The 66,146-nt window shown below is 36.0% G+C and overlaps 1 protein-coding gene across 5 annotated transcripts; it reads left to right on the top strand.

Moving 5' to 3' along the window:
- The first annotated feature begins 11,079 nt into the window (after positions 1-11,079).
- Positions 11,080-59,193, top strand: LOC149548165 (putative nucleolar protein 5-2). Of its 5 annotated transcripts, XM_089792206.1 has the most exons (12): positions 11,922-12,056; positions 15,862-16,033; positions 52,620-52,706; positions 54,436-54,635; positions 54,914-54,955; positions 55,898-56,077; positions 56,223-56,387; positions 56,660-56,860; positions 56,966-57,262; positions 57,439-57,639; positions 57,911-58,045; positions 58,374-59,193. In XM_089792206.1, exons 4-12 carry the CDS (start codon positions 54,558-54,560, stop codon positions 58,881-58,883), a joined length of 1,809 nt encoding a protein of 602 aa, XP_089648332.1. In that variant the 5' UTR covers positions 11,922-12,056; positions 15,862-16,033; positions 52,620-52,706; positions 54,436-54,557; the 3' UTR covers positions 58,884-59,193. The 5 variants fall into 5 exon arrangements, with proteins under 5 accessions (XP_089648331.1, XP_089648335.1, XP_089648330.1 ...); XM_089792205.1 differs by lacking the exons at positions 11,922-12,056; positions 15,862-16,033 and adding an exon at positions 11,080-11,126; XM_089792209.1 differs by lacking the exons at positions 11,922-12,056; positions 15,862-16,033 and adding an exon at positions 11,080-11,126 and having other exon boundaries at positions 52,620-52,716.
- The last annotated feature ends 6,953 nt before the right edge of the window (positions 59,194-66,146 follow it).

Below are 66,146 nucleotides of genomic sequence, written 5' to 3'. Positions count from 1 at the left end.
ACTTGTTAGAAAACTTACAGCATAACAATATTCAAAATGAGGATGGATGATTTGAGGGGGAAAGCTCTCTCCCTTTTAAAGTTGTATGGACGGTAGAGATCAAGATGAAGATGGTGGATGATCAACGGTGGAATTTGAAAAGAGGAGTGATCCATGTGCACACACAAGTCAACCAATAGAATATAAGTTGACTTGTCATATAAGACAAAAGTCACAAAGCCTTTTCTTTTAATTGCAAAATAGAAAAAGGACTTTATGTGTGCACTTTAAGTGGGTTAGAAGAATGGGGTCTTTTATTTAATTAAAAGGGGACATGTTCTTTTAATCAAATAATGAACTTAGGATAGCATAGTCAAACTATAGGTTATAATCAAATAAACTGATTATTAGCAATTTGGTCTAGGTAAATGATTGAATTAATTTAGCCAAAATGTTGAAAAGGGGGCTAATAGTCTAGATGACCATTTTTAGGTGATTACAGTAAGAAGTTAGAGTTCTCTCATCTTGGATAATTTGTAAGGATTTTCACGTATTAATGTATGCTTTGTAAAATATTTTCTCTTCTTTTTATCTTCACGTTGTTATGTTTTTCGTTATGAGTTGGTAAAGGTGGTGTTACCCTTTGTCATTGCATGCAAGTGGCCAAGACAAAATATTATGTATCAAACCAAATATTATCAATGAATGAGGAGTAAGTGCAACGAAAATATTTTGAAGGAAACACCCTTTATATTTTATCTACTTAATCTATTTTGCATGCTCTACCCCCACATGATTTGATATTAGAGCCAAAGTTTCATATTGTTAGAAAAGAGGTGAAAGACATTTATTAGATGCATGAGATGAGTGGTATTGTTGTTGGTTGATGTAGAGGTGAATTTTTGAGGAAATCACCTCTGGGATCAACTTGTCTGATGTTTTTGGTTTTGAATATGTAGGAGATTACTAGTACATGATCATTTAGAATTTGATAATTTTAAATGTATATTAATGGTTTGGTGATACACCTAGATTGGGTTCATTATAACTAGTATCAATTTAAAGTGTGAGTTATAAGTATTGGTTGAGTACATTGCTACATTGGATGCATGCGTTCCAAATGTAGAACAATGCTAAACTTGAAGATCAATTGAAAGTCTAGAGTTTTTTCTTTGAAGAGATAAATTAGTATGGTAAGAGATAATGAAGCTAAATTAGCATCACCATGTGCTAAGGAAAATAGTTGAATTATAGCTAGAAATCGTATTCTATGTTTTGAGAGCTCCAAATTATTGTTATGAATATGCTTTAAGATGAATCATAGATGAAACCCTTTGAAGGAATAATATGCCAATATAAAATTAGCTATGTAACTCATAAAGTATTCAAGTGAGTTGTATGTGGAGATATATTCTTTTGGGTGTGCCAGTGTAGAAGTAGAATATTCAAACCATTGACATTTTGATGAGAATAAATCTAAGTCACTACACTATTGAAGATGAGGTATTTGGGTTTAGTTACAAGTTCTTGAATCATGTGGTTGTACCTTTATTTAAATGATATTGAGATGCTATTGGTTTTGGATTAATGAAGTTAGTACAATCCACCGTAAAATGTGTTAGTATAAGTAACAAATAGAAGTGTAACTTGTGTTTCAAATATGTAGTTAAGTGTTTTTTGTTTTTTTTTGTTTTTCTAGAGGGTTGGATCTAATTAAACAAATGACTAAATTTTTTGGAGTTTATATTTACAATAAATTTGAAATTATTTAACATGAAGTATAGATTTGGGGGAAATGACTGAATTCTAGTAACAAGAACAATCCACCTACATTTTGACTCCATCTTTTGGTATTAAAATGGGTATTCTCTTTGGATCAAAATTGTTAGTTGGGTGGTTTTTTTTTACAACTTTTAGCAATTTAGAATCTTAAATGTGGAAGGTAAAATATTATTGTTCTTGTTATGTCAAGATCTTTACAAAATCCGGATGACTGCCAATGTATTGTAAATCTGTTAAAGAGACTAACAAATTCCCTTGCCTATTATTGTAGTGATTATTTGGTTGGTAAAAATCTTTAATAGAGATTGCATCAAGCTTAGTAAAACCTTAATTTTATATGATTCAAAGAGGCAATGTTTGATGAAGCTTAGTAAATTAATATACAAGAAAATGCAGTTGGTCACACCTTTTTTTCTATTACAATTGTTAGAGATGATGTAAATACAAACACTATGTTATTGTAGATATACACTTTCTTACTTGTTCCACTGAGGTATATATAACACTTACTCCTCTTCCACTCCAAGGGAATGCAAAGCAAGGGCATGAAGATCACAGAGCATTACTTTCTTACATGTTTGGTAGTTCCTACTATGAAATATCTAGATCCTTTGATGGTAACTGAAACCCTGATCAACATAAGAACAACCAAACGATCTTGGTGACTCAAGTTTGATACTATTCGTAGAAACTATACAAATTAATCCCAAAATCCTATTGTGGACAACTTCCTCTACCTCAATTGTTATTTCAAATAGTGAACAAATTATTAATGCTTAGGGGTTTGAGTAAACATAACTGAAATCAATGGCTGAAAACTATCTCCAAATGCTAGAGTTTTACTTTAAGATAACCAAACACATGAAACCCTACTGGCACCACAAATTGACATAATTTTTGCTAGAAAACCTAAAAAAGGGCTACAACTGAGGCCTTTGGCACCGACCACATATTTACAATACACATGAAGCCTAAATGATTACATCAATTTTAGAATATAGATCCTTACATCAATAAAACTACAATTGAAAATATTTGCCAGCAATCATGAGATTTATAATGAAAAGTTCAGTTTGTTCTTTACTATTATGAATTTTGTAGCTAATTATATAAAGTCTAGACTATTGAGAAGTTGATTGAAATTTATAATTTTTCTATTTACAAAATTTTGAAACCCCATGCACACTCTTTAAAGAGTTGAGCCACTTAAATTTGTCACAAATTTGTTCAAAGTGTATATCAACAAATGGTTCTTGGATTCTTCATGGCTTTAATGTAACATACTTGTTATAAATGTTTGATTTGGAGGATAAAATGATATTTATGATATAGCTATTGATGTGGATCTGGTTTATTTTGCTACATTTTTTGTGCCATATTTAATTTATGAATATTCCTAAGTGATCTTTGTCAAGATGGTCCCAATGCCCTCCATCTTGAACAATATCATTGATCTTGAAGTCTTTGAAGATGATTAGCACATCCTTGTTTTTCTAGCTAACATAGGATGTTTGAATATTATATTAAGATTAGGATGACACCAAGAAGAATGATGCTGAGGATGGAATCCTCAATCTCCCTACCAATAGCATCCCCAAGGGAATGGTGGCTCTAGGACAAATCTTTGACTTAGGACCGCAAGTGAAAGAAAAGCTTCTCTAATCACCTATTGGGGGAATATAAAGAGATACGTGTTTAGAAGGAAAATAAAAGAACATTTACATAGGTGCATCTCTCCTTGAAGAAAATCATGGAGCAAGGGCATGGAGATCACAAGGGCATGACACAACAACAAAATCATAGAGCAAGGGCACAAAGATCACAAGGGCATGCCAACAAAATGTAGAGATCACAAGGGCATGACAATGAAATGACAATGAAATCCTAGATCCACACTCTTTCACAATGGATCTCCACCAATGTTCAGAGCTCTCCACCCTCATTTGGAGCTGTCCACACTCTTTCACATGCATCTCTCCACAATTGATCAAATGGGGAATGATTAATGTCATTTTAAAAACAAAAAAAATCACGTAGATGTCACAATTATGATGCCAATGTTGGTATAACAATGGTGTCGGGGACACTTGCAAAAAAAACATAAAAATCACAAATAAATCACATTGTCGTTGCAAATTGATGTTGCAATTTGACCCCAAATGTTGTAGTGGTACAAAAATGACCATTCTTCAAATAATAGATAGGAATAATGAAATGGAATCTTTCTAGTTGATGCAACATTATCAAAGTACCCAATATGCTCTTGCATCAAAAAGCCTTCAAGGGCATCTTGAATCAATTAGGAGGTTCATATCTCAACTTGCTGACATAGTGCAACCTTTCAACAAGAATTTGCACAAAGGAGCTACCTATGTTTGAAATGAATAATGTGAAAAGAGATTAAACAAGATAAAGCCATACTTGGCTAAACCTCCTATTCTAATGACTAATATTCCAGAGAAACCCTTCATTCTATATATCTCAGTCATGACTACATCCCTAGGGGCATTACTAGCACAAATAGATGAGATGTGAAAAGAACAATCCATATACTCCATCAACAAAACTTTTATGGATTATGAGATCAATTATAAAAATGTTAAAAAGGTTTGTCTTTCTATCGTGTTCAAACACTATATGCTACCTCACACTATTCAACTCATTGCCAAAATTGATCCATTGAAATACTTTTTAAGCAAATCTACCCTTACTAGTCGACTAGAAAAATGGATGACGATTCTCTCTGAATTTTACATTGAGCATGTCGAATGTAAGGCCATCAAATGACAAGCTATTACCGACTAGCTAGTTGACCTTTCTCTTTAAGACAATGCTCCAATCACAAATAATTTTCTTGAATCCTCTATTATGTACATGATTGAATGCACCTAAAAAAAATATTTTTTGATGGTTCCCACACATAGAATGGTGCTAGAATTGGAGTTCTTTTCATTACTCCCCAAGGATATACTATATCGAAGCCTTACAAACTACCATTTCCTTGCATCAATAATATAGCTAAGTATGAGGCTCTTATTAATGTAATCAAGCTAGAAATAGAATGGAGAACACTAAGTTACATGTCTATGGAGATTCTTAGTTGTTTATCAATCAAATAAATTATGACTATAAAAAAAAGATGGCAAATTAGTACCACATAAGAAAATGATTGATTATCAAACAAAAGATAACAATTTGGTACCATCCAAGAAAATGATTCACGATCTCAAGAAATATTTCAACTTTATCACATTCCAACAAATTTGTAGAGTTGAGAACAAAGTGGTTGATGCTATCACTACCTTGCCTTCCATTTTGAAGCTAGAGGAACATGAATCAAGATATGAATTCCTAGTGGAAGAACTATGTTACCCTACGTTTGACTATTTTGATCACTGCATTATTTGCACCATCATTGGTCTTGATTCCTCCTGCTACACCAACATCTACTCTTACCTCTATGACCAAATCATTCCAGATGACCTCACTCATAATGAGAAGTGTCAACTTATCCACAATGCCTCTCATTATACCCTTATCTCTAGTGACCTATATAGGAGGGGTATATAAGGAACACTTCTTAGGTGCTTAGAAAGAGAGAAATCTAAATATGTGTTGGCCAAAGTCCATGAGGGCATGTGTAAGTCTCACTCTAACGGTCCTGTGCTAGCTCAAAAATTTCTTAGGGCTGGTTACTATCGACCTATCATGTAGAAAGATTTTGTTCTCTTTCCTAAATCTTACAATAAATGTCATATACATGAGAACTTGATTCACACTCTAGGAAGAGATTTCCCTCGATCTTGAATTTCCTCTTCAACAATGAGCTTTTGACTTGGTAGGCCGGATACATCACAACTCGTCTCAAGGTCATAAGTTTATCATCACTTCTATAGAGTACTTCACTAAGTGGGTTGAGATTTTACCTCTTTTAGCTGCTACAGAGAAACGATTCTTGTTGTTCATCCTAAATCATATCATCTGTAGATACGATGTGCCATCCTCAATAGTTAATTATAATGGAGGAAAATTCAAAAATAAAGATCTCAAACAATTGTGCAAGAAATTCAAGATTAAGCAATAATGGTCTTCTATTTAATACCCCCAAGGAAATGGTCAAGTAAAAGCCTCTAATGAGACCCTTCTTAAGATCTTGCACAAAATTGTTAACAAATCAAGTAGGGGTTGGCACCTCCAAATCAATCCCGCTTTATGGGCTTACATAATAAGCATTCACACACCTATGTGAGCCACTCCTTTCACCCTTGTCTATAGGGTTGATATTTTCTTACCTATTGAGGTTGAGATACCTATACTTTGAGTCTCCCTTAGAGGCCTGATTACAAATGAGGATTATCAAATTTCACACTTGCCAGAACTAGAACTATTGAATGAATGAAGAAAAATAACTTTTGATCACATGAGAGTCTACTAGAAGAGGATGTTTAAGAGTACAATAAGAAAGTCCACCGTAGAGCTTTTGAAGTTAATGACTTAGTCTTTAGAGAGAATCCCAAAAAATTGCAAAATAGGCAACATAAGGGAAATTTTGAACCTAATTGGTTGAGTCCTTTTATTATTACTGTTGCTTTTGGATATGGTGCTTATCAACAATCAACACTAGAGGGAGACCAACTCTGGAGCCTATCAACATTCTCCATTTGAAGAAGTTTTATGCTCGATGCTCTTAGCAGCTATAGCTTTGTACATATCTTATGATCCTAAAAAAAATTCAAAAAAAAAAAATATATGGGCATGAAAAATCCTAAAAAGAAAAATATGTCCTTAAAAAACGATCATTTTAGTGAAAACCTAGCAATGGGTGCTTTGATGCATCACCAAAAAGATCAAAATACCAAAAAACAAAAAAATCATAAAAAGTCCTGAAACCAAATCCTTCCAAGTGGTGAAAACCTGGAAGCAAGTGCTACTTTAGACCTATGTGCTCATATTTATCACTTCATAGTCTTGACACTAAACCATTTCACTCCATCACGTACATTTGTCTCCTAGTATAGAATTGGATTTTGTCTAGGTCTAAGGGGCATGAACTGTATCATTTTTTGTCTCTAGGATGTGCTGGTGTTTAGTGGCACCACTCCAACAATGTTTCTTAACACTTATCTTGACATTGAGTGTTTCTCAACACTTATCATATAGTCTACCTAGGGCTTACACTTTGTCAATAGTCTAGTTGTGTGATATATCTCACTTGCAGGCATAAATAAGAGAGAATCAACAATTTTCTTTTTCTTTTCTTTTCCACACTGTGCTTAAAATTAAACTAGTGAGATTTGTTTGTTGATTTTCTTTATGTGTTGCTTGTTATCAATTTTCATTGATGTTCCCTCCTTAGTTACTCTAGGATGTCACTTGATTAGAGGACTGGGGACATGGGGTATATTTTCTTTGTTTTCTGTATGTGCACATAGTTTTGATGACCCTAGGTGTCTTAAGCATATATTTTGCTCTAACCCCTTGAACATTTAGGTGATTTAGAACTATGTCCTTGAACGTTTCATTGTGTTTGTCTTGCAAGATTGTGCTTATGGCCATCTCAACATTTTGTGTCTTGATGTGAGCATAATCTTGCTACATTAAATTGGAATCTAACTGCACTGCCATCTTGACGTCTATGCTTTTGATGCATAGCTTACGTTCCTAGATCCTATCCAATATTGATCATATTCATATCTTCATAGTTAATCTTACACTAGTGATGGTTGTATGATCTTACTATGTCCCTTAATAATTCTCGATGATAATAAAAAGGACCTATTTAATTGACCCTTGCAAATCACACTTTGCATTTCATGATAGTTTGCATAGTAGGATTTTATTCTAGCTTGCATCTTAGGTCTTGCATCTTGATTGAGGAGATAGTCTTTGTCAGTCAACAATGTACATCCTTGCATCTTCCCTTCTTCTCCTCTCAATCATATCTTTCTCATTTCTTGGTCCTTTTCTCATTATCACTCTTCTTCCATCCTATGACGAAAGGGGTTAATCATACTTATTCAATCTTATCCAAATGCCTAGCTTTTAAATCATTTTCAACTATGTTGGAATTCTACAAAAATTGCACGCTAACCTAATTTCAATTTCCTAGGTCTGTTTTTCACAATAAAAACAAAATATGGATTCATCTTGATTGTTAATATTGTATTTCAAAACTATTTTCTTCTTTGTGCAGTTGACTGACCCTTTCAAGGCAACACTTTCACATCTTTTGAGACAAGTATCAATTCATCATTTCTACCTCTTCATCATCTCTTATTTACCATCTCATCATTTTTATTCTTCATTTTACCTAGTCCCCATATTTCATCATTTTAGTCAAACTAGGGCATATTCTCATCGCTTGATGGTCAAACTTGGTTTTATGATCTCTGCATCACTTATCTATCATCATGGACCTTATTTTGGCTCAATTTGATCATATCTATCTCATTTATGCATCTCCTTTATATCATTTCAATTTTGATTCTAAGGGGGCATGAATAACCTATCTTTCAGTGCTACAAATTGATGTTGTTATTTATATTTGCTTCGCTTGAGGTAGATGCTTGATCTAATCTATTTGCTCTTGGACATATAAGTTCTCATCACATCATATATTGTCTTATCTATCAATCTCCATTTCAATGTTTAGTTTTTGCTTCAAACTGTGCATTAGAATTATCTTGCTAACCTTTGTTCACTGCTACTTCAAGGTTAGTTATCTTACTGCACTTTGTTCACTGATTGTTCAAAGTCAGATATTTCAACTGGCTTGACATCAACATTCTTTGATTCAATGTATTTCCATATTGTTCACACATTAGTCAAATAGGGGAAAATGTAACCACCCAAAAATGATCGAGTAAACTACAAGACTCCTTTTTAACATTTTTAATCTCTATACTAGACAACACCTTATGCACTTAATCAACTTTGCAAAAGTAAATCCTTGATCAAATCATCAATTAATCATTTATTTGATTTTATCCTATGGTTTGAGCACCTTATCCCAAGTTTTATTTAATTTAAAGAACTTGCTCCCTTTCAATTAGATAAAAACCTCCTTTATCCTGTGTGGGCATATGAAAAAAGAATTTCCTAATTTAAACAAAAAAAAAAAAAAAAAAGACTTTTTGTCTACACATTGAATGCACACTTTCCAAGTGGGTGAAATCTCTTTTGCCTCTTAATCTCCTCCACTCATTTTTTTGCCTCTTAAACATAGCCTTTGATTTTGCCTCTTAATCTCTAACCATTTAGATCACTTTAAAAGGAGGCTTTCTCCTCACTCTCATAATCGTATACTTTCATGTTATTGTTATGTTGCTACTTTGATTCGTGAATTCTCGAGCACTCACTTTGCACTTGCATTCTTGCATACCAAATTGACATTTCCTTTCATTGCATTTACTTTAAATCGTATAGCTTAATTAGGAGGATACTAATCTTGAGTTTGTTAGTTTAACTTTACTTTCTTTGTTCTTGCATCTCATCTTAGCTTAATCTTGCACTTTCATTTTAGCTTAGTTTTGCATTGCATTCTCATTTGATTCTTGGATGCTAACGCTCTCATTGCTTGTACTCTCTAAATTTTCCATTCTACGGTGCACCTTGCAAGGGTCTTCATCATTTGATTCATTTGAGAGCCACCATGGTTTTGGTTCTTGCATTTTGTGTATAAGAAGCTATAAACTATCATGCAAGACTCCATTTCCCTTGGATAGAGGGGTTTAAAGAAGTGTGCCTACTTTTTAGCATACAAAGCCCACTTGCTCCCTTTCCATTGCCAAATCTGCCCATGGTTTGCAAGATCATCTATCTTCTCTTGAGCGCTTTTGTGGAATGGTGGGGATGCAGGTCAATATCAACAAAACTAAGGTTATGATTTTCTCTAATAATAAAAAACAACACCAACATGAATTTTATTACAATGGAAGTGTTCTTGAAGAAGTTGCGGAGTATAAATACCTTGGCATCGATTTCAACAAAAAACTAAGCTGGTCTAGTTGCAGGTATAAAAGGATATTAGGTGGGTGGAAGGCTTTTTATGCTCTTCAGAATAGGTGCCGTGAAGCAGAGTTGTGGGATTGGAAAACTATTCAAACCTTGTTCGGTCTTCTTGTGCTACCAGTTGTTCTTTACGGGTGTGAATTATGGGCCAACAACACTACTATAGCACAATGGAAACAAATCGAAGGAATCCAAAAGCGCTTGATCACAAGCAAGTTTAAAATCAAAAGCACTGTTCCATATGATATCATGCTAAGTGAAATGGGGGCTACTCCTATTGAGGCACTTGCTATGGTTCGCCTTCTAAGTTATCTAAAAAGAATCGAAAAAATGGAAGAGGATAGATGGCCTAAAGTGGTCTTTAGTGACACACTATGTCAGCGAAAAAGGACATGGATGCAACAAAACATCAAATGGATGAGTAAATGGAATATTTAATTCAATATGTGCCCCACAAATAATAAAAAAATAAAGGTCTTTGTCATGGAGAAATTCTACAAGAGAAATTGGAGAAGCGAGATCGGAAGGAAGAAATTATATTATATAAATGAGTTCAACCCCGCTTGTGATCAACTCCAAAAAGCATACATAGGAGCCAACATTTCTTGGAGGGCTAAAATTCTTATTGCTCAACTGCGAACCAACTCTCACCAACTTCGTTGTGAGACCAGACGTTGGAAGAGGCCAAAGGAGGTTTGGGAAGAAAGAATTTGTAGATTCTGCAATTCTGGGAAAGTGGAAACTGAACAACACTTTATTTTAGAATGTGAAGCCTACAAGAGTAGTAGAGATAAATTTGCGGACACTATATGTGACAGTTCTTGGCATAACCTATTCAACGAAGAGTACATTGAGCAATTGGGTGGACTCATCATCATCCTACACAAGCAACGAACATTGTTACTTAAGTCTGCTTGAGTTGTTTTGCTGTCCCATAGGCTATTTTTAGCCTCGTGGACGTTAAAATTTTATCTATCTATCTTGCCTTGGTTAAACTCTTGGATTCAATTCAACGATCTCAACAAGTTTAAAGACAAGTAAAGCAGCCATTCAAGATGCCCAATTTATTATTATCAATACAAATACTAATTTAATGGTGATGCGATGATTAATTTTGAATCTACAAGTTTACAAGTCAAATTGATATTATAAAACAAACATTTGGTATGACAAAATAAAAGAAAATTGAATATAAATTTTAATTGTGTAAAATCAAAATTTTAAATAAAATAAATTTATGAACGAACTAAAATCACCTGCAACTAATTTTTTTTGATTTTAAAACTATACTAACAAAACATATTATACACAGATCCTTTCACTCGAGAGTACGATACCAATATGTGAAGTCCTAGGTATACATTTTTTAACTGTTACAAATATTTAGCACAAAAGAATTTGTTCGGGTGGCAAGAGAAGAGGGGGCTTAGGGTTTTAGAAAGACGTTTATTGTTAAAGCTGTTGTGTAATCTTTTTAATGGATTCATTTTTGTTCTTCTGCTTATCAAGTTCGGCAACGTGCACCTGGTATGTACCTTTTACTCTTTCGTCCCTAACTTCATAGTTACTTCCGCTTTCCTTCATAGAAATGTAGAGCAGAGAATGCTAAATTCCAAAACCCTTTTTCTTATGTTTCTTTCACTCAATTTTATATCTTGGCTAATGCTATTTTTGAGCTTTAGGGTCTTCAGCGATGTTTTTACCTTTTATCGTTTTCCTTTTGCTTTGTACTTGGTTCCTTTTGCCGCCGTGAGAATTTTTTCTTGGTTTGTTTTGCTCGCGTGGAAGTTAAAACTTGAGTAATGTACAACTAAACTTTTTAGATTCGTCAGCTTCTGTTCTACAAGGGAACCATCTTGCCGTAAGGGTGTTTTGAACCTGCTTATTTGAACATCCTCAGTCATCATTCCATCACAACTCTTTGGTTTTACAACCCATGCCATTTGTTTCAGTGTTTGGAGTTTAACTTTCAACTTAGTTGTGAAATGAAATGATTCTAATCTTGTCCGTGGGTCTGAGCTTAGTAAGGAGCGTAGGTTTCATTAAGCTAATGTGGAGTTGAAACTCTTTTAAATGCTTTTTCGTGGTCTTTTGAAGAGTTCTTAGTCTGCATTAAGTGTCTCCGGATGGGTGTCCCATTGTTTTGCCAGAGTTTCGATTTGGAGCCTGAATCGACTATCTAAAGGAAGGTGTTTTCCACTATAAGATCAAGATGAATTACACACAGTCGTGCAATGTTCAAATGCTGCATACTGTGGGTTTGGCTCTAATAATTAGTTTCAATGGTATGCATACATGATCTAGCCTTAAGCTCCATGATAGTTTTGTATGTCAATTGTGAGTAATATGCAAAGCTGAAAATCTTAACACCGTGAGACAAGCTTGCAGCTTTGCAATTTGCAGTGGATTATTTTAGTAAGGTGCATCATACATGCTCATCAGATGCAACTTACTTACCTTTTAATACCATTAGTTTTATACCTTTTGGCATTGATTGTCATGCAATAAACATGACACTATCATTCATATGGACGCACCACAAATCTATGAGTTTTGGCACCATCTAGTTGTACTCATCTGTGAGATTCTAGATAAGAAGATACTGAATATTTATTAGAAAACCTAGTTTGTTGTAATTAGGGGTTGAATGTGATATCCTTCAATTATAAATACATGAATTTCACCCTTGGTCACAGACTTAAATTGAAACAAAGTAGGGTTAAAGATAACATTCACTTTGATTTAGACCTTGCAAACAAGTTAGGGATCATTTATATTCATAATTCATAAAATAGATCTCTTTAATTAGAAATAAGCAAGTACTAGGAGTATTGATCTAATCACAAGATTGCTTAAGTCAGTTTAAGAGAGCTCTACCATAGGAATGGTAGGGTGTCTTGATAGGGTGCCTTAGAGATCCCTTACCCTAGGCCCAAGAGCAGGTAGTACCATTCCTCTTGGCTTTAGGTGGCCTTTGCCATCCATATGAGGTGCAACATCTAGTGAGGTGTCCTATAATTACTCCCTTCAATCTTCCCATCGCTATCTTTTTTTTAATCATTGATCATTCTTAAAGCACTCAATTACCATGATAGAGATTATGAAGAGTGTTCATAATAGGGTGCCCTAGAAGTTCACCCTTTCTAAGCCCAAAGACAACATCCTTTGTACCCCCTTGGCCCCATGGGACTTCTTGATCTTATACCATGAAGTGGTGTACCTAGAAGATGATCCCATCACCATTCCCCTACTTGTAATTCCCAGTTTCTTCACCATGGTTGATTGCAATAATTGGACATTATATGTGTCTACTATATCAAATCATTCATAGGTAGTATCACCTCCCTAGGTCAGCAATATATCTTTTATGCTATGTTAGGTAATCACAAATATCAATGCATATTGATTCAAAGGTATGCAAGTGTACTCAAAATTACTCTATTATGTAAGGAAATGAACACCACAATACATATTTTGTTCTTTTAAGTATTGTCCCTTCCCTTGTGATTTGGTGATTGATGAATGAATGCGGGTTCAACAGAGTGATGCTAAAATGATTGATATTTGAATGATGAATTTATTAATTTGCTAGAACACGCAGAAGCAAATCTACAACAAACCAAAACAAAACTGGTGATGGGAACTGCCCCTTCCTGGCAACAGGAGCTAAGTTGAAACTGTTAAAAAAAATTATTCTATGAATCTGCAAGCATTGCAAAGCATGAAAATTTATTATACAATTTAATATCTCAAGATCAAACCACACAAATCTAAATTCACAATTAAGTCTAAAGCAAACATGAATTAATTAAAATATTTAAATTAATATAATAATTCTATGTATGAAATTAAAATAACACATGAAAAATATAAACACATCTAAAACAAATCACCAATATGATTACATAAATTAAAGTACATAAGCTATACACTAATTCTATGTATAAAATCAAATGAAACTAATAACACACATAAATCTCTTTCTTACATGCCTCCTCAATAAATTTGTTTACAATATATAAGAGAGCTCCAATGCTCTATTTTTGGCCATTTCCATTTATTACACAATGTAGTTATAACAAATTCTGAAAATAATGCATGGCATAGTGGTCAAGGAGTGGAGGTTAGGAATGGAAGGTCATGGGTTCAAACCACTGACCTTCTTATTGTCTTTTTTAAGTGGCAGCTTTGTTTAAATACAAAAAGGCATGAGTTTGTTACCGCCAAACATGCATAGATGAGTGGTGAAGCTAATAAATGGGATGGGGGAGGTTGCATGTTCAAATCTTACACCATCTTATTTTCGACAAACAATATTATCCTCATATTTAGTCATAAATTAAAGATGAATTTGTTATAATAAATAATATGGAACTATGTCTTGTTTGTGATCTCTTTGATTTTCCATAATCTTCTCCTTGATTTTAGCCCACAATCTTCACTTTGAGCTTAGAAATGATAGCTTTTATAGATTGTCATATTGATTCAACAGTTATGATTAATCCAAGATGTGGAGGGTTGTTCTTTTGTTCTCAGTTGATCTATGTGATTAGCTCTAATTGGTTTATTTGAATTTAACTGTCCTTTAGTGATGACATGTAATTCAAAGCTTTTATTTAATTTGTTTTAATTAATTACTTTAGCCATGCATTTAAGTGGGATTGAGTTAATTAACTGGCTAGAGGTAATTAATAGGAGATTAATCAAATTTAATGATGTTTGATCATTGATTGGACCAATTTGATGGATTATGCTAGTAATCAGGTAATTGGACTAGCATAATTAAATAGGTTGGTTTGAATTAGGGCAAATACGACTTTTGGTTAGACTAGCCCATTTTAGGGTGATTTTATTTTCCCATTTTGAATTGATGTGCGAGCAGCGCATTGATTCAAAGAAATAGATAATTTTGACTTGGTGAATAGTTTGATATGAAGCAATTAAAGCATTTTTGATTAGTAACTGATTCTGAGCTTGATTGAGCGATGTTCGATTGAAGATGTGAAACGATCAATTTTGAGCTTGATTATACAAGAACTAACCATATCGACTTCGAGCTTAATTGAACTAGATCGATAAGAGCTAACCAAATTATTCAATTTGATGTGAAGCGATGAAATTGATCAATTTCAGATAAAAATACAAAAAGCAATGATGCCTGATATGACAATAACTAGTTTGATGTGGTGCGATGAATCTGATTAACAGCTCCAAGATGATTTGATTAGACATAGATAATCAACTTGATATGAGTCCTTATGAAGTTAATTATCAAACAATCTGTTGTGAGTTTTCACACCATCGCCCCAAAAACTTTGGGGACCCCCTTTTTTTGATCGCCTTGGCAATAATATTTTAAGTTGTCCAAAAATGTCCGGTCTTAGAAAATTTTACTTCTTGGACGCCTTCGGATCAAGAGGGAGGAGGTTAAATTTATTTTTCACCCGGTTTTAAGCTTGATTTTCCAGAACGAGTAATTTTATCCTTAGGTCGAACAAGTTTCAAAGAACAACACTTGGCAAAATAAAATTGTAAATTTTGTACTTAGACGATTTTTTTTTTGAAAATTTGGATATAATTGTATAAAATTGAGTAATTTTCAAAAAATGAAATTTTTGTTAGATTTGGGTTTTTTTGGAAAATCTTGAATTTTTTCGGTAAAAAAAAAAAATTAATTTTGTGATGGTGAAATCAAATTGCAAAATTGATTTTGGATTCTAGAGATGATTTATTTCTGTTAAAAAATTAAAATTGCATAGCAAAATTGATTTAGATTAAATTGCAAAAATTGGCATTAAATGGATTAAATCTGCTTTGAAGATTTTAAAATATTTAAAGAAATTAGTAATTTAAAATTGAAAAAATCAATTTTGGCTTGCTAAATCCGATTTTTAATGATATATTAATTACTAAATCATCATTAAATGAAAATGTTTAGCATCTCCAAGGCTTTATTAAGTTTATTTTTGCAATTTTGGTCTAACCGGCAATTTAGAAATGCAAATTTCATTGTGGCAAAATTAATTTTTAGTTTATCATTTAATTCGGGCCAGAATTGTGCATTAATTAATGTTTTTTTCCCCCCCCTAGGTGCAAGTCGGCCAGCTAGAGAAGGCAAGTGAATTGGGTATAAGGGGGATCTCCTTCCCCTTACCTCCTCATTCATTCCATCCTCCTCTTCCATGCTTGGGCGAATTTTGAGGAAGGCAACCATTTTTGTTAAGGAAGGCGATTTTTTCTAGAGTTTGGCATTCTTGCAAAGGTGAATTTTCATGGTTGGCAATCTGATTTTTTTCTATGAAGGCTGCATTTCTGCCCTAGGCAACTTCTTGTGGCAAATCATAATTTCTTGCCCTAAAGGGCAATTTTTGTGGAGTTGAAATTTGTGGAAGACAAAATTCTGATTTTCTAGAGGGGCTGCGATTTTCTCCTAGAGATTGGACGATTTTGTTGGTAAAGAAAAACAAGTAATAAAGTCTGATTTTTTTGGCACATGCATAGGCAATTTCAAGTGGACAAAATCTTGATTTCTTCAGCTAGGGCATCAATATTTGCAAGGGGCTTGAAATTCTTAGGTTTGATCCGAAATTCAAAAGAAGACTCGACCATTGATAAAGGTAAATTCAATTCATTTAGAGTTGAAAGTGGTCCTTAAGTGGATTTCGCTCTTTTGTTCTTGTCTAGTTTTGTTTCTCTTGGTTCTTCTTGCATTCATCATCCACCACTTTATCATCTCATCCTAGGTTGAAGATTGGAGATTGATAAGGGTAGAATCCATGATAGGACATTTGAAGAGGAAGAAATAAGCTAAACCACCCTAGGTTGAAGTTGGGAGATATAAGGGTAGTCCATATCACTTAGAACGAAGGGGAAAAAATAAGTGTTTAGGATGGTAGATGTTAATGCAAGCAAGAATCTTAAGGGAACAAACACTAAGAAAGACAAAGAGGATATGATGCCTAAAACAACTTTCTTCTTGAAAATGAGGTGAATAATCGATACCAATGTCGATACAGTAAACATGATACAGGTAAAGGACAGACTAAAGGAAGGACAATCCCCTATGGCAAAGAAGATATACAGGAGCGGAATTGTACACGCAACAACTTTTCCTCCTACCTTGCCTTTTCCAAAATTGGTTATGGAGTGCGCATCCAGGTTTGATCTGATTAGTAAATCCATCATTTTTGATGAAGGGAATAGGGTGTTGGCCAACATTGGCGGACATGCAATCAAAGAAGCATTTAACATTCCCTAGTACAAGAGCATGATAGTGGTGATGATGGATCAGGCAGCCAAATCATTTCAAGATAACCAAGACGCTTATTTCATGCATCTAAAACAAGATTGGCTACATGAGGGAAAGAATGGAGTAACCAGATCATCGAGGCTCACAGTGATAGATTTCAAATTAGAATATGGTGATCTCATTGTGCTCCTCAGCCGAATCACGAGCCTAGCTCAAGGTATGCAATTCGAAAACTGGATGTACTTCTTTATTGATGAAATTGAAAAAGGAAAAAGAAGATTTGACTGGGCAAGGATCATAAGCGAGAATTTAGAGTTGCAACTTAGAACCGTACAAAACCAAAAGCAATTCTATATGGGATCTTATCTATTTTATTTGATTGCTAGATTGTATAAAAATCCGAGACATAAGGCCTTAGGAGAAATTGGCAGTGGGTCAGGGCAATATTTGGTGCATGAATGCTATTTGCAGCTTCATTTGCACAACAACAAGGACTATAAAATGTTTTGTGATGCCTTTGCCATGAAGACAGTAAGGGTATTACAGGGGACACCTACTAAGAGACTTTCATCGGAAGCAAAAGCAAAGATAAAGAAATATAAGAGTTGGTTCATTCAATTTCTAAAATTCACATACATTAGAGTGGTAGGAAGCATAGTTTGTCCCAAGAGGCTTCCAAGATACCCACTCGACAAGGTAGTTTTGATGGAATTGGCTAGGCAACTTGAGCATTATGACAGAATAATGGGACTCGAAGGTAAGACAAGGATTACCTTCTCATTCAGAATTGGCAGTGACAGTGGCCTCAATCGTGTCGCCTTTGCAGCAGCAGAGAAGGAATTGGAATGGTATCATCTAGGATGGTACAGAGCAAGGCAAGGATTCGATCTTAATGGTCTTATCAAGGTATCTCACTGAAATGCATTTAAACATGTTCCCGCTATAGAAGACTTTTGGGCTAATGCCAAGGATGACTTTCATGTGAGAAAGCTAGCTTTCTCAAGGTTGTCGGTGACATGATGAGAGATATCAAATGGAGAGTCCTTGATATTCCCGATCAACTGAATGATGATGGAGATGTGCTGAGAGAAGATTATGATACATTAGAAGGAACAAAGTTGAATCCAGTAGATTGGGATGATCATCAGGATCCTTCCTTGGAGGCAGTTACAAGAGCAGTTGATTTGCATACTAAGTCATGGCACAATGAAAGATTAAGGAAGCTACAAAGTCAAAGGATTCTGCTTACTTATGAGAAGATGAATCCAAAAGAAGGTCCAATGGAATCAGTCGGACAGAAGAGTGAAAGAAGTAGCCGGCAATAAGAAACATTTAGAAGCAAGAAGAGAGCTTTGGAGGTTGAGAAAAGCAAAGAACATTTGGAACCGCCATGTAATGGACACCCTTGGATGTCCCAAAAAACTAAACCAAATTGTTGAAAGGAATTATGTCAAACAGTTTGCATTCAACTTCTTAAAACCCCTTATAACTCCGGAAATCAAACGTTTATTTGTTTGTTGTGTTTCATGCATGGAATTGGTATCATACAACATAAACAAGAAAGAAACTACAATAATATGCAAAGTGGAAATGAACTGCTGCTAATAAAATATTATTTTCAGAATTCATAAAACCAAATACATGGCAGATTTATCAACTCACTAATTACTTCAGCAATATTGTCATAATACTCCAGCCCATGCTTACGAACTTGCTGCTACAATACTTTGTCCTCCAATCAGTCCACTACCTTCATAATACCATTCCCTCCAAGCGGCATAAGCGTCGGACAAGTAGTGAAGAAGATATGAGCAAAATATCAAATCTGCCTGTAGCCGAAAATGCAACTAAACTGCCCAATAATGAAGCCAATAAGAAAGAATTCCAAAGGCCAAACCCCAAGGGAATGACGTCTAGAATGTTACAAGAGAGGATAGACGTCCTCAAATGCCAAGAACAAAGCTGCAACTCACACACCAATTTCTTCTCATATTCAACCTGTCTAATGAAGCTACAAATGCTTCCTTTTATTCTATTCCCACGGGTCCGCTCAACTCATATGGGCAATGTGGGATAAAGATGTGTAATATAAAACATATATTAAAATACCCCTTATGTCTCCCTTGGGTACACATCACCATAAAATAAATATTAAAGTAACACTTTAATATTTTACAATTAAATTAGACGTTACTTTAATAAAACTTCAGGCATTAAAATGTATTAGCAATCGGACTCTGAATAATGCGAGTGATAGCTCATCGGAAAGCTCTCACCGAGGAGTATCGAATCCAATCACCAAAATTGACCTGCACTGTGTCCTGCCGATTTACTAAAAATAGTAAGTATGCCTGAAACTGAGTAAATCAACTTCGTTTTGGCCCAAACTGGAAATGACTAGGCCAAAACACTCCAAGATCCCATTAAACCCTTCGTTAGCCCTCGGGACCATGTAGAACAAGGCTAACGCACACACACTTGGTCAACTGCTAAAATGGGGACATTACACGCCAGCCAAGAGACAACACACAATGCCGTCAAGGGAAAGTATAATTGAGGCTAGAGGCCAAGAAGATAACACTAGTGAACAAAGGACTGCGATAGAAGTGAGCTCTGATTCAGAGTCAAGTGGTTACAGTAATAGCACCGAGTACTCTCCTCTCTCAGAAAACCAACGTGGAGATGACATGGCAGTTACTAGTGAAGGAGATGGGCCAATTGATATTGAGGCAATAATTCAGGCACCCGAGGCCGTTGGTGATGCTTTGTTAGTCGAACCAAATCCGGATTTGGGGAGATGCACTGCACCACTATGGTTAAGGCAAATGCTTATGCCAAGAGGTGAGGTAGTAATTGCCCGAACAGTTGAAGACATCCAAAGACTAATAGAAAAGGGTGATAGCGAGAACCAAAAACAAATGGCAAAAACGGTGGCAAAGGTAACCAGGAGCGACAATGATGGTCACTGAAAGGTTTAGATTGCTATACCAACAATCAACAAGGCATTGAATGAGATTGCAGGCCTAGAATATGAGATAGTGGAGCATCATTTGGGAAGAAACACAGATGGCATGGAATGTGAGGAGATCCAGGAGGGTATAGCTTTAACCAGAGAAAGGACGAGGAAGGTAAATGAAAGGATCATAAAGTTGGAGGCCGAGAACAAATATTGGAGAGATTGCCAGCCTATCCAACAGTTGCACCAGGCAGCCCTTCCTCAAGACAACGGGAGCAACCTACAAGAGATATCAACTCAGCTGTATGAAGTCAGCGATTGGATCCATGATACAATCCAACACAGGCATAATTTCTTGCTTTCATCTTGACATTTTGATCATTAGTGACTGTTAGAAACAAATTCAGAATATTTGAAGAAGAGTGGAAGGATTTCCTTCCAGTCAATGATTTAGCTATTCCCAGGCTATAGGCATTTATTGGGCTACTAGAGGCATATTTGGAAAGGACCAAGTTGGTTGATGAAAGAGGATTGAGTACGGTTGAGTCTTGGTTTGTTGCCTTGACTACTAGATTGAGAACATTTGAGGAGATACAGAAGGCAGTTGCATATCACAGCCCAAGCATCGACACTTCCATTTCAACCATGATGAGCGACGTTGGGGTGGCACTTGATTTTGAAGACATCAGAGAAGAGGACATCAATCTTGGATCAAGATTGGATGATTTAGGAAAGGTTGCTATCAAGAAGAAACATTTGAATGCCCTTTCCTCCCTCAATGCCTTTATTGTATATGCAAAAGGGTATGAGAAGGAGCATGAGAAGACACTACAGGCAGCAAGCAGCATGATGAAATCGGTTGAGCTCAAGATAAAACATACACCTTGCCCTCCCATGGAGGAAGTCAACGAAAGGCTAGCTAGGTTCATTGGCTTAGCTAAAAGAACGAAAGAAAAAGGGAGATATATATTAGAAGATCATTTGATTTAAGCTCAAGTGGCAATTTCTCTTTCTTCTAGGGTAGGATAAATGTTTAATTCTGATTGGCCACCATTTTGGTTCCTTCTCATTGATTGTTACTTTTCCACTTTTTTCATTAGTCCATTGGCGAGGTGGCATCTTCTCATTGGTCGATGGGGTGGCAACCCTAATTAGGGTTTCTAGGATTCAATCTGGATCGTTGGTTTTGCCTCTTTATCTCTATCGTCGATTGTACATTTTGGCCTCTATATAAGGCCATTTGCTCTCATTTGTAATGGTCAGAGAAATTTGTTGCAAAGATAATGCCAAAAAATTGCTTTTCTTTCTCATTGTTGTGACTTGTATGGTGATTAAGAGCTTTTGGTATTGTTGCATGGTTTCTACTTCCAAATAGTTAGAGTAAAATTTCTTTTCAAGTTGTTAAAGTAGATTTCATTTCAAGTTGCTAAGTAATATTAAGAGTAGATGGATAGTTGCATGGTAGCATTAGTGGATGTTTGATAGGGACCAATAACTAGGCCACTAGCATCCTAGCGGCTTGTTGGGAAGCCTTGTGTGGTAAACTAGTTCATTTTCTTTTGAATCATTGCATCTATGGAGGTGGAGCCATCGGTTAACTTCCATTAGATTCGATCCGCGTCCATTTGCTAATCTTTCCATTCATAGGAGTAGGAGTAGAATAGCAAGTAGTTAGGAGTTGGAGTTTTAAAGAGGAAAGTTAGAAAGGCGTAAGTCGTAAGAACATTCACCCTCCATCACCATCACCTTCTCCATCAAAATCATCTGACATTCACACCGAATCACCATCACCATCATTCCACCAAAGACCAAGTTATCTTCAAATGAATAATGTAAGCTTGCCTACGTGATTACCAGCAAATCACATCGATATAATGAGTTAGTATCTACAGGTGTAAGGAACATTGGAGTTATTCTCATGTCCCATGAGTATTAACTTTTCAAGAGAGGAATTGTGTGTTTGATACTACGTATCAGATATTCAATTGCTAATATGTTATGTGGTATAAAAATTGACATCAACACAATCCCAACTAGATAGAAGAAAACAAACATGTCCTAGTTGATTTATAAGACCGAGTAATTTTATATGGATCTTGATGAAATTACTCATTCCTAGATTGATGATTTTGATTGATTACAAAGCCTCAACTCGATATGGTTCTTGATGAAGTTGATGCCCCTAGTGTTGAACTTTAGTTGGATTCACTAATTGACTCAATTTGATGAAAAATTTGAGCATTTTTGATAAGATTCTGTGATTGGATTTGATGAAAAATGACTGATTAACTTGTTAAAAATTTGCTTGATTTAGGAATGATCACGCCCTTGGGATTGAAATCGTAATGAAAATTGATGTAATCCTGATTTCAAGCATTGATATATTTGTGAAATTGATGTTCACTGAGAATGTGTTTAGACTTTAGAGTCAATCAGAATCTAATTTTGATTAATAGCGTGTTGATAAGAACAATTTGACCAAGTTTAGCCACATTGCAAGTGAGGTTTGACCAAGCTTAACTGATTTTGACCAAGATTTTGATGAGTTGACTTGAGAGATGTGATTCAAAATAGTTTTCTATAGCTTCTTATAAGCTATTGAAGCTTGTTTGACCCATTTTGATTAGCTTTGACATTTGTTTGACCATTTTTTTGCCTTGGTTGACTTTTGTTGACTTTCAAGTATCTTTCAATTATCTGGAAGCTTTTTGTATCATTTTTGCACTTGTTTTAGCTTATTTTGCCCTTGGTCAATTACACTGTGACCATAGTTGACTTCTCACATCAAGGGTTGATTTTGTTAATTGTTGAGTTGTTTGTTTGATTTAGGTTCTCTCGAGTAGCTTTTCGAACTATTTGTTTCTTTGCCATTACAATAGTCTTCTTCTGTAGGATTTTCATGGCTATCAGATAAGTGATGGTTATTGTTTCTTTGATTGCTTTGGTCATTCTAGTGGTGTCTTCCCCAATTGTAATGGTGATGTGACATGTTGATAGTATTAGGAGTTGTTTGAGTAGTACTTTGATTGGGTGTGTCTAGTCCAAATAGAGGATTTCTACTTTAAGTCTCTCCTTGTCCAAAGGTAATCAGTCTTGGAATGCCTTTTGATGTTTGAGTAAAAGGATCTTGATTAAGATTGTATGATTTGGTTTTGGTATTAACTATGAAAGCTTGTAGGATATGTGCCAAACTATCCCAATGTTCCAAGAGTTTTGATAATATCAAAGTGTGTATGTCCATAGAATGGTGTGATTGATAATTTCCAACATTAAGAAGGTTAGAATGACCTGGTGTTGAGATGGGAGCCAAAGAGGGATTGATGGCAATAAGAATAGCTGCGATAGAGATCTTTATTTTTGGAAATATGAACATTATTACCGTTATTGTTATGTTCAGCCGAAAAGGACACTAATGTTTAAATTGTAATATTAAATGTAATGACATGTGTCATTCACATGCATTGAAGCATGAATATTCGAAGAGTTATTGTTAATTATAGGAGTTATGGGAATCTCGAGATACCTTTGGTAATAATTTGAAGAGTCTCTCCTATTGTTATATATTCACATCAAGCAAAGGATATTGTACAATTGAACATTTCATTATCAATAAAGATAAATTTTCGTTGTGTGGCTGGGTTTTTCCCTTAATTCTCGAAGGGTTTTCCCAAGATATTTTTGGTGTTTATAGGTTTAGTTTTATCTCTTTCATATTGCTGTTTATCTTCTTTGATTCTTGGGTTCAAATCTTAACAGGGTACTCTTAAGAACTGTGTGATGAAAACTTCTAGGTTGATTGTCTGTGACAACAAAGACTGGTAGGACCAAAAGGGTTTCCAAAACTGCAAATATCTAGATTTTGACACGTGCTTAAATGCTCTTTGTTTCAAAAGCGACTGACCAAATGCGACTAAAAACATGAGATGCCACTGAGCAATTCTCTTGGATGCAACTGAAGACAATTTAAGGCGACAAGTGACTCAGGATTGATAGGAAGCAACTGAGGATCCCAAAAGCGACTCAAAACACAGGAAGCGACTTTCTGATGGTGTAGGTGAAGTTTGCCACTTGGTCTAAAATTTGGTCAAATTCGTGAAATGCAGGGAAGTTTCTGTCAAAATCCAATGGGTATGAATGTTTGTGATTGTCTGCAAATGTTTAAGAGGTTTTAAATTAGGTGCAATTATCTTTCATGTGAATTAAGACACTTCAAACAAGGTTTTTTTTATTTTAGACTCAAAGCACACCTATCCTTCTAATAGACCTAGGTAGAGATTGGAAAAACTTGTTCAATGACTTAGGAACACAGTGAAAGACTCCCTAGGATATGCAACTGGTCAACATAGATGCTGGATGTTGGCGACCATATGCACAACATCAATGAGGGTTTGATATGGTGAATTTCTTGGGGCAGTTAACTGTTTGCCTCACACAACTAGAACCAACCTTTCTGAGGTGATCTAGGTGGCCTCTAACATAAGGTGTCTAATTTGGGCATCTGGTCATAACTATCCCCCATAGTCTTGCGCAAGGCAAGATTGAGGCCTTAGCCCTATGAGTACTTGAATGTGTATAGTCTCACAAGCAAGATTCAAGCGGCTCCAATCTACACAACATCCAAGCATGTCCAAGGAAAGATCAAATCAACGGTCCGGGGACAAAACAATAAAGTCTTCTGAGATTTTTATCTCAAGGAAGCCTCTTGATTATAATGAGGTGGAAAGGTTGGTGTCTACTTGTCCTCACTTTGGTCGTTCCAAGAAGCTTTTTTCCTCACCTGTAGGCCCGCCTATAGGTTAAATAAATAAGAAGTGGAATGAATTCAAGGGTCTAAGTTTTTGAATCTCTCTACAAGAGAAAAACATTCTCTACTTCATCTTTCCCAAACACACCAAGCAAGTTCATTTACCATTGCCATCATGACAATGCATCATTAAAAACTCTTAGGTTTCTGATTTTCCTAAGGAGGAGAAGGGCATAATCCTCTCGTAATTAACAAAGCATCACCAATCTAATTCTTATTGCCATCAATAACACTCCCTTGACTCCGCTTAGGTTATTGATTCTCCAAGAAAGAGAAGAGCATAATCCCCTAGAATCCATTAGAATGAATTCAAAAGACAATGTTCTAGTTACTAGATGCCTAATAAAGATTAAGAAGGTACAACGTTTTAAGCATTTTCTTCATAGGCAACCTACATGACAAGCATTATTAGTTTGCATTGTTTCAATTCATAGCCTTTGACATGCAAATCTTTGTCAAACGTCTCATAGATAATGTTAGGCTGAATGAAATCAATCAGAAACATCAAAGTCACCCATTAGCCATTAGAAATCTTTCAAACTTGTAAATGTTATTACCAGAAACAACCAAAAAAATCCAGGAAGCAATTAAAGAATTTTACTAAATGCGACTCTTCTAAATTACGAAAACCTAAAGAATTTTACATATATAACTTAAAATGTTTATTTTGAAAAGTTATTTTAGTATAACACACCAAATATAATTTTTGATAAAGTGTGTACATAGCAAAATTGCAAAATAAACAAGAACCATTCAACATTCAACGTAGTAACATATTGATTCAACATAGTAACATAGTAATCAAATATGCATCAAATATAATATATCAGATGGTCTAAGGATGATCACGATCACAAAAATTGAATAACGAGAGTACCATGGCATTGTATAATGAATAATGATCAATATCAAACTCAAAGTGAGTACAAATTACAAAGTTCTACAAATGTCAAAGTGTATCAATGGGAGGCCTCTAATGACTAATTGTCCTCAATGCCAAAGTCCTCATCACTAGAACTATTGGACTCAATATCCTCCTCATTCTGAGCTGTCAAAGGAATGCCAACTAGCCCTGCATCAGTTGCAGCTTTATCCTCATCAATCTGAGTTGGATCCTCTGGCTCTACATCCCATCGTGTTGCTGAGCTCTCTTTCTACTCACCTATCTTGTGATCTATGATATGCAAGACATTATGTACAACAACTAGCTTCTCTGTTCTCTTAGAGGCAAGTCTGTTCTTCCTAAGAGAGTGGATGAAGCTATATGTAGATCAGTTCCTCTTTGCAGCCAAGTAACTAGAAATTTGAAATAACAAACAAATGGTCATTGTGAGAATCGGTAAATTAGAAAACTAAAACTCAAAAGTTTCAAATATAAAAACTTGAACAGGTTATAACTTATAAAGATGAGGAACTACAAACCTGAGAAAGGAATCGGGTGGTTAGTGTTGTAATCTTTGCCCTCTATGATCCATGACATTTCCATCACGTGTAAAGTAGAAAACTAAAACTCCTAAAGTTTAAAATTTAAAAACTTGAATAGGTTATAACTTATAAAGATGAGGAACTACAAACTTGAGAAAGGAATCGGGTGGCTAGTGTGGTAATCTTTGCCCTTTGTGATCCATGGCATTTCCACCACAATATGGGATGCTTCTTTACCATAGTTCTAAGATCCATTTTTGCCAAATTTGAGTATCCTGGAAAATAAGAAGTTGTAACATAATGTCATGTCTCATAAACATACCCAATAGTAAATTTAATAAAAAAATTGTAATATTATTAATCTTTAGATTAATGAATATTGATTTAACAATTGCCTGTTAGTGTGGTGAATTCTGCCCAATTTAAGCAATTTGGGCAGCAATTTCATCATCAAACATCTTACCGATGCATCAGAAAAACTTGGCCTTCACCTCATCATCCTGAAGTGCTGTAACTCTTCCAGGCCTAGGAATGTACCACTTAGGATTCAATAGGCAACCATGTGCAAAGGAGTTTTCAACTTCTCCCGCCTATGGTGAACGATATGCTGAATGTGCTCAGTATAGAATGTTAGAGTGGGGTCCCTCTCACGCACAACCACCCTCATTTGGCCAAGCATCAAATTGATGCACTCATAAACCTATCCAAGTGTAGGTAAATCCCCATCACCATATTGGATGACCTCAAAAACTGAAGAAATAATGGAGATTGTGTATTTTGCATCAGTCCAAAATTGATCACTTGATCACTTTCACTGTCTCGTTCACCCTCTTCCCCTGCCCTATTTTGGACTCAACCCACCGATTCCATTTGTGTCATAATCATGAGTTGCAGTGGTTCTTGCAACTCAAGCATTCTCTCCAAAGAGAATGTAATATGAAGCATATCTAGTCTCAACTAGTTTCAAGAGCTCCTTCGCAAAGTGCCTGAAGAGTGCATGTGAAGTATGGTTATTGCAAATAAACATTTGCAGCTCTCTACCATCATTACCCACTTGTCTAATCCAGTCAATTTTTCCCATGTCTTTGAGTGCATTGTTCATGGCATGCACACAACATTGAGTCCACCAAATATGTCTATAGGCTGCCTCAACAAGCCTCCCTGCAGCCTTTGTCACTACTTAGACCATATTGTGTGGTCCAACCTCCTCAATGGCCTCCCTAAGGACATGAAACTGAAAATCAACACCTTTACGATGCCCTGAACAAGCAACTGCCAAAAGAAAGTATGGATCCTCAACGCATGTAACCATGATGATGATGAGTGGACGACGTTTAATGTTCGTCCACCCATCCATAATAATGCTGCAACCTGACTCCATACAACGTGCCTTCATCGTTTCCATCAAAACCCCAACCTTCTTATACTACCTATCCAAGATTGCGGTCCTCAATTTGAGCTCACTAGGTGGCATGAATGATGGCCTTCCATCCTTTGCCACCATGGACATCATCTTCCTATGGGAGGGAGATGAGTAACATGTAATGGGATACCATTTGCAAATAAGAACTCACCAATGGCATCATCTAGCCGATCCTTTACTTGCACATGAAACAAATCAGCATTGGGGTTATTAGTGCTAGAACTTCCTGCCTTCCTTTTCCCCTTGCTGCTGTACGCTGCTGAACTATGAATGGATGAAGGAATGGAACTTGATTCTGAATTGACCCTGCTTTGTGATGCAAGATAGGTGTAGAAATATCTCGCTGCTCCTGTAACTGCCGAATAGCCTAAACCTGCTGCCTACCAGCTAAAGAATTAATCACTAGAACTATACTATTGTCAGGAGTGCCCCACAATTTGTTTATTTCAATTGTATACGTCACATTTTCAGCATTTGCAAGCACTTGTGCTATATCAAGTCTAAATGAGAAGGTGTGAAACAACTCTAATAATGCTGCCATACCATTCTGCAACACAAAAATTACATTTCCATTTCCGTGTACCACCACTTGTAGCTGTAGGAAGTGACACATTGATAGCAAATTGTTTTAGAGGGGATTTTTGATCAAAAAGATCCCTAGCAAATGATAAACTCTCAGAGGGGCAATCAATAGAAGGTGCTCCTGGTGCAACAACATATGGATGTTCGGATTGTGTATCTGGATCAGCTTCATACTCGGATAAACTGGCACTTTGACTTCCCTCATGCACACCGTGTCTTCTACACTTTGACTAGAGGCCATTTATCCATTGCATATCACAAAATCATAGATTTCAACCTAACTAGTAAATTAAAAAAAAAATAAAATTAACTGCTTTCAGTCTAGTTTATAAATTGAAATAAGTTTCACCATAAGTGAAAAACTTAAAACTTACTAATAAAAAACTTAAAACTTACTAACCAAAAACTATTTTCAGCATAATGACATAATGATAAATTGATAATGCATTCAAAATTGAAATCTCAACAACAACAAAAATACCAAGTTGTCAACACAATTTTTAAAGTTTTAGATTTTTAAGTTAAACTCAAACTATGCATTCTAATGACAAATTTGGACATGTAGGTTTTGAAAGCAATTGCAACAAAGTAGAATGAAAATCTGAAAATAAATCAAAATGCAAAACATAAGAAATAGTAAAAAAAATTTAAAGCCTACCTTTTTCTTGCTGAAATCACATGCAAGATTGAATCTTCTTGCTCCTCTTCCTCCAAGAGATCTTGCAATCACTCTCCAAGCTTTTCCAAACTCTTCTTCTCACTTTGCTCTCAGCTGTTGCAAAAATAGAAATGCCAAATGTGAATGCAAAATAAAGTATAACATGCCTTTTGAAGACTTAGAGGGACCTATATGTGACCCACATAAATTTAGGGCTCAATAGGAGATTTAAAAAAAATAAAAAATCTAATTTAATGTTGCTTTTTGCACCTCCAACGCCGACTGTATCCTGTTGTGTCCTAGGTGCGGTCAAGGGAAGCTTGGCAGTCACTAGGTATTGTCCCCTGCACCCACGTCTCAGAGTACTGGATGGGGACGACCGTGGTGTGGTAGTGCTGCAATGGTAGTAGGGGTGCTTGAGTGCGTCGCGTGCCCATCTCAGGAACGTCTCAACACACGGTTTGGGGCTAGGTGCGTGTCCTTGTGTTGTTCAACTTATATATATATATATATATATAATTTTTTATCTTATTTTGTTTAATATATAATTATTAAATAAAGTAACAAAGCTTCACTTTATCTAGAAACTATATATTGAAATAAAACATAAAACTTTGCTTAGTTCGAACAAGGCCTATTTTGTACCGACCCCCTGTCTCAGGCCTTAGCTAACAACTAGCATATCATCGAAATACAATTACTACTTCACATTTGTGAGAAGGCAGTTATAACAATTATCTTACATGTTCATGCTAAAGAGATTAACGGTTATGATTAGTTTAACTGAAATATCATAACTAACAATTGAAGGCATAACCAAATGAAACTTAATTGAGGATTTTAAGTTTGCAATACCCTAAATTCTGAAATTGGAATCTGTCTAGGGCAACATTTGCAAAACCCTAGGTTAGTCCACATATATCGCTTAGGGCACAAAAATTATACCATTATATCACAATAAGCAATACCATTTAGGGCAACAAAACCACCGTAACATTCCTTTTTTCCCATTGCTAATTATGACAGTTAAAAGTAAATAATAGATATGTCTATATTTTTATTCACATGAATGAAGGACATTTATAACAACCATTAGGTAAGCCTATCTCATGCATGTTGTTACATTTCATGTTAAATTGAAAAATCAATTGATTTAACTGATTTCCTAATACATTGAAAGGGAAAAATGATCTCTAAGCATTGAATAACTGATTAAATGATATTAAATGTAATGTCCCCATCTTTTTAGCAACTAAGTGGAGTTCTTAGCCTTCACATTCTCTAAAGGCTAAGTGGAGAAATAAGGGGAAATTGATTAAATTAATTTTTTATAAAGTCATTAAATAAATTAAAATTAAAAGGTGACTTTATATTTAATTAAGTTAATTAATTATTGTATTACAAGGGAGAAGCTTCTAGAGAGTGCATTAATTATTGAAAAGGGGGAAGCCTCTAGTAATTTAATTTTCTAGAAGCACAATTAATTATTGTATTGTAAGGGAGGAGTTTCTAGAGAGTGCATTAATTATTGGAAGAGGGAAGCTTCTAGTAAATGCAATTAATTAATATTTTATTTCCTTCTAGAAGGGTGAAGGAAAAGTATAAATAGAGGTGGGAGCTTCATTGTTTAGCATCGGATGATGGTGAATTGCATTTGATAGGAACTTGGATGTACAATTCTGTTCTTGGCATTAGAGGACGTCCATCCTCTCTTGTGACATTCTAGATGTCATTCCCTTGGGGTTTGGCCTTTGGAATTCATTGCTATCAACTCATTAATAGGCGGTTTGGACGCATTTCCAGTTACAGGCAGATTGGGTGTAATTAGTGAGTTGAACAGTTTGTTATGTATTTGCTGATGCTGGAGTAATTAGTGAGTTGCTATGTATTTAATTTTATTAGTTTGAGAACTAATATTATTTCAGCAGTAGTTCAATTTTCAGTGTGCATGAATTCCTTTTTGTTCATGTTATGTGGTTTAAATCTATGCAAAGACATTACAATCTCTTTCAGCAATTGGTTTAGTTCTTGGGCATTTTCGTGGTGCCTATTACAGTGGTATCAGAGCTATAAGTCCTGCTATCCTGTGGAGGTCTTAAGCATTTATGTTTGAGCATGTGACAAGGGCTTTATAATTTCTGCAATACTAGAGCAAGACAAAGTAGTAGTTTAGACTTGCAGAGTGAACAATCTAGTTCATTTGTGCAAGGGGACATACAATCCAGTCATACAGACATAGAAGAGATATTTTTTGAACAAGACAATAGTATGGGTGACCGAGATGACAGGAATACAAGATTAGATGGAGGCAGGAATACTGGTCTAGATCAGGAAAATGTAATGTTCAGGTTACTGGGTACATTAGAGGAGGGGCAGCATATGCAACAGGAGCAGAATAGGCGAATGGATATGATGTTGCAGCTCATGGCTAGACAGATGGGCATCCATATTAATCCAGGTGATTCCAACAATGGAAACAATAACAATGGGGGAAATGACAACAATAGGGGCAATGATAATGGAGGCCGAGGCAACAACAATGGTCTTGAGAATAACATTAATAATGGACATGGCAACAATGGAATGAGGCTGATAACTTTAGACATGTTGCACGCCCAGCTTGAACAACAAGCTTGAGACCTCTTCTACCCACCTTCCCACCTAGAGATCCAGTGCAACTAGTTAATGAACCGCAGATTACGGAGTTCCAGGATCAGTTCAGGAGGGATTGGGAGGCTAGTGGACCGGAGTTTCAGGTGGATATTTCTCTCAGAGATTATATGGACTTGAGGATGAGACACATGCCCAGATCAGGAGGAAGAAGTCAAAACCTTGAGCTGAGAAAGAAAGTTGGGAAACTTTCTTTACCTTGTTATGATGCTTCAGGGAAGATGACCACACTAGCTTGGGTGCAGAAGATAGATACATACTTACAGCTGAATCCTATGCCAAAGGAGGAGGCTATAAAGTATGTGGCTATTCACTTGGATGGACCGACGCATGAGTGGTGGCACCATGGCATGGTAACCTTGGGACATAATCAGATCACATCTTACGAGGAGTTCACTGAGAAGCTCATAGAGAGATTTGAGACTAGGGATCCTGAATTACAGTCTAAGGAGTTGGCACAACTCAAGCAGTGGGGATCAGTTGAGACGTATATTAGTGAATTTCAGAGGTTAGCTGTGTTGGTCACAAATATTTTAGAGAGGAGGTTAGTAGTGTTGTTTATGGATGGACTCTTAGATCCCTTATGAGGTTGGGTCAAGGGGCATGACCCAGCTACATTACAAGAGGCCACTAAAAAGGCTCGTGACTTAGCACCTTCTTCATTTAGGAGCAGATTTCAGCACAAAGATTCTTATATGAAAAAGGACAAGGAGAAGGACAAATTTTTTTTTGGATGCTCAGCCAAAAAAAGATAAGTTGGATAATGACACCCTGAATGATTTAAGAAAGAAGCTATGTTTTCATTGCAAAGAGCCTTGGGATTTATCTCATAAGTGTCCTCTCAAGGCTAAGGCAAATCAAATGGAGTATTTCTTAGCAGAGGAGTCACAATCAGAGAGGGAGGATCAATACTCTGATTCAGATGAGGATAGCACTACAGAGGAGAGTAGCATTCCTGAGGATGAGAAGTCATTGGCACGATTAACGGTGGCTCAGAAGGCAATCACATTTAAGGTCAGGGGTACTATCTAGGGGCAGAAAGTGATCTCACTCATTGATACTAGGGCCAAACATAATTTTATAGATGCACAATTGGTAGTCAAGAGAGGTTTACAGACTGAGGAGCATGCCAGGTTTAGAGTTATGGTAGCTAATGGAGACAAACTATTATGCACTTAGAAGATATCTAATCTTCACATCAGGTTTGGAGGTGGCTATGAGTTGGAGGATGAGTTCTATGTGGTAGACATGGGAGACTATGATGTCATCCTCGGTATGACATGGATGGCCTCGCTAGTTGAGTTCAAACAACCTAGCAAAATTGGAGATGAGGTTTCAGCACGAGGGGAGAACTGTTGTACTTAGAGGACTTTCAAATGGGAGTTGCAGAGTAGCTTCCCTGAGGAGAATGTAGAGACTTTTTCGACATAATGACATAGAGTGGGCAGCAGAATGTTTGACTATGCCAACTTCACGGGAGCCACAAGTGAAGAGTCATCCACCAGATATCTAGGAGATACTTGATAGACACTAAGGTATTTGGCGAGATTTTGCTTGGGGTTCCTCCTGACAGGGGGATAGAGCATGTTATTGAGCTCGAGGAGGGAGCCAAACCAGTTATGATTGCTCCCTATCCGTCATCCTAAGAAACATAAGGATGAGATAGAGAAGGCAATTAAGGAGTTGTTGGAAAAGGGGCATATTAGGCCTAGTTAGAGCCCCTTTGCTTCAGCAGTAGTGTTGGTAAAGAAAAAGGATGGGACGATGCGCATGTGCATCGATTACAGGGCATTAAATAAGAAGACCATTAAGAACAAATATCCCATCCCACGAATAGATGAGCTAATTAATGAGTTACATGGTGCATGTTTTTTTACAAAGATTGATCTACGGTCAAGGTATCATCAGATCAGGATAAGGGAGGAGAACATTGAGAAGACAACTCTTTGGTGTCACTATGGCCACCTAGAGTTTTTGGTTATGCCATTTGGGCTAACCAATGCCCCTGCTACGTTCCAAAGTTGCATGAATCAGGTATTCAGGGAGCAACTTAGGAGATTTGTCTTGATTTTCTTTGATGACATTTTAGTCTTCAGTAAGACTTGGGATGAGCATTTACAACATCTTGAGATGGTGTTGTCCACTTTGGAGAAAGAGTCACTGTATGCCAAGGAATTTAAGTGTGAGTTTGGGATGACTGAGCTACTATACCTTGGGCATATCATCAACGCAGATGGAGTTCGGGTAGAGCCCAAAAAGATTAGGGCTATTGTTGATTGGCCTACTTCTCCGAATCTTACACAGCTTAAAGGGTTCCTTGGTCTCTGCGGGTTTTATAGGAGATTTGTTAAGGGATTTTCACTGATCGCTGCACCCTTGATAGACTTTACCAGGAAAGGGGCCTTTTGCATGGACAGGGGATCATTTCAAGCGGGCGATGTCATCATGTCCAGTACTAGCTCTATCAGATTTCACGAAGCCATTTGAGCTTCATTGTGATGCGTTAGGAGATGGGATTGGGGCAGTCTTGATGTAGGAGAAGCATCCCATTGTTTTTGAGAGCAAGAAGCTCTGTGGAGTGTAGAGGAGCTATTCCATTTATGATCGGGAGATGTTGGTTATTATGCATGCATTGGCTAAGTTTCGCCCCTACCTAGTTCGGGGAAAATTTGTTATCAAAACTGATCACAACAGCATCAAATACTTCATGAGCCAACGTGATTTGAATGATAGAGAACAGAAGTGGATTACGAAGTTACAAGCCTATGACTTTGACATTGAGTTTGTCAAAGGTAAGAAGAATGTGGTTGCAGATGCTTTATCTAGGAGACCTCATATTTGTGCTCTAGCTGAGATTATAGGAGATTGGAGAAATAAGATTACAACAGAGTATGTGAGGGACACTTGGGCTTCTGGAGTGATTGCAGGCACCATATAGGATGATCGTTACGTGGTGATGGACGGATTGATTAAGTTCCAGGGTAGGATATATTTGATTCCTTCATCACAGTTTAGGGAGGTAATATTGAAGGCATTTCACGATGCACCTACAGCTGGACATCCAGGGGTCTTTAAGACCTACAAGCAGATCTGTGAGCAGTTCACATGGAAAGGGCTCAAAGATGATGTTCAGAAGCATGTCAGGGAGTGTGCAGTTTGTCAACAAAATAAGGGAGAACACTCATATCTTGCAGGGTGGTTACAACCTTTGCCCATTCCGAATAGGAAATGGGAAAGTATTTCTATGGACTTCATTATCGGGTTACCACGAGTACAGGGGAAGGATTGCATCTATGTGATAGTTGACCGACTGACGAAGTTTGCTCACTTCTTTGCTGTTCTATGCACTTACATAGCAACACAGGTGGCTGATCTTTTCTTCATAATTATATTTAGGTTACATGAGCTATCTAGTTTTATTGTTAGTGATCGGGATAGTAAATTTATGAGTACTTTTTGGCAGGAATTGTTTAGGTTGTGTGGTACAGATCTTACACCTAACACTAGTTATCATCCACAGACAGATGGGTAGACAGAGATTGTGAATAAATGGGTGGAAGGATATTTGAGGAATTATGTGACTGCACAATAGAGGGCTTGGGTCAAATGGCTACATATGGGAGAGTACTGTTATAATACCACTTATCATATGTCCATCAAGATGACTCCATTCATGGCATTGTATGGTTATGAAGCACCTAGTTTCATGGATCTGGTTTTGGGGGATAGTAGAGTGCCCAAAGCAAAACACTTCTTGCAGGATAGTTAGGATATTTTGAGGGTGCTCAAGGAGAATATACAGCAAACCCAAAATCAGTAGAAATTGTATGCTGATCAGCATTGGATAGAGCGCAGCGTTGAGGTTGGGGATATGGTTTACCTGAGGCTACAACCATACAGACAGTCATTACTCAAGAAGAGCGGAGCAGAGAAGGTGAAGCCTAGGTTTTATGGCCTCTACAGAGTGATTCGCAAGGTGGGCGAGGTTGCTTATGAGATTGAGCTTCTAGAGGGCAGTCGGATGCATAATGTGTTTCATGTGTCGAGGCTTAAGAAAGCCATCGGTCAGAGAGATGTGCTTTCTGCAAAATTGCCACCATTAGATGAAGAGGGAAAGCTTGTATTGATTCCTGAGGCTATTTTCGATACTAGGGAAAAGACTTCGAAACAGGTTGATTAAAGAATATTTAGTCAAATGGAGATACTTGCCAGAGGAAGATACTGCTTGGGAGAGTGAGTGGGTGCTACAGCAAAAAAGATTGAGATTGCTTGAGGACAAACAATTTGAAGGAGGGCGGACTGTAATGTCCCCATTTTTTTAGCAACTAAGTGGAGTTCTTAGCCTTCATGTTCTCCAAAGGCTAGGTGGAGAAATAAGAGGAAATTGATTAAATTAATTTTTTATAAAGTCATTAAATAAATTAAAATTAAAAGGTGACTTTATATTTAATTAATCTGATTAATTATTGTATTACAAGGGAGAAGCTTCTAGATAGTGCATTAATTATTGGAAAGGGGGAAGCCTCTAGTAATTTAATTTTCTAGAAGCACAATTAATTATTGTATTGCAAGGGAGGAGTTTTTGGAGAGTATTAATTATTGGAAGGGGGAAGCTTCTAGTAAATGCAATTAATTAATATTTTATTTCCTTCTAGAAGGGTGAAGGAAAAGTATAAATAGAGGTGGGAGCTTCATTGTTTAGCATCGGATGATGGTGAATTACATTTGATAGGAACTTAGATGTACAGTTCTATTATTGGCATTAGAGGACGTCCATCCTCTCTTGTGACATTCTAGACGTCATTCCCTTGGGGTTTGGCCTTTGGAATTCATTGCTATCAACTCATTAACAAGCGGCTTGGACGCATTTCCAGCTACAGGCAGATTGGGTGTAATTAGTGAGTTGAACAGTTTGTTATGTATTTGATGATGCTGGAGTAATTAGTGAGTTGTTATGTATTTAATTTTATTAGTTTGAGAACTAATATTATTTCAGCAGTAGTTCAATTTTCAGTTTGCATGAATTCCTTTTTGTTTATATTATGTGGTTTGGTTTAGTTCTTGGGCATTTTCGGGGTGCCCATTACATCTATCATTTCTTCCACTTGAGATTTCAAATATCATAAAAGTAAAAAACTTGTTACTAGAAGATATTGAATGTAGATCCTATCCCTGTATCTCTGTCTTGAGACGTTCTTGAGATGTATCTCTGTCTTGTGCAAGTCTTGGCATTTGACAGAGAGGAGAAGCATTGTCAGGGGCTTAACCTCTCAACCAGGGACTCTTAAGTATCCCCATACAATCTCAACTGTGAAAGGCCCTCCCTACCTGAGAACAGACAAGGGACACCTTGTCTAGCCACTGAGCATACTGGTATTAGAGTATTAACCCATCGTCGACTAGACAACAAGATCTAAATATTGGGCCACTTTGAGCTGATTTAGTTATTAGAGGATTATATGTTACTGATTTATGTTTACTTTAACTTGCAAGGATATTTCCATTCACACCTTTCATCTTGACCATGCTAGTCTTCATGGATGAATTTCTGGGTGATTCCTTAAGTGATATCTGGTTCATAGAATATAAACATAACCATCTTTCATCCCCAAACTAGCCTATGGCATTACCAATGAGATATGCTTTCATTTTGATTGTTTCCTTTTTCATATGGAGTAGCACCGCATTTCAGAGATATATTGATCATATTTTTGTATGGGATAGTACTCTTTGACATAAAACATATGTCCTTCAAAGTCAAAAGCTATGACAGGTAAAGCCTTTTGGCAATCGGATAGTTCCTTTTTTGTAATAGGTTTTTAAATAGAAGAAAATTACTCCAAATGACACATCCCGAAATTGGATTACACATCCCGAAATTGGATTTTCAAGGGAAAACAATTACAGAGGCCCGCTGTAAGAGGCAAGGCGACAAGTTCAGATTGCATGACTTAATTACAATAAACAGTATATAAATGTAATGCATGACTTGATTTTGTAGGTGTGATTTGGGAAATATGAATGGGATTGGCATTAGGTAGATGCCACCCACCTACGATATCAAAGCTTTCAATTCCGTCTAGAAAAATGAATACTGGAATATCTCATAAGCTCGGCAAAATCAGAGGCAATCGCCGATTATATTCATTCTTTCTTGAAATGAGCAGAGAAATATATATTATGAACATGAAATAATTTCTGTGGAAGCAAAATGTGTGGAAGAATTGTCCAAGAGCGTGAGAGGCAATATATTAATGTATCCTTGTTGAGGCGAGCAATGATAAGCAAGAGGCATTTGTGTGCATGTTTAGTTACACAAGAATGATTGAGGTGGTAAGGCGTTCGCACGAGTTTTCAATTCAAATTCATGATTAAATTATGATGAAAAAAATATATGGCTCAATGACATAAGAGAAATAAGAGAATGTGGCCACTCAATGCAAAAATATTAAGGCTATCGCCAAGATGAAAGAATAATAACAACTCCAATCTCTTAATGTTTTAAAACAAGGACATCTTCAAACTTAACTATACTCATAGCTGTATATACATATACCTGCATCTATGCGTAAATCCGAAGCATATGTATTTTATGTATACGTTCAAAATAGGCGTGTACATCTTAATTGACTTACACACATACATATATATGTGGGTATATGTGTGAATATATTTAGGTATTATGGTGTTGTTATACTAAGACATGCGTTGCACGATAGAAGGTTCTCAAATTATGAAGGTAACAAATTTTTTTTAATGCTAATATAATGATATAAATTAATTGGTTAGCTCATGGTCGTCCAATGTAAACTCTTGCTTGCCTAGCCGTTTACCCTTAGCCATGGTGGTTTAGGACTCGTACCTATTTGCCCAGTAATAGGGGGTGCCTGCGTGCCCAATTCCTTTTTGGCAATGCTCCCCCCTCTTCGATGTGCTTTCGCAAGGAAAGTAAATTCTCCATGATAATATCATATTCCTCAATATAATCACAATTGTTATAACAAGTTATTATTCATAAACCGTTATAACGGCTAACCACCATTTCACTTCCCATGAATTCGTAATGAATAACCAACTTTCCAAGCTTTCAAGATAACAATATAATATCATCATAATGATTAACAAACATGTCATAGTCACATCAATCGTAACTAGTTTTACCTATCGACTGACTTCACATGAAACCTCAATGGCTATATGAACGTTTTTAAATTGATCCAACAATTGGGATGTAACATATTCTCCCTTCGTGGTACTTTTGAAGTTTATAAAGTAAAAACCTAAAAACAAGAAAACTCTTTTCATTTTAAATTTTTACAGTTTGCTCTCTTTGGCTCTACCTAGGGTTTTCTGCAAGGATATTTGGAGTTTGTTTGTAGCTTTGCTGGAGTACCAAGTCAAAACCGATGATTCTTCAAGGGTTATACATGCAGACTTTTCAGATATACTGGTATGTGCTTGCTCCATGGGCAAGCCTTCTGGAAGGAAAAGAAGAAAACTTTCATCTTCTAGAGAGTGAACAAGACCTTCAATGAACCATATGTTTTTGAGGCCATTGACTAGGTTCTTTTTCTTCTGTTATCAAGTCCCTCTGTTTTGCCTCCCATGCCCATGTGGGTCTGGTACATGTCCACCATTGAATACAACCAAGGCACTGATGCAGGAGCATCTTGCATGGGAAAATTATTGAAAAAAAAAAAAAAACAAAAAAAAAAAAACTGGAGGAGAGAGAAAGTGACGAAAATTAGAGGAGAAATAATTAAAAAATAAGAAAGGGGAAAAAGGAGAAAAGAGAGAAAAAGAGGATTTCTATTTTCGAGGTGCATAGGTGGCATAATAGAAAAAAAATAAAAATAAAAATAAATGGTTGTCATTCCATTTATCGAGGTGTGTGGGTAGAATTCTAGAAAGTTATGAATATTGTAGAAGGTTGTGGAAGTTGTGGAAGGTTGTGGAGGAATTCTAGAAGCTTGTGGATAAGTCATGCATGGGGTGGTAAGTGCCTATTTAAGCAAGGCATATGAGCATTTCTAATCAAGCTCAAGGGGAAGCTTGAGGAGTAGAAGCTTGGAGAAGCGAGAGAAGTGGAAGCTCAAGGAGAAGCTTAAGAAGGAGTAGCTTGGGAAGTACAAGCTTTGGAAGGAAAGCTTGGAAAGGTGAATGTTGTGGAAGGTGACGCTTGGAAAGCTTGGAAGTGTAATCACCTAAAAATGGTCATCTAGACTATTAGCCCCCTTCTCAGCATTTTGACTAAATTAATTTAATCATTTACCTAGACCAAATTGTTAATAATCAATTTATTTGATTATAACCTATAGTTTGACTATGCTATCCTAAGTTCATTATTTGATTAAAAGAACATGTCCCCTTTTAATTAAATAAAAGACCCCATTCTTCTAACCCATTTAAAGTGCACACATAAAGTCCTTTTTCTATTTTACAATTAAAAGAAAAAGCTTGTGAGACTTTTGTCTTATATGACAAGTCAACTTATATTCTATTGGTTAACTTGTGTGTGCACATGGATCACACCTATTTTCGAATTCCACCGTTGATCATCCACCATCTTCATCTTGATCTCTACCGTCCATACATCTTTAAAAGGGAGAGAGCTTTCCCCCTCAATCAATCCATCTTTTGAATATTGTTATGCTGCAGGTTTTCTAACAGGTTTCTTTGGAGCTTTGTGGAGAACTTCTATTTCTTGTCTACATTCTCTCATCCATGGCATCCATGGCATTTTAGCTTAGCTTAGCTTCATTTTTACATTTAGCTTAAATCATATAGTCTAATAGTTGGATTGTAACACTCTCATATATGTTTTAGCATAGCTACATTTTGCATTCTCATCTTAGCTTAATCTTCATTTGCATTGCATCTTTGAGGAACTCCTTGGGACATTTGCATTCTTGCATCTTGTCTTTGGAACCTCCCATTGCATGGTTTACTAGCAAGAAGAGTATCTCTAAGGCTCATCTGAGAGCTTTCTTATTCTTGAAATATACTCTCTTGCACTCCCTGGATAGGGAGCTCCAAGCGAGCATCCAAGCATTCCAACTCATGGAATCGTTTGGATAGAAGGGTTTAGAGTGGGACACTTTTGAGTGTACATTTTTGGCGTCCACCGTGGGGCTTGAATCAAGTTTTTAGCTCCATTTTATTTTATTTTTCATCTCTAATTTTTTATAACAGCATATTGGATCTAATCAAGTGCTTTTCTAGAATTATCACTTGGGTTTTAAGGCCAACCCATATGTAGATTGGTTTGAAGGCCAAAAATCTAGTTGGTTTAAAGATTTAATCATATCTTTTAAACCGCTTAGAGTTTGGTTCTGAATTTTTTTTTGCATGTTGGGTATGTGCTCAAAATGTCTCAGTCCAATTTTCAAAGCATTTTGACGTGATTTTCGAAAGTTATGATTTTTTCTTTGTTTTTCATAAAAAGTCGTTTCTGATTGCAAATCAGCGTCTTTTTCAGAAAAAATTACATTTTCAGAAAGGGTTTTCAATTCTAATAGGGGTTCTTTCTTTGTGTTTTGAATTTTGAGGTCGTATTAAGGATCAAAAACTCAATTTGATAAATTTGGCCTGTTTTGACAAAATCGATCTCTAGAGCGCAAATGAAGAGATTTTTTTAAATTTCTTGCATTTTTGGAAAGCTCTCTGATTTTTAATAGGGGTCTCTTGTTTTAATTTTTATTTTTGGATAAGAAATCATAGTAAACAAGTCCAATCTTGTTGACTAGGTCAAAATCAAAGAGTAAAAATGAGAGCATTTGTGATTAACTTGCACTTTCTTTGCATGCACTTGGTTGGAAGATAAATTGGATTTTTGAGGCAACTCACCACTTTTTATTGCAGATTTTTATGTTATTTCATACTAACTTTTGGTGCTAACAAGTTGTGATTACAGGTTGCCATCCTTATGAAAAAAAAAATTGAAACATTGCATAAAAAGAACGCATGTCAAAGCTTCAAATGCGCAAAGGCTACTAACATTGTTTGCAGGGCTGCCCAAAGCATAAAAACCCAAAATTTCTTGCTTTTTTGTTTTCATGTGTGGCATTGACTAATTGTTCATTTTTCATAGGCACATAAAACTTGTGATTGGAGTCTTTTGATAATAGGAGAGTATGCTCTTCACCCTTGTGGTGAATCAGAAATCTTGACTTGCCATTTGGTTTCAAAAGCAAGGGGTAACTGAATCTTCTTGGTGTGTTTGGGAGAAAATAATTGGAATAGGAGAGTATGCTCTTCACCCTTGTGGTGAATCAAAAATCTTGACTTTCAAAAGTTGATCCACTCTTTGTGTAGTTTAGAATCTTTTAGAGGGCCTGCTCTCGGACAACCTGAGAGGAACGACCCAAGTGGGGACAAGCAAATTACCTGGCTCTTCCAACTCACTATAAACTCAAGGCTATCAAGGACACAAAACCTTGGTAGACGTAGTGTTTATCTTTTCCTAGTGTGATCGCTTATGGAATTTTGACCATAGGGAGATCACTAGGCAAGAATGCTTAAGGTACTCTTGTGATCGCAAGATCGGTTACTCATCGCAAGGTGAGGTGTCCCGTAATTGGGAGCAAGAGGAACACTATGAACGGAAGCCCGATCTAAAAACCCTAAGTTAGTAACTACCTTTTTTAGCCGCTCAACTTCTTGGTGCAAGGAACGATCCTAGTGGACTACCCGGATCACCCCAAGATTTTACACTCACCATATGTGTTCCCTTGGTTATGCTTATGGCATTTCCATGACAAAGCCAATATCTCTTGTGGGAAACCACTTGGTGTGAGGCAAAGGAGCATCAAGTGTGGGCCAAGTTGTTGAGTAATGAACCATGACTTCTAGGTAGATATTGCTTGATGTGTTCTCGAATGTGGTATACCTGTGAAAATCTTTTGAACATACACATGACGATAATTCTAGGAAATTCTTTTGAGATCTCAGATATGCTTGTATCATGCAAGGTTGCTTTGTCCCTTGCTTGATTATTTGAAGACTACTCCATGTGTCACTGTCTTGCTAGGAAAGAAATTGTTTTTGAACATCAAACTTGCTATGCTATCAACTATTGTCAAACTTTGTCAACCAAGTCAAAACATCAAGTGCAAACATTTTCTTGTGTTTCTTGCTAAGGGGAGTCTCATCATTTGATTTTTATTTTTTATGTCTCTCGTTCTTGAACATGCTTAAAGTGACTCTTTGGTCTTTTTGTCTTCATGGTCTATGCATGCTTGCTAGTTATCCTTTTGCTAAAATGGTTACCTTGATTTCTTGACTACACTCTTGGGTTGGGAAAGTTGTTCACTTGTCACCCCGCTTGCTCTATCTATTTGGCTATTTGGGCATCTTGCCTAGCTATTGACTTCATTCATTCATGTCATAAGTTTCTTGGACATATTGTTTGACAAGTCACTTTAATCTCTCTCTACTATCTTGGCAAGTGAACACTCTACCTCCTATAGTTTCAACATCAAGTTATCTTCTAGACTATTTTATGCTTGGCTTTGCATCTAAAACTATGGGATCTAAATCTTGTGCTACCAAACCTCAACCAAATCTAGATGATCATGATATCCTCCATATCACTAAAGAATTTCAAGATCTATATGTGCAATACAAAGAACTAGAAGAGACAAACGATCTTTCTTACCTTCATTTCTCTAAGCGCATGACAAAAATGAAGTCTAAACTTGAGAAAAGGTTAGAGGAGAAGATTGCATCATTACATGAATCTTCCTTAAGGTCTTTACATGCATGTAAGACACCTTCTTTGAGGTCATCCTCTTCTTCTAGGTCTACATGCTCTACTTCAAGACATCAAATGTCTTCATCTTCTAGATCTAAAGACCTATTTAGAGAACAAGCAAGTGATACCTCCTTTGAGCCTATGCTAAAATTTCATGATGGACCTATCTCCTTTGAGCCTATGCTAAAATTTCATGATGGACCTATCTTTGACCAAGCTAATGATGAAGACGTGGATGCATACCATTCACTTGAGAAACAACAAAAGGATCCTAGACATAGTTCTAATAGAACTTTTGCTCCCTTGGAAGATTCTTATGATGACACTTTGCAAAAACTTCTTAGTAACAAGATCATCATGTTACCAAAGTCTAGCTCATATGGAAACCCATTCTTGGATATCTATTGCGCCTATCATCAATCTAATGACCATGCTACTTCTAATTGTATAGAGCTGAAACATAAAATCCAAGATCTCATTGATGATGAGATTGTTGATCTTGGAACCTCTAGTGACTCATGTGTTGAGGATACTTCTCTTGAGCAAGATTACATTGATGAACCTATGTCTAGTAGTGGCTCCATTACATCTTCCACTTCTTCGAACACTCATGCATCTCCCAACACTTCAAAGCTTTCCAACTTGCCTCCATCAAATAAAGAACCTAATGCTTTCCACATTAACTATGTGTATCCTCAAGGGCTACCTCTAAAAGAAACTCAAGCTAACCTTCACTTGGTTGCAAACCTTTTCCATGCTACCAATCCTAAACATCTTCAACCTTCATGCACTACTATGCCTAATCCAAACACTACTCCATTCACTCTTCATTCTCCCTTGTCCTTAGAAGTGGCTCCATGTCAAGAGGACTCTCAAAAAGAAAAAGCTATAAATGTCAAGAAAGATCAAGATCAAGCACCCTTTCATCTCTTTCAAGATTTTCCCACTCCATATCCTATATCTTGTCCACCCCCCAAGTATGATGAAGATACCACTTCCATTATCTCCCTTGAGCTTACTGAAAATTATGAGAAAAGTTCTCTTCATATGCTATCCAAGGCTACTTGTCAAGATCAAAGCATCCCCTCATGTTCTACTTCTCCACATCCACTTCAAAACTGTGCTCAAGCTTCAAGTGCTTCTATTAAAATTGTTGTTCCTATCAAAGGTACTCATGAGTCTATTGACGGCTTTGACCATGTTGCTCATTCTAAAGATGTTGATATCTCTTCCCACTATCCCTTTGCATCTTCTAAATCTATCCTTGGTCCTTATCCATCTAAGCTAAAGCATTCAAACCTTCCATCCATTTTGGGGCCTTATGTTCCTCCATCTCCTACATTCACTCCTAGCTCATTCCCTAGCTCTCCCATCATACCTCAAGATCAACAAAGACACTCATCCTTGATGACTTTTCACCCATCTATACATCTAAACCAGTCATATCATCCTTATTCATCAACAAATCCCAATTCCTTTGGAAGTGAGAGTAAACATAAGAATCCATTGAAAAATGAAGATCACTATGTCCCATCTAATCGACATGTGAATGCTAAGAAGGAGAAAGCACAAAAGAGACTGCAAAGGTCCACTATTATAAAAACTAAATCAAAGAAAATATGGGTTCTTAAATCTATCATTATACAAATGCACTCTCAAGCACCCAAAGAACGAGGAAAATCTAAAGCTATGTGGATTCCCAAGTCTCTTTTAAAAGACTTGAATATTGAAAATACTTCAAAATTGACATTCAAGCGTCCAAAGGCTTCCATTCCATCTTCTTCCAAAAATCTTCCTAAAAATATTCCAAAGCCTTCCACTCCACTTTTTTCCAAATCTCTTCTACCACCTCATACATCTAAATCTCAAGCTATTTCATCCATGATTCCTCCATCATTCCAATACCCTTCAAAGTGTGTGTCAATGTTGATCTTATACAATATTTCAACTACCCTCATGAAATCCTCTAAAGCTTACACTAACTTTCTATACATGAACTCTTATGCTCCATATACTCTTCCTACTACCATTTCCCTTTCATCACCCTATCAACATCTTTGAGCATACCTTTCTATGGTCTTGGCTTATCATGGCTTATCTTTCCTATAGGAGCACTATCTACAAACAGCTTGAGCTCTTTCTAAAAATTCAAAAAAATGAAAAAAATGAAAAAAATGAAAAAATGAAATAAATTGAAAATGTGCCTTGTGAAAACCACTTCTTGTGGTACCTTGGTAGCAAAAGTAAAGAGAAATAAATGCATCCTATGGTGAAAACTACATCTTGTGGTACCTTGGATAAGTACCATGATGAAAACCTAGCAAACAGGCATCATGCGTAATTCTTCCATCATCCATCTACCCCTCTTCTCTCTTTGATCTTGACAATGTTGAGCTATCTTTGCATATTGGTTATCTTATCCACCAGATTTTCTATTGTGCTCTCCCATTCACTCATAGCCTCTATCTTGAGCTTTATTCTTATTGCTCTATCCCATTGCTATACTATCTAGTTGACCCCTTGGTCTTGATCATAATAAATGAAACATGGTTCTCATAGGTCTCTTGACATGGCTACTCTTTTGGACTATACACTTCATGCTATCTCACTTGTTGGCTTCACTGCTTATCCTACATGCTATCTTGCTCATTACTTCCATTGCTTATCCAAAACATGCTTCATATGGCTATTTCACCTCTTTCCCTAGCGTGGGTACTCTTGAGGAGTCAGTTCTTGAGGATCACTTTCACTTGCTTCACATTCCTTTTTTATGCATTATTGCTTATCCACTGGCTTGTTTCTCCATCATGTCCTATACCTTGCTAGACATTAGGAGAAAATGATGTGATCTTGCTTGAGAAGTAGTAATCTCTAAAATCTTCTAAAAAATCCAAAAAATCATATATGATGCTGAAAAAATCCTAAAAACTAAAAAAATGTCCTAAAAAAAGATCTTTTTAGTGAAAACCTAGCAATAGGCACTTTGATGTATCACCAAAAAAATCAAAAATACAAAAATACAAAAAAAAATGAAAAAAGTCCTTAAAAAATCTGTCAAGTGGTGAAAACCTGGAAACAGGCACTACTTGAAACCCTTGCACCTATGTCTATCAGTCTCAATCATCCACTTCGCTACACATTTCCTAGCTTGGAATTGTTTCTTGTCCTCATCTTGGGGGCATAGCTACTTAGCCTATTGAGGTATTCTTGTGCATTAGGGTTTCTTTGACAACTCACAAAATAGTGTTTCTCAACACTTCCCCCACTTTGACATCAAGTGTTTTTCAACACTTTACAGATAGTGTACCTACGGTCTCCGATGTCGCGATATTTCTCACTATCAGAATCAAGTCTGGAAGAAATGGCCAAGTGACTTACACATGCACTTTAACATTTAAACGACTGAGCTATGCTAATATTTATCTACTTTGTGTGCTGTCTATGATAGATTTCTTTGCCATGTGTTCCCTCCCTAATAGTCTTTCAAGGATGGCATTGACTAGAAGACTGGGGGCATGGGACATATTTTCTTGGTTTCTGCTTGTGGGTATACTTTGTTTGTCTATAGTGTTGTAAGCATTTGTGCTTGTCCTATTCAACACTTTGACTTATAAATGTATCATCCTTGATTGTTTCGCAAGATCGTACTTGGGGTTTATCCTGGCACTTATGCCTTGATATAGGTGTAGTCTTGCTAAATTAAACTTAGGGAATCTAATCACGTAGTTATCTTGACTTACATGTCTCTGATTCTTAGATTGGATTTCCACATACATATCTGATATCGATCATATTCATATCCTCATAGTTATACTAGTGATGGTTGTATGATCTCATGATGTCCTTAATAAATGCTCAATGATGAAATTAAGAGTCTAAATGTTATGCGCTTCTTGCTGGTAAACCAGTTTGCATATTAGCTTGCATTTTAGGTTCATTTTCTAGCTTAGTCTTGCATTCTTGCATATGGGGAGAGCTCTCTTTCTTCATCTTTTTGTGGACATATCAGTTAACTCCTTTCATATATTTCTTTACTTTCTTCTTGTTCATGTCTTTTCACCTTCTTAATCTTTCGCTTCATCTCTTTTCTATCTTATTATCACATTATATAAAGTTTTGACCTCTTAAATAATTTCAACATCCTCGATTCATTTTCGGGATCAAAATCCAAATTCGAGTTCATCTTGATGGTTAAAATTGTCTTTTAAAATTCTACTTTCTTCTGAGCAGTTAGCTGACCTGTTGAGGTCTAATCTCCGAATCATCATTGGGGCATATTTATTTCTTCATTTCTTCATCATTTCCATACTTCATATCTACTTCAATTCACCGTTTCATGTCTAAATCATCTTTCTACTAGATTTGATCTAATTTTTATGCTATATCCTTCAAGGTCAACTCTAGTCAAACTAAGGCATTTTATCAGTTTCTTATAGTCATTCTTGGGTTCTAATCATCTATTTGTCATCTTGGACATTGCTATATTCTAATTTTCTCATGTCTAGCCAGTTTTTGCATCCCCTTACCTCATTTAAATTTCGATCCCGAGGGGGCAGAAATACTCTATCACTGATTGCTACAACTATCTACTGCTTAGGAGCATTTGTTTGACCTTATCACTTGCTCTCAACCTATTCGCTTTGCTAGGTGTTAAAATTCTTTTTGGATCTTAACATTATCTTCCTAATGTTCAGTACTATCGCTATCAGGCTGTGCATTTAGGACTTGCTATCTATTTCTGCATTTCATTTTTTGGAATCAGATATTTATATCTATCATCGCCTACTTGGCTTCGATTTTCTTTGACATAATGTGTTCCCAGATCGATCACGCATTAGTCAAAGAGGGGCAAATGTAATCACCTAAAAATGGTCATCTAGACTATTAGCCCTCTTCTCAGCATTTTGGCTAAATTAATTTAATCATTTACCTAGACCAAATTGCTAATAATCAATTTATTTGATTATAACCTATAGTTTGACTATGCTATCCTAAGTTCATTATTTGATTAAAAGAACATGTCCCCTTTTAATTAAATAAAAGACCCCATTCTTCTAACCCACTTAAAATGCACACATAAAGTCCTTTTTCTATTTTGCAATTAAAAGAAAAGGCTTTGTGACTTTTGTCTTATATGACAAGTCAACTTCTATTCTATTGGTTGACTTGTGTGTGCACATGGATCACTCCTCTTTTTGAATTCCACCGTTGATCATCCACCATCTTCATCTTGATCTCTACCATCCATACATCTTTAAAAGGGAGAGAGCTTTCCCCCTCAATCCATCCATCTTTTGAACATTGTTATGCTGCAAGTTTTCTAACAGGTTTCTTTGGAGCTTTGTGGAGAACTTCTATTTCTTGTCTACATTCTCTCATCCATGGCATCATGGCATTCTAGCTTAGCTTAGCTTTCATTTTTACATGTAGCTTAAATCATATAGTCTAATAGTTGGATTGTAACACTCTCATATATGTTTTAGCATAGCTACATTTTGCATTCTCATCTTAGCTTAATCTTCATTTGCATTGCATCCTTGAGGAACTCCTTGGGACATTTGCATTCTTGCATCTTGTCTTTGGAACCTCCCATTGCATGGTTTACTAGCAAGAAGAGTATCTCTAAGGCTCATCTGAGAGCCTTCTTATTCTTGAAATATACTCTCTTGCACTCCGTGGATAGGGAGCTCTAAGCCGGCATCCAAGCATTCCAACTCATGGAATCGTTTGGATAGAAGGGTTTAGAGTGGGACACTTTTGAGTGTACATGAAGGCTTCAAGGTGTGAAAGGAAGGAGAAAGTGAAGAGTGAGTTTTCCTGAGTCTGTGGACAGAGCGCCGAATGTGAGGCAGTTTACAACAGGATTGTAATGGAGTTGCGAGTGTGTAGACAGAGCGCCGAATGTGAGGCAGTTTACACTTGGATCTTGGATAAGGTTGGAGAAGAGCTAGTGACTGCGGTTTAGAAACAAGGAGGTTGCTTGGTGGCTTGCGAGCACAAGTGGAGATCTCAGAGGTTTCTACCAGAGTGTGGATCTGGGCTAGTTTGGGTTTGGATTGGATCTTGAGAGATCTTGTTGCATTCTTTGTCATGAGTTGGTAAGGGTGGTGTGGCCCTTCATCAGTGGTATCAGAGCCATACCTTCATCAGGCACCTCTGAACTTGTCAATGGTTCTTATGATATTGTTACTTTTGTATCCTCATGAATGAGAGTGTATTCCAAGCCTTCATTAGCAATAGTGAAGTATCAAACCTGAAATTCCTTCATATCTAAACTATGGAGAACAATATCATATTTTAAAGCTTAACCTTGATATGAGATTATATCCTCTAGAAGGATATGATCTTTGACCATTCATAAATGTAGCTGAAGTTTATCATAATGTAGACATCGACAGTAATACACCTGTCAAAGAGGTATCCTGAAGCTTTCTCCTTTAATTTCCCTGCTGAATAATATTGACATCACTTGTACATGATGCTTTTTCTTTTGCCGTCCACAATAATGAGTCTTGTAGCTAATAATTTCTCATGAACTTCTAAGGTACCTGCATTCCTGTTTATGCTCCTACTTATCTGCTCATAAGACAATTTACTGCCATTGCATTTTATTTCAAACTCACACCTCGTAGTTCTATTCTTATGATTGATTCTCATTGACTCCATTGTAACATTCAAGCACATTATTCACTGAGTCTCATGGTCCTTTATGACTACAACTTATGCTTTTTATATGTCATGTCATTGGAATCGATGGTCTGAACATTCATTAGCACCATGTATTATTTATATGCCCTGTTCTTGATATTAGGATAACTGTGCTTGGATCTGCACTTGTTAGAAATGGGCCATCGTTCCTTGATCAAGAATTACTCTGTCTTTTCTTTCGCACAGTTCTTTAAAATATTCAAAGTCATTATCAATTGCAATGCTTTGAACTTTATCAATATTGTATGTGACTTTTAATGTTCTATTTGCTGTTCATTAACATTACCATAGTTGTTATTGTACCTTTCATGCTGATGCAATGACAAATGGAGCCCTTTATGTGTATGTGGCTGCTCTATGTCTCTGATTTCTCTGTTGTAATAATCCTCCCTCTTTTAATCTTCTGCTTACATTGCTGTTATTATGCTGCTCCAGATGACATAGCAGTGTCTCTTTAAATGTATGGTTATTGCTGCCTTTGTCTTTACATTGCTTTGCACAGTAACTCTTATTAAGTTCTGAAACTATCATTAACATTGGTGCTATTTCTTGATCTTTGCATTCAGAGTACATCATGTTGACAATGTTTCTTGTAGCAGAGTAGCATTGTAAATGATCATTTCTTACCTCTGTTCCTCCCCTCAATACTTATGGCTTCCTGCTGCAATTTGTTGTACACTCATGGATGAACTGTCATCATTATGACTGATTCTCACTGTAGCATATGGTTGATATTGCTAAGTTGCCACTTCGGATTCAGGGATGGGTTCGGGTACGAGAATCCGATTTGTAGATTCGGGATTTTTTTTCCCATTATGATTTGTATGGATTTGTGTATATATGTATATATCAAGGTTGCATGGGTACGTGGGTACGGGAACGGGAACGGGTACGGGAGAGGGTACGGGTACGCATATTTTTCAAAATAGGGGACGGGGGTACGTGTGTAAGCCTAATTTTTTCTATATAATTAATATTTTATAGAAAATATAAAAATCAAAATATCTGTCATGAGTCATGACATTGAGCATTCAAAACAAGAAATTTGAAAATATAAGCCATAAGTCAAATATATATATATATATATATATATATATATATGGTATTGTTGAATGTTTAAAGTATTTTTCATAATTGGGGACGGAGGTACTTGGGTATGTCAAACTTACTTAAAAATTGCACTTTTATATTTAAAAAAAATCTGATTTTATGAGTCATGACAATGGTTTTTCAAAACAAGAACAGTGATAAAGTTTGCAAATGTAATGTACTGTTTTCAGTTTCATATGTTTGAAATAATAATACATGATAAATGCTTAGATGCATAACAAAGAAGGCAGACTTTAAACATGAACAAGAAGATCCTAAACCATATGACAATGACGTATTGCAAATGATAAACTTTTAACTTGAACAGTGATAAAGTTTATTGTTAATGAGTATCAAAGTTTCAAACTGATTTGGTATTGAATTAAGTTTGATAAACAACAAGCTAATACAAAAACAAAAAACCAAAAAAAAAAAAATCAGAATCTTAATCAAGGTTCTTAGCTATGATGCTCTCCACCGAGTACCCGGTACGTGGGATACGTGTACCCGGTACTTGGGTACGTGGGTACGAGTACCAGGGGTGTGGGTACGAGTACCCATGCAACCTTGGTATATATGTGTGTGTGTGTGCATTATATATATGTATATATGTGTGTGTGTGCGCATTATATATATATATATATGGATTTGTGTGTACATATTCCAAGTTTGGCCTGCAAGTCCTTGGGGATCTGTGCAGTTTCGCGCCAGATTCTCCCAGATCTGTGTGGATATGCACCAGATTCTCTGGGGTCCAGGTGCATTCGTGCCGGATTCGTACAGTGTCCAGATCTTACGTGAATCTAGTACGTACCGGGTCACAAATCTGGACCCGGTCTGTGGGCCAGACTTGTGGATCCGGTAACGTAGTTGATCCCGGATCTAGACGAATCCACATGGTTAAATCTGGACTTTGTACGAATCCTGCACATACTTGTTGATGAATCCGGACCTGGTACGTAACTGGACCCTGTCTGCAGGCTGGACATGCAAATTCGGTAACGTAGTTGATATGATGTATCTCTTTTGAATACCTTGTTCAAACTGTTTTAGAATGACAATACTTCAGTATTGTTATTTATGTCCATTTGGGATCCTTATGAAATCATGACTGTTACTAAATAATGACGGCTGTTCTACTGCATTCATTGTTGATTCTTTGTTGTGTCCCTGTGTCCTCTAACTGATGTTTGTCTCTGTTTTGTGTCATTTTGAGTTCACTATCTTTATGTTAAGTTCATGCTGCTTTGTGAATGTATTGCATCATTATGTATTTGTTATTTAACAGCATGCTGGACTCAATCCTCGTGGGAGCCGAGTTCACCTCACATGCTTAAACATGATGAATGTATACCTGTTCCCGCACATGAAACAAACTAGTTAGATAAAACATGAAGTTCAGATTTTTTTTTTTTTTTTTGCCTTTCTGATTTGTTTTGATGCATTTATTGAGCTGTTATGCACACACTGATACAATGTCAGCATCGGACTGTGACCCTGAGCTCTAACCAAACTCTTAACACTCGTTGCAGGTGATATGATCGTGATAGGATAACTTGAAGATCAAGATGGAGATGATCTGATGCTGCATGAAGATGCAAGAATTCGTCATTCAACAAGTAATGACAGGTCCCTTAACCTTGTCTTCGTTCTCTGTCTTTTCATCCATAATTTCTTTGTAATGCATCTAGTTTTCAGACTTATCCCACGACTTGTGTGGGTCATATGTAATTTTGATTGATCACTAAAAGAAATTTATTTGCAAACTTTTATTTCTCTTGTGTAAATGCATTTACAAATCATGATGTAATATTTTATTTTCAGCTTAAAGCACTTATCTGAAACTTAAAGTTATAAAATGTACCTTTCACCTTAAATACTGCATTCCAAGCTTTATCTGTTTAAGCTGGAAGTGAAGATTATTCATTTCAGTTTGTTCAATTCAACTTAAACCATTCGCTATTGTTTGGCATCCCTGAATATATTGAAAATACAATTCATGATGAACTGCCGAGGTGTTAAAAGGGGCATAATCGTAGTAAGTGTCCCCAGCCTCCTCACAAGGCAATTCACATTAATTGTTATCTTTTGGAGGACATCTATGAAATATCCACTAGCTGGTTGAGGCTTGTATAATATGTGCTGCCTCATAGACCATTTAGTCCCCTGCTCTTAGTTAAAGTCAATGAAGTGTGTTAATTCCTGAAATCACTTCCAGACAATTCTTAGATCTTGATAAATTAGGAAGGTATTACATAGATGAATGTATTAAACAAGAGCCCAATGAGTCCAATGACATTTTAAAATTTTTTGTTCTGTGAATTTTCTTATTATTAAGAACTACTGCTTATATGCTACCAATAAAATCTCTTGAAAAAAGTGTATGACATATCTGTTAAATGTTTGTGTGAACCAATAATTTAATTCTTCTGTTCTTGGGTAAAAATGCAACTACCCAATTTACTCCATGTTGTCCTTGGGAAAATGGAGTGGAGTATGTCATTATTATGATGCTCGGGAGCTTTTTGGTTTTTTTCTCACAAGCTATTGACACATATCCTCTTTAAGATTCCTTCTCCTTCGAATCATCCAACCACTGATCCCCAAGCTCCTATATCTGTCTCTATTTAAAATGAGTGTGGAAAATCTCATATTGTTCTTCTGCTGCACGCCAGGGAACTTTAACAACTGTCTAATTCAAAACTGACTATATGATACTAAAATATTTAAAAATTCAAATATGTTTTTTTAAATTCAAAATCAGGCAGATGATTGCAAGTTTGGAACAAGGTGGTGTTTTGTCTCTGTATAATGTGCAAGGTTTTTATGTTTTTCAAAATATTTGTCAGACCTAAGTTTTTAAATGGGACAAGGCTGTCGAACTGTTATGGCTATAACCCAAGACAATAACTGGATCTGGGTACATTCATTCCAGGTATGGATCTGGGTTCTGCTTGGAAGTCTTTGGTACATGCAGGGTGCATTTTATGTGTTCTGGGTTTATTCTGGTTATGTCTGAGATATGCCTGTGACATATTGTGGCATTGGGGGTGTACAAAAATTAAACAGGAGGCAACCCTAAAAAATGCATCTGGTTCATTTGACTATTTACCATTATTTTCAGATGTTGGGTGCCTTAGTACTGTAGGAACTGAGATGTTTGTTTAACGTTTGCTTGGGAGTTCAGAAACAGAGAGTAGGCAACCCTTGTGCTAGAAACACATTCTTTCTAAATGGAATGAAATAGAAATTTCTAGAGTCATGGAGTTATATTCTCACTATATTACGTTCACACCTGTAAGTTTTTATGATTTTTTTTTTAAAGTGATCTTTATCTATTTTCTGTAGACATGCCAATCAATTGACAGCAGAGCCACAATAGCAGGCTATTAATAAAGAAGTAAAATCCTTTGTAAGAAGTTTTATATCTCAAAGGAAAAGACGGAGTGCTCTGCACAGACACTGTCAAGATGCTGGTCCTGTTTGAGACCCCTGCGGGGTTTGCTCTATTTAAAGTACTTAATGAAGGGAAGCTTGGTCAAGTAGAGGTATGATATTTTCTGTTTATCTTGTATTACTGTCTAAGTCATGGTAATTGATTGTATTCTTAGAAAAGTCCATTTTTCATTCACATTTGCATCATATCTTGATTTTTCAGTGAAATGAGATGATTCTTGTTGAAATTGGTAAATCTTGATGTCTATGACTCTTTGAGCCTTGATATTATCTGAATGTTGTATGCTTCAATAACTTTCTATTTGGCTCTTTGAGCCTTGATATTATCTGTATATCATATGCTAAAATAACTTTCTATTTGTTGGTCCAGGACCTGTGGAAGGAATTTCAGACAACAGAATCTGCTCGGAAGGTCAGCTTTTTTCGCCATCCAAGCATTTCAAATTATTTGGGTTTCATTAGGAAGGCAAAAACATTTGACAGTGATGCCATCTACTAAGCTGATTGCCGATTTCTTGAACTTTTTGAATTTTCCCTATTCCCCTCCCAAAGTTTCCAGGATAGGGACTACAGGGAATGGGGAACATCTTTTTGGAAGGGGCTTTATAAAGGCAATTTTTTTGAGGGATGGTAGGGTATGGCTTTTAAAAAGATGGGAAAGATTTAAATACAAATAAATTTCAAATAATCATTTCATAACATTGATCAGGCCTTCATCAGATTCATTTTAGAACCTCTGTGAGCATGGGTACTTGAATAGGAAATATGTTCTTACACACACAGAAAGCATGAATTGATAAAAGAGACGCCTTACTGGTGTGTAAATCTAAGTTGGGTTTTCATTATTGATTTTTTTCTGAAGCTTTCCAGTAGCATGTTCTTTTGTGAAACTCATTAACAAAGAAGAATTATTAAGTAAAAGGATAGCTGGTTATGTTCCAGTTTGACCTCAGCTGGGATACTGATAGGTAATTGTTCTATGAGTTATCTTGGCATGTCCACTTTTCAATTAATTTATGTTTGTTAAACAAAAGGCCATCTCCTGTCTTTAGCAAGCTAAGCCTATGGAGCCTGGCCTCATTGGTCTCAAATATTCTGAGTGTGGAATTTTTTATTAAATAAGCATTTTGAAACCTAATAAATGAATGTATATCTTATCCTACCCAAAGGCTAAAAGCTACTTAAGAGATATCAAACTTGAGGTGCCTGTCTAACCATTTTCACAAATTCAATATAGGTGATTCAATACCAATATTCATTGGTATCTTTTAGATAGATATTTCTATGATATTATACTAGTGTAGGCTTCATGGAAACTAACGTAGTCGACTTTTAATACTATAATTTTGTCTAGGTTGTCAAGCTGAAGGCTTTTAGCAAATTTGAGAATACAGCAGAAGCTTTAACTGCTGCTACTTTGTTAGTTGATAGTAAACCCAGCAAGGGGCTGCGTACATTTCTTCGTCATGAATGTGAGGGGGAAATATTAGCAGTAGCAGATTCGAAGCTTGGAAATGCAATAAAGGAGAAATTGGTAAATTCCTCTTCAACTTCAAAATTGATATCTTATATTATCATTTACAATATAGATTTTCTTGGATTAATTTTGTAAATGGGGCCTTAATTTTAATGCTGTACTAGGAATGATGGCACTAAAGACTTTTTTCTGCTTGATTTAGAAAATTGAATGCGTCCACAATAATGGTATTATGGAGTTAATGCGGGGTCTCCGGTCCCAATTGAGCGAGCTTATAACTGGTCTCGGTGTCCAGGACTTGGCACCAATGAGCTTGGGTCTTTCTCATAGCCTATCCAGATTTAAGCTAAAGTTTAGTCCTGATAAGGTAATTTCTAGTTTAAATAACTTACCAGTACATGCTTCTTGTCATAATCTTAAAACATTTCACCTGTATCAAATAAACTTCCTTGTAGATAATTTAATTGTACTTGACAGTAATTGAATCCATCTAGCATAATATATGGTTGTTGATTTTTTCATCTTTTAACTTTTGTATGTCGAGACACATTCTAAGCAGTTGTGTTTTTGCACGACCTCTTCCAATATGAAAAGTTATTTTTCCTCTCATTTTGATAAATTATTATATCCTGTTCCCAGGTGGACACAATGATCATTCAGGCAATAGGTCTGCTGGATGATCTTGACAAAGAACTGAACACATATGCAATGAGGGTACGGGAGTGGTATGGATGGCATTTTCCAGAACTAGCCAAAATTGTTCAAGATAATATACAATATGCAAAAGCTGTAAAGCTTATGGGTAGTCGCACAAATGCTGCTGATCTGGATTTTTCTGAGGTAGCTTCTTTAAGTTTCATGAAGTAAAGGGTGTATTTACTGCAACCTTCAAATTTATGAGTTATTTTGTTAAGGGCATCTTTATTTTTTATTTGATTATTGCAGATACTACCAGAGGAAGTTGAGTCAGAGTTGAAAGAGGCAGCAGTGATCTCCATGGGAACAGAAGTTAGCGAGCATGACATGATTAATATTAAAGCACTTTGTGACCAAGTGATTGCTCTCTCTGAGTATAGAGGGCAGCTTTTTGATTATTTACGAAGTCGAATGAATGCTATTGCCCCCAATTTGACAGTTCTTGTAGGGGAACTTGTTGGTGCCCGTCTTATTTCTCATGCAGGGAGCTTGTTGAATCTTGCAAAGCAACCTGGAAGCACAGTTCAAATTCTTGGAGCTGAGAAGGTTCCGGTTTTATATTTTTTTGTGTGTTTATAAATGGATAGTGTTGCTTTTTAGAGCAAGTTGTTTGATCTTCTTACAATTGTATTTTGCTCTTCTATTTTAGTGGAAATGTTAGAAAAATAGAGATGCGGAGAGACGTCATTTTTTAAAATTTTATCAGTTTTTTTTGTGCACAGGCTTTATTTAGAGCTTTGAAAACCAAGAATCAGACACCAAAATATGGACTCATATTCCATGCTTCACTAATAGGACAAGCAGCACCAAAGTTGAAAGGGAAAATTTCAAGATCTCTAGCAGCAAAAGCTGCTCTTGCCATTCGTATTGATGCTCTTGGAGAAAGTCAGGATGCATCTCAAGGTTTTGAAAGCCGAGCAAAAGTAGGTTCTGTACTTTGGTGGCTATTTTTTGTTGCAATATTAAGCTGCTCTAGTATGTCTGCATATATATATATATATATATATATGTATGTATATATATATATGTATGTATGTATGTATGTATGTATGTATGTGATTTTTTATACATCTTTCTAATGATATTTTAATTTAGCTCTTTTACTAAGTAGTTATTTTATATTCCTGCAATGGCTCCACGACACATACTTGAGGGTCACTGAATATGTTTGAAGCCTCTTTGTTTTTGTTCTAGCTTGAGGCTAGATTAAGACAACTTGAAGGAAGAGCTCTGGGACGACTTGCTGGATCTACGAAGGGCAAGCCAAAGATAGAGCACTATGATAAAGATCGAAAGAGGGACACACATGGCCTTTTAACAGCTGCAAAGGTATTGATTTAGTTTAATGGGATCTTTAAATTTCAAATGACTGCATTTTTGTGATAAATAACAAATTCTCTGTTCCCTCAAATTTTCAAGTGACTTAAATGTGTTAATTAAAGTGTAATTTTGCTCAACAGATCACTTTTATCTAAATATCATCAAAGTTAGGGCATTTTGGTCATGATGAATTTTTTTTGAAGTTGATGCAGTTTATAGTGAAGTGGATATAACAATACTCGATAGTAAATTGTTTACTAGAACAGATTGTAATTTACAGGCTCAAATTTACTAGAACAGATTGTAATTTACAGGCTCAAACGTGTTTTTGGTGCAGACATACAATCCAGCTGCAGATTCAACTATTGGGCAGGACCAAGCATCAGATAAGAAGATAAAATATGAAAAGCCTGTAGAAACAGATCAAAGCCTTAGACAACATGACCAGGCTGATAAAAAAAGAAAATACGAAGAGTTGGATGTTGAAGAAGTGGCTGTTGAGCCTGAAAAGAAAAAGAAGGGAGGGATAAAAAAGAATGAGATCCCAGAGGAAGCAATTCCATATCATGAAGAGGAGCCCGAGAAGAAGAAGAAGAAGAAAAGAGAAGAAGCAATTTTACAGCAAGAAGATGACATGGCAGTAGAGCCTGAAAAGAAGAAGAAGAAGAAGAAGAAAATGGAAGATGGAGAGGAAAATGATGGTCATGAGCATGGAGGAGAATTTGAGAAGAAGAAAAAGAAGAAGAAAAAGGATGATGTAAATGACGACGAAGAAACAAAAGTTTTGACTGATGAAACACCAAAGAAGAAAAAGAAAAAGGACAAAAGCAAAACTCCTACTGAATGAATTTTGAAGCTTTGGCATAGCATACTTGTATTTGATTTTGTGTGTTAATTGAGAAATTAAGTTATAATTTTGACATTGCATTTTGGAGACTAATTTTGACACTGCATTATGGAGACTACTCTGACGGCGAATTCCTTTTCTCTTGTTGCCCCTTTTCTGAGTAGGAGCCATGAGTGTGCAAAGTTTTGGATGTTTTATTAAATTTCTTATATGTATACTTAAGAAGCATGCCCTAAAAGTCACAATATTTTGATGCTTTCGCGTAGTCTGATATATATATTTACAATAAAATTGTTTACTTTTTACTTTATAGACCACCTTTGTTGTGATAAACCTTGACTTGAAATCCTGTCTAGACATCAGTTATTTTCTAACAACTTGGGGTCATTTAAAACTGCAGACGGTTGATAACATTGTTCTGGAGGACAAGTTTAATATATATTATTTGTTTATGCTAAGAAGTAAAATAGGATTTCACCAGTTTTCTTATGGTGGTTCTGGGGCTTTTCTTATTGTGGATTTGTTATCATCCTTGACTGTAAAACCTTACTAATAAAACATGTGGAATGTGCAGGTTATATCCTTCAGAACCTTAATAATGATTTTATCTAATGTTGCTTTTAAAGTCTCCAACTAAACTGGATTTTTTTGCAAAATATATTGGAAAAGATTGATTTGAGATTTAGTTACAAATATGTTTTTGCCAGGGGTGTGGGGAGAAGACATTTCTTAGAGGCCTCTTGAGAGGCATTGAATTGTTGGTCATGAAATCATGAAATTCAATGCTCCACCTACTTTGAAATCCAAGTTGGATCATTGTAGGATTGAAATTTTTCTAGTTTATTAGTCCGTCTTAAAGGCAGGAGACTTAAACGTGAATCCACAGTCTAAACCAAAGTGTATGTCAATAATTCTTTTTAAAATCAAGTTTTCTATTATTCAATGTTTTGACTGGCCTTTCCAAAACTTCCCAGTGGTTTTAAATATTTTGAGAAGAAAAATTTACATAATTTTGGTGCATTGTTGCCTGGGCGATGTATGAGGAAAGAAGTTGCCGCTTGGTAATGTAAACCCCAATGTAGTGTTTTTCTTTCTCAACTCCCAACATTTGAAAACTTTTGCACTGGTTAATTCTTTTCATTTTTTAACTAATGTTTATACAAGCTGAAAATCATGGGTGGAACTTGGAAGCACCGAGCAGTTTGATTTGCGGCACACATAAGCCTTCTTGTTTATGCTTGCTCTTTTTCTTTTTGTTACATACCCTAACCACACAATAAATGCAGATGACAAAGCAGGTGGCATCATCTCTGTTCATCGATCAGCTGAACCCATGACATTAATTTGTCTAATGATATTGTAAGCATATGCTGGGAGGAGGGAGGGCTGAGCGAGGGAGCCTCCTCTGATCATACCAACTGATAGAAGTGAGGCCTGCCTATTCATTCTCTCCCTGAGGATGCATTTCATATTAAGTTAGTATTGTGATACCTTGTTCTTGACTACCATGCCTCCACGGAATAGAAATATGAATTTCTGGCCAACAAAGCCAGCGAATTTCAAGTACTAAACATTTTTATTTATTCAGGCAGCAGTAATAAAATCCTGATATATTCCATTCATACACAATTCTTGTAATAATGAACTTTTACATGATATACAGAGGGCGCTCTACAACTTAAAGGGCACTCGTATAATCATACTGATAAATGAAAAACAGAGAGGATACATGGCTGCTGAGCTAGACTGTCTTCAGGCATATATTTATTACATTTTTCATTTTGCAGATTATTCATTTCAGTTTATTGGAAGTATTTATGAATGTTGTTAGTGAGCCAAAACTAATCTATTTTAACATTCTCCTTACTAAATTTATTTTGTTAAATCCCTCTAATAAAAGTGATCTCACAGTCATATACGCCAGCCACTTCAGGTCTTATGATAATCTACTCAAGATAATTGTGTGCATGTTCTTGTTGTTGCCATTCCGGGTATAACCAGTCTCTGCAACTACTGAATACATTAGGTAACGGTTCTTGTTGCTGGGTGCACTCTGTTTTCTACGGTAAGATTGTCCCCCAACACAAAACATGCTTAGATACCCATTTGGCACTATTTTTGTGTCTTTTAGCATCTGATTCTGCTTATTTTAAGCTATCACAGACTGTGATATTGCTATCAGGATTTAACTCTGTGATTTTGAGTCAAACTCATTGACCCATGCTTCATGAGTAGTGATTCAATGTGAATCCATCTCTCATGAGAATAAATGGAACACTTAGCACTCTAGATGATGCTCACAGAGGTGAAGCACCGGGACTTCCCTGGAGGTCACCCATTCCAGTACTACTCCAGCTTGACTTGCTGTGGAAATTATCTCCTACTTATCTATGGAAGGCTGTTTTCTTCTTTTCTCTAACATAGTAAGTAGTTCGTCTTTTAAACTGCAGGACACTTTTCTCTGTGTTTGAAGAACTTCACTGAACTATTTTGATCAATTTTTCTTCTTTAAATGCCACAATCCCATAAGACTCTTTTCCAAGATATGCAGCTCAAATAAATGGTGAGATAGATTAATCTGCAAACAGAACAAATAACCAAGAACAGAATATCGAGAACTTAAGATATTGAAATCCCTAAACAAAACAAATATCTTAGTATTATCTCCAATCGTTGAAAAAAGCATCATAGAAGGAAAAGCAAAATTTTTGTACTTTGGAAAACTTCCCCCGTTTTTTTCTGCACCTACTCTCTCTACTATCTCTTTACTTCATCGTTTCCACCTTTTTAAAATTTTCCATGCGTTTCTCTGCTTCCTTTTTGCGCTTCCAGCGCTATGGTTCAATGTGATCATAATCTTTGGCGAGGAGAGAAGAAAAAATAAACAAAATAAAATTTATTGAGACAAAACTAAGATTTTCTGTGTTTTCGCAACATTCAAAACAAGAATTTTGGCATTTGGAGAGTATTGGAATTGAATTGAGCCACCTTTGTTTTTGAATCTCTTCATTCCTTAGCCTTCCTTCATCACTCATTATCCGTTTTTTCATTTTTGTAAAATATTATCAACCTGTACACCGAGACACTTTATTTTTGCACTAAGTTGTCCTTAGGATAAAAATCCCTCTCTTTAATAATTGCTGAAATTTCTACTTCTTCAAAGGTCCATCTCATAAACGCTTACTCCAGATCACATAAAGATATATGAAGTTGTTTGATAAGATATTTTTGGAAGTTTGACAACAATTTTAATTTTCTGATCATAGCTTGAAAATGAGAACCAATCAAACTACTGCTGATTTTATCTCTAATCAAACACCTATTTCAACTCTTAAAAAATCTCCAACCAAATTAGTTTTGAAATTTGAAGAAGAAAGGTAAGTTATAACATTCAACACTATTCAAGGCCCCTCTCAAAATTCTTTTCTAAAGCTGCTCCAACCTTCAAAATAATATACTCTAATTTGCAATTCCTATAGTTATACAAGTGAGGGGAGGGCCAACACGACCATAGCTTTAATTGTTTCAAAGACATAATTTTGTTAACTCGTATGTCTTGGTAAAGCATGCATAATGTGTTAGGAATAGAGGTTTGGTTGGCAGTTGAATGTACTATTTATGTGTTGTATTGATGACAGTTTTTTGTCATTGATAACAGGTTTTGTCATATGAGCATGATAGACAGAGATTTTGTATATCGAAGGATGGTTGTTAGAGCAACGAAGTTGACACATGACAAGTCAAGCTATGTGAGCTTAGAGTTGTATAGAAAGATGAGTATAGATATTGTATCTATGTTCGTTGGATCTTATGTTGAGTTATAGATAAGTTGCAATATGTTTGGTAAAGATTGGTTGCAAACCAATGTATAGGGAATTAATGATAGAAATAGATGATTGTATATTTGTTGTATCCTACTTGAAAGGTGGAATTAATGTCAATGAGCTTCAATCATGGTAGAAGACTTGTTCGTGCAACTATGTTCGTGGTAGCAAGACTTTGAGATTATTCTAGAGAGGTGGTGGTTGTGTAACATGCAGTATATTTTATTGGCAATTGACAATGTTGAGGAAGAATTTAATTTATTATTGTAAAATATAATAATTGTATTGTAATGCATGGGAAGTGTATTGTAATATTTGTAATGATGCTTATGAAGGCGTGTATTCCTTGGCATGGACCTATGTAATAAATTGTACATTGGGGAAGCTTTAACAAGTTGACCTGATTAATTATTTGTTTTCCTTGGTTGGGAATCATTGTGGGTATAATGTATGTAATATATGTAGTCAGTTGATGCAAGTTTTCATGTTAGATGATCAGAGTAGAGTAGTGATTGAGTTGGTTGTTTGTGGTGAGCTTAAAAGGAACTGTTTTGACAAGTAAGTTGTATATCAGTTAGTTCATTAATTTATATATGTTATTTTGAAGATTTATTCTTCACATTTGTTGAAGCATTTAGGCAGTGGGTCTATTTATTTCTTTATCAATCTCTAATAGGGTTCGAACCTTCAAAAAAGGGTTCAAGGCGTCCTAACAAGGATCTATCCTCTAACACAGACTATTGTATTGAATGCATTGTAATTAGTACCTAACAAGGTCACATCCTTTCACAAGGAACTTATATATTAGTACACTATATTGTGGGTGCTATAGCCACAGGGGTTTCTTTCGATTAGGGATTTCCCTAGTCAACATAGCATTGTGTTATGGTGTATGATTTTCTCTTGTTGTTCATCTTAGCTTTAATTGTTGGAGTTCATATTTACAAGTTTGAATTTAAGTTTAATTTTTTAGAACTGATTCCCCCCACCTCCCCCCCAACCTCTTCTTCATCATGTGTGGATTTTACTTCTTAACATGATGAAGCTAACTGTATGCTCCAAATGGAAAGTTAGGAGGCTAATCATTTAATGCAAGATTAGGAAATTGTTGACACAAAAGTTTGCACCCATGCCTGACGTGTTATCCTTGGGCAACTTGGAAAAAATCTTGTGGGACATTGAAATGAGAGATCGAATCTATAGAGAAGGCTATCTTCCTTACTAACAGGATGCACCTAGCTAAAACTTTTGAAGAAAAGGGGAGAAGGAATGCATGAAAAGTAAATGTTGGAAGGGAAAAAGGGTGATGCACTAGATTGATTTTTGATCTACTTCTTTTTGTAATTATACTAAAATTCAATGAAACTTACAAAACTATACCACCATCTATATCTTATAAGTCTTAACACAAAATGAAAGTCAAGGATTAATATAATCAGATAAGGAATACATATACTCACTTTAACAAATTGATTGATTGAGGTTACTATGGTAATAGTGTTGTAGAAGATAGAATACATCCAAAAAATAAGGCATAAACTACATAAGCTTATTTGGGTTTAAAATAGATATAACAACATTTCTATTTAATAAGGCAACAAAGTTTACAAATGATTTCGCAAAAAAAAAAACCAGGAAAATGGATCCTCGGAGAATATACAAACTAAAATTATGTCTTTATAGGGTGCATGCATAACCTAGATTTAAATTTGAGTTTAAATTCTAGTTAGATTGGAGTTAAGGTAAAAAAGCATAATAAAATAAACATTGGATAAAAATCTGATTTTCTCCCATTTGATTCACAAAAGTGACAAAAAGGGCCAATTGAAATGCATTTGATAGGTGAAAGGATAATCATACCTATGTAAAAACATTAAGAGCATGGGGAGGCATTGACGTTGTGATGAAAAGGTTGAAGAAGTCATTTTGCATTCAATAAACAATCCTTGTAATGTGTCGTGGCCGCAAATATTTAAATTGTGCCACTATCAAACTATCAAGATTGGATAATACAAAGTATTAACCCACATGCACATTCTAGTAACACTGCAACAAATGGAAAATATCTAACCTATAAAAAAAAAGGTGAATCATTGACGAAGATTTTAATTTTTGAATGACCGACTCATATGTTGTGCAAAATCCCCAAATGGAAGATCAAGACACAAGTGTTGATTGAGAAAATCTTTTAAATCAAACAATTGACACAATTTTCCATAACAAACAACAAAAGAAAATGCAAGAAGGGATAACATGAAATGTTGACCTTGCCACTTGGCACGATCATGTTTCTCGCAATCTACTATGCAACTCCTTGTAGTTGATCACATGACGGCAAGGGAAAACCACAACCTCTAATTAAGAATGAAGATGCCTGAGACTAAAAACTTGGGAAAACATTATACTAGCACTACTGAACATAATAGAAACGCATGGCGAGCATAAGGGTTTCACCATTTTGCAAGGGACAAAAAGGGACCCTTGCAAAATAACAAAATGATCATAATACAAAGTCTAGCCACAAATATTTTGTGTCAACCCACTGTGTCAGATTTCAACCCATTAAAAATTTCTCAAATTAGTTATCTATAATGGGTTGAATCGTGGCAAAAATATACAACATTTCTAGCAACTTAAAGAGGATGCTTGCTTTCCAAGCATAAGATTAGCAACCTCAAGCAATCCATTGGGTATAGAGTCACCAATAGAGAATGATACATTAGTCCACTTGTATCTCCACAAAATCTGCAACCTCAACTTGCTATCTCCTAAAGGGAAATAGTTGTGCTTGTGTACTTCTTGGAAAAAAAAACCTACTTTACTATATACAAGGAATCTTAACCTCATCTAGAAGGCTTAAGATGAATACAATTGATTGGGATTGGAAGAACGTCACCATTAGGCCTAGATAGCTAAAAAGCGTTGGCCTCTTTGTAGTTAGTAATAACATATGAACCACTCCATGTGGCATCGAATTTGAAGTGCCTACCTAGTTTGTCTCTATCTACATCCCACTTAAGAACAAGGTCAACCTTCTTGAAAAATTTAACAATAGCCCTGATGCAGGGGAGGGTAGATGAGAGGATGAAAGTCCAATCACCTAATAGTCTTACCAAGAGTACACATGAAAGCAAGCACATGATTGCAACAAAGAGACAACAAGATTCAATGATTTACTGATTGATTATACAACTAGCATGATAAAATATATGTAATAACATCCAATATGCCTGACTATGAGGCCTTCCACGTTGCGATCAATACAAAGGTTCTCAAAAGCCTTCTTTTACTTTCTATCTACTTATCCATGCTACCTTCCTATAGCAAATCCAAATTCATAAATAACCAACTAGACCACAAGTCGACCACTCAGGCATTTAATTACAATATAGGTCCTACCTTGGAGGTGTAAGCCATAACCCAAACATTGGGCATCAAT

This window comes from Cupressus sempervirens, chromosome 7, assembly GCF_028749045.1.
Source record: "Cupressus sempervirens isolate cs-2001-9-10 chromosome 7, ASM2874904v1, whole genome shotgun sequence".
Taxonomy (NCBI): domain Eukaryota; kingdom Viridiplantae; phylum Streptophyta; class Pinopsida; order Cupressales; family Cupressaceae; genus Cupressus; species Cupressus sempervirens.
The sequence above is the reverse complement of the archived record's forward strand: the minus strand, read 5'-3'. Positions and strand labels throughout refer to the sequence as shown.

Coding starts and splice junctions, on each gene's coding strand:
- LOC149548165 (XM_089792205.1), top strand. CDS start 54,558: ATGCTGGTCCTGTTTGAGACCCCTGCGGGGTTTGCTCTATTTAAAGTA. Junction 54,956..55,897: donor CAACAGAATCTGCTCGGAAG/GTCAGCTTTTTT, acceptor AATTTTGTCTAG/GTTGTCAAGCTGAAGGCTTT. Junction 57,263..57,438: donor AAATTCTTGGAGCTGAGAAG/GTTCCGGTTTTA, acceptor TTTTGTGCACAG/GCTTTATTTAGAGCTTTGAA.